This window comes from Meriones unguiculatus, chromosome 7 (genome assembly GCF_030254825.1).
Source record: "Meriones unguiculatus strain TT.TT164.6M chromosome 7, Bangor_MerUng_6.1, whole genome shotgun sequence".
In the NCBI taxonomy this organism is placed as follows: domain Eukaryota; kingdom Metazoa; phylum Chordata; class Mammalia; order Rodentia; family Muridae; genus Meriones; species Meriones unguiculatus.
Window position 1 is genome coordinate 9,409,140 of NC_083355.1, and position 72,089 is coordinate 9,481,228.

Below are 72,089 nucleotides of genomic sequence, written 5' to 3' on the forward strand. Positions count from 1 at the left end.
TGCTCTGCTTATCTTGGGGTGTTGCCCAGCCTTGGGGTGCAGCATAGCAGTGTTCATGCCTTGTGAGAACGGAGAGGGACCAGCCTGAGATCTCTTTCTGCAGAGGCTGGTCAGCTGCCTGTTAAAACAAACCACTGTGTAGCTACAAATAAGGGGGAGCAGGGGCTGGAGAGATGGCTCAGTTGGTAAAGTGCTGGTTATGTAAGTATGAGGACCCTGGTTTGATCTCCAGCATCTACGTTTAACAAAACAAACAGACAGACAGATAGACAAACCTGAGTGTAGCTGTGTAATTCACCCAGAAGCCCAGTCCTGGAGAGGTGAAGACAGAACTGGCCACCCAGGCTAGCTGAATCTTATCTCCTGCTTCAGGAAGAGATAATTGCCAGAGATGAAATGTAATAATAGAAAAGCGTGTTAAGAATTCTTTCTGTTGGATTTCTCAGTTTCTGCAAGTCTGAAGTTTACATCAAAATCAAATGTTTTTAAAAAGGAGGGTGTAGAAGGAAGATTGAGGTAGACCCTCAATGCTGACCTCTGGCTTCGGTATGACGAAGCATGCACACCCACACCGCTAAATGTGTGCACACTCCTACATGTGTGCACACTCAAATGAGAGGGGTTGGCTGTCTCAGTAGATTGGTGGTGGGGTGGGTTTCTTCCTTTGCTCTATAAAGACAGCCAAAGTCCCAGGTTTGGGGTTTATGTTACAGTTTGATTCCACGGATTGCAAAATCAATCCCAAACAGCTCTGAGGTATATGCCAAGAAGCCCTTCCCGCCAACATGCCTGGATGTTATCTATTACCAGAGAGAGACATATGCCATGGCTGCATTGAAGCTACTCTGTGCTGTATATGCATAGTTGGGGCGCTAGGACTCACCAGGGGGAGGCCTGGCTGCTCATCATTAGTGAGTACCATTTCTCTCTTCCTGAATCACTTAGCTGTGAAGCCGCAGGAGGCTGGAGGTGCAGAGGCTAAAACAGGAAGAGGAGGAAGTGCCCAGGAGGGCTCCAGGAGGGTAACCAACTCCAGTCAATGGGGGCAGGTGGAAGTCTCCCCAGTGACTAGGTGACTCTGGGGCAGCCTTGCAAAAGGAAGGGAGGAAAGGTTATTTCCGGCAGGCTCCAGCTCTCCCTCCTGCCTGCTTTCCTCCTTCCCCTAGCTGCTGTTTGTAAGAAATAGTTGAAAGAAGGATGTATCAAACCCTTAGAAGAAAGAACCCCCGCTGGTCTCTCCCATTACTCTCAACTCCAGTTCTGCCTGGGCTGTTTTTCTTTAACATAGCTGGCTGAGGGGCAGGTCCCATATCAAAGGACACAAAAATAGCATCAGGTCCTGTGCTGGTGGGGGAGGGGCTTACGTCCTCACAGATGTCAGTCAAACACCAGCGAAGATTCCCTACCTCCCTTCCCTTGTACTTCCTTTTGAGGAAACACAGAACACAAAAGTCAGAAAGCCCTTAGTATTCAATGGCTGTTGTTCATTGCATGATTATAGATATTAACAGTATGTCTTTGATATGATTATCTATCTCTTGAGCTATAAAGAGTGCCTACTTGTTAACGTGTTAGAATATACACGTTTTAGAAACTGGAGAGATGGCCCAATGGCTGATAAGCTAGGGTCAGATGGAAGGGGGGGAAGAACTCCCCTATCAGTGGACTTAGAGAGGGGCAGGGAGGAGATGAGGGAGGGAATAAAGGAGGGGGGCTACAGCTGGGATACAAAGTAAATAAGCTGTAATTAATATAAAAAATAAAAATTAAATAAAAAAGAGCACTAGTTGTTCTTTCAGAGGATCCAGTTTGGTTCCCAGCACTCCTGTCTGTCCACTCACAACCTGTTGTGACTACAGAGTCTGACAAGGTCTTTTGGTGACCATGGGTACACACACACAGGAAACACACTCATACAGACACATGTACATGCATTTAAATATGTATACTCTTTATATATAAAAGATAAGCCTCGTTGTAGTTTTAATAAATTATTTCACCATTCCTAATAAAGTTCTTTAAAAATATAAGCTCTACTCCCTACAGTTAGTACAGGGGAAGGCTGAATTATGAGGAAGGACCAACATTCTCCATATGACGTCTTGTGTATCTGGAAGTGTAACACTTTTGCTTTGCTTGCAGTTTGCTTTCCCGAGACACGGATATGGAGAGCTGGGTGTGTAGAGGGACGTGCAAGGAGAAAGCATCCCAAGTTGTTGGGCATAAAGGATGGCTCTCAGATTTGCACAGAATCCAGGCCACTGGTACCCATGGTTCCGTGGCTGTACGATTTTGTTCTCGTTCCTACCTGTTGTAGACTAAGAAAGTCACATATCTTTATCCTCCATTTCCAGGTGCAGGAAGAGGAGCCTGATGGGGGAAAGAGTGTTCCCTTTTGATCGTTTAGGGGGAAAAGGGATCTACTCTCATCATGAATATGTATCTCTTATTATAGCATACGTGTGTGAGTGGTGTGAGCGCATATGTACATGTGTGCATGTGTGTGTGTTTGTGTGTGTTTATGTATGTGCATGAGCATGTGTGTATGCGTGTGTGTGTGTGTGTGCATGGCAGTATGATGTCCAGAAGGAAGGGGTTATCTTTGTTATCTCTGTCCATCTTTACATGAATTTCGCATATCCAACTCAGGCTGCCAGATTTATGCAGAACATTTCTTTACCCACTGAGCCTTCTTGCCAGCCCCTCTATTTCTTCAGGCCTTTGAAGTTCACCTTAGAAATGTCTGAGAAAACTGTCTTGGAACTGAGCATTTCTGATGTCTGACCTGTTTCCTGCCTTGGTTGACAACACTGCCTTCAATTTTCAGAGCTCCCGAGAGGACCTAAGCTGGTCACCGGACATCGCAGCATCTCCCTGTGTTTCTGAGTTGTTCTGGTCTACCAGGTCTGGCTAAGTCTTGCTGCTGAAAAGGCCCAGGAGCTTTGAAGAACTGAGAGCCTCCAGAAGGGCTGAGCCCAGGGCAAACTGAGGCAAAGGCAACTTTTGCTTGTATTCCTTGGGGTGTCTTGATGCTCAATCCCTTCTCTTCTTGTTCCTCTAATCCTGGTGGCTCTTCTGTAGAGGAAGCAGAGCCTGGGGCCAGCAGACTGTTGGAGGTGGAGGGAATTTGCAGAATTCCTGTCCCAGTCTTTAATTTTTTCATTCACCTTTGCAAATTTTCTGCAAAGCAGCCTTTAGTATATATTGACTCCCTGACTGTCTCATTGAGTCATTGTACCATGTATACATGCATGATATGCTTCAAGTAGAATCAGAGGGCACGCTATCCTCACAGGGAACTCTGTTCTCGTGTTTGTCTGCCTCCCCTTCTGTAGGTCCTGCCAAGATCCTTAGAGGGTGTGTCTTTGAGAGAGCGTTGGCAAGGCACAATCTCCTTTTTACAGGGGTCACCTACAGCCATCAGAAAACACCGATATTTACGTTAGGATTCATAACAGTAGCAAAATTACAGTTACGGGGTAGCAACAAAAATAATTTTATCGTTGGGGATCAGCACAACATGAGGAACTGTATGAAAGGGCCACAGTGGTAGGAAGGTTGAGAACTGTTAAGTGCTTCCTGTCCAAGTATTTAATCACAGCGATGGAAAAAAAACCTGACATCTCAGCTTATGCTGTGCTAGCTCTTCACAGGACATGTGTTATAGAGTGAGAACTGGTTTGAAGATAGACAGACAGGAGTACAGTGGTGATTTCTGAGGCCGTGGACATGTGACACATTCCACAGAAAGTCCAGGATGTTCACAGCCACGACGTCTGTGGCTCTGTCCCCAGTGATGAGATAATGTGACGTGACTGCCGAGGACAACACTGGAGTTTTGCATTCACTTGCTCAGTCTTTCCATTGTGTCGTCGCTGTGGTCTGGAACTTGCATCGGCCCTCAAAGCCCCACAGGCCGAAGGCTCGGTTGTCAGCCTGTGTTGTGACTAGGAGGTAATGTGACATTTAGGAGGTGGGGTCTAGTAGGAGCAAGTTAGGTCACTGGGTCATGCCCTTGGAGGAGCTCTCTGGACTCTGCCCCCCCCCCTTCCTGGTTTCCTTTGCTTCCTGTCTTCTGTGAGGCAAGCAGTTTTGCTCCAGTGCTCACTTCCCACAGTGATGCTTGACTTGGTTATGGGGTCCCCAAGCAAAGATGTCAACTATAAACCAGGTGTGGTGGTGCACACCTGTGATTTCAGCACATTCAAGATGAAGGATTGGGGAATCAGGAGTTTGAGGCCAGCCTCGGTGATAGTAGTAGGCTGTGTTTCCAAACCATCACCGCGGACAGTAGCTTAAAATTAGAAAACAGAAGGTTGGAATGACCTTGTCAGCTGTCATCATGGTCAGCGCTTTTGCTACTACGGGCATTTTATTCAGAATTAGCACTCAAGACCAAACCTGGTTCTCAACTCTTGGCCCTTGTGTCGTTTATCATCAGAAGTCACGGGATTATTTTCAGGGGACAAATTGTGCCTTATTCTGTTGTCAAGGGCCCCTTCAAGCCCAAGTATCTTCATGAGAGATGTTTGCTCTTCTATGGTTTTTCATGTAGTTTCATCTTAGAAAGAAGACAGCTACAGTGAGTCAAAATTGACATGCCCATAGCTCCAGCCCGGTTTTGGTGGCTGCTGAGATGTCATAGCCACCAGGCATGTGACATCCCTCAGCCAAGCTGGTCACAGGATGGGAGTTTTGCTCACTGTTTGATTCACATCCATATGTACACACTATAGGTTTAAACAAAAAGCCTAGAGTGCTTTTTCCATTAATTTTTAAAACCTGGTATTCACATTAAAGGAAACTTAATACATAGGGTTCTGAATCATTTACAGTGAAATCACCAAAACGTGATTCACTAAGAGGCTACTAGTGTCTGAGAAATCTCGAGACACACACGCATGTACATACGTATACACATGTGTGTGTGCGTGCTTCTAACTTTCTTTGACATATTAAAAAACAGATGCCGTAGTCTCTCCAGTGGAAACGGTGTAAGCGCCTATGGTAGAGGGGGAAGAAATGAAGATGGAGCCTGGGAGATGAAGGTGCAAGAAGCCTCTGCAGACATGGACACAGTCAATGCTTTCCGGCCCCTCCTTAGTTAGCAATGTCTCACCCACAGTCAAGGGAGCAGCTGGTGGCTGCAGCTTGTCCATTCTGAAGGTGTGCTGAGGTTGACAGATAAGATCCAAAAGCCCCGTGCAGAGAAGACTCACACAGGCAAAGACCGCCCCTCCTTTCCCCGCCAACCCCCATTTCTCCCCGTTAGAGAAAGTGGTCATAATGTGTCCTTTCATTTTTAATTTTATGGCAGTCTCAATTGAACGTGTAAAGAAAGTGGAAAAATGCTAAGTTGCCATGGACGTTTGGCTTTTTGCCCACTGTACTAAAATCTGCTCTCTCCCCAGGAGCAAAACGATTTCAGAGGTTCTGATAGGAGGAATGCAGGACAGAGGGGCCAGCGGACTAGCTTCGGGGCTTTCATGAAGAATACTTATTTTCTAATACAACCTGTTTGGCTTTTCTCATGGTGAAAACAGAATTCCATTGCTTCTTACCATGCTTGTAACCCCTGCAAGCAATGTTCTCACCAGATGGCTTCTTTCTCTAATGGGTCTGCAAAGTGCTGAATATGTAGTCAGTTATCTTTCTGTGGCATGTGTGTGTGTGTGTTTGAGTGTGTGTGTGTACATGGTTGCATGCATGTGGGCATATTTTCCAGTGACCGTGCATGGGAGGTGTGAGCCTAATGTCAAGGGTAATCATTAATAGCTCTGATTCGCTGAGGCAAGATCTGTTAATCAAACCGATAGGCAATCCAGCTGAATGGCTGGCCTGGCTGGCCAGTTTGTTGTGTGGATCTCATCTCTCCCTCTTATGCCTGGGATTACAGGTAGCTGCCCCACCCACCAGTATTTACATGTGCTCTGGGAAACTGGGCGCTGATCCGCTGATCCTCAACTTCTGTGGCAAACACTTTAATCACAGAACCGTGTCCTCAGCCCCAGAGAGTGCAGGCATGGGGCTGTGCCTTCCACACTCGGATGATCTGACCCCATCCCCAATGTGGCTTCGAGCTTCTTGAAATTATTAGAGGATGAGGTTATGCGTGTTTTGAATTGCTTTTTTAAATTTTATTTTGAGTCCAAGTCTCTGTAAGAAGAAAATCAACAAATGCTAATATTCCTGGCACTTATGAAATGATTACTACCAGCTTTACGTTTATGGCATCTCATTGGCACGGCTGTCCATGTCATTGCTAAGGAAACTGTGGCTTGTTTAAAAAAACCCCATAACGTAGACATTGATCAGATAAACCAACTGCTGCAGTGCTGGGCTAACACAGGACATTGGCCAGACAAGTTCCTGTGGCACTGTTTGTGTTGACAAGTCCAGGATCATAGCTTGGACTCCTCTTAGAGCAGCAACTGCTTTACTTACCTAAATGTTTTCGTTTATTATTTGAGAATTTCATACAATATATTTTGGTGATATCCTTTCCCCTCTTCCCAAATCTCCCAGATCCTTCCATGTTTCCATACCCATCCTACTTCAGAGTCTTTCTCTCTGAAAATGTGTGTGTGTGTGTTATCGTGCAGGTCTGATTTTGACATGGAGTTTTCTTTAGCTGCCTTTCCACCTAAATTTTTGAGGCAGGGTCTCTCTCTGAGTCCAGAACTTGGCTGGCCAGCGTGTTCGTAAGATTCTCTGCCTCTGCAGTGGCCTTGTTACAGGTGTGTACTCACACACCTAGAGTTTTTTTTTTTTTTTTTTTTTGTTAGTTTTTTTTTAAAGCTCATAGAACAATTTGCATATTGCTAGAGGTATGTTTCCTTCCTGTCAGCATTTATGGGTATTTCTTGTTACTTATTCATGATGTGCTTGCTCAACAGATGCTAAGTCTAGGCTGGGTTATGTTGAAAAGAGAAGGTAAAGGAGACTAGCCTAGTCAGGAAACTGTAATGGAGAAACTCTGAAATCCATGTGAGAGTGTCTAACCCACGTGTCCTGACCAGCATTTAGTGTTCCCACATCCTTCTCAGATTTTTCTCTGAGAAATGCTGAGAGGGAAGCTCCCGCCTCATTCTCCGGCACCTTTTGTCATCCTTTCTGGTTTTGCCACAAAGCATCAGATTAGTTCAATCCGTGCTGTAAATCGAAATTCTGCTAGTTAACATGTAAATGATGCAAGAACACCCCACTCTATTTTTTGGTTCTTTTGTGGCTTTAAGCACCAGAAGAAGGGAGAGTCCATTCAAAGTCACAATTTGTTTCAAACATTTTTATCTTATTTTTTTCAGTTTTCTCTCTTACTGTGTTGAATTATATTGACTTTAAAAAAATACGAATTTTTATACAATATGTTTTGGCAGTGTTGGTGTTTCCACCTTTTCCCGTGGCTCTTCTCTGTAGAGATGTTAAAAAACAAGCTGAAACACTAATTAACTGATCATTAGCGGGAAGGTGAAAGATCATGCTTGGATTTACATGTTGCCTTCTTGTTCAACGAACAGCGTCAGCATCCACTAATTAATCCATCAGCGACGATCGCCGCCAGCATCACTCCATCATTAGCCGATCTCCGAAAGAAGCAAGAGGACTGCTGGTAAGTGTCAGATGGCTTCAAACGCAATCTCTGTCATTCACTTTCATCCACCAGGTAAAGTGCCCAGATCTGAATCCAACTGCTAACCCATCACTTTTACTTACAGGTAGATTCTTATTTTCTGAAAAAGACCAAGCAGATGAGGTGATGGGCATAAAGACAAATTAATAAGCAAAAGTACTGTCTTTAATCTCAACCTTTTGGGTTTTTTTTTAAAACACTTTATGTTTCATAAACAGTGCATTTAAGCATGTTTGCTTTATGATACTAAGTAGAAAGTTCTTTTTTTTTTTAAATGACTTTTTACCAATGTACTTCTATTTCTACAAGTTGTGTGCATAACTATGTGTGTGAATGTATGTGTCTTTCTGTGTTAGGGCCAGAGAATTAATGATTCCCCTTTAGGCTGTGGCTTTCTGGGTGGTAAGAATTTGAGACAGGAGAGATCCAAACTGTGTATCAAATAATTGAGAATCAGAGTTTTGTCAAGACTTTAGGGAGGCGAATGTGTGCAACGATAAGAGTCATTCATTCATCTGGTTTGGGAAATCCATTTTGTACAATGAACAAATGTATAATGGGTATAATGAACAAATGTATGTTTAAAATTGTAGGGAAATTCGAAAAACACAAAACAAAGCAGCAACAACAACAACAACAAAGAGCTATAAAAATGAGGACCATCTGGGTCTGGAGAGATGGTTTAGCAGATAAGAGCAGACACTGTTCTTGTGTAGAACCAGAGTTTGGTTCCTCGCACCGAAAATAGGTAACTCACAGCTGCCTATGACTCCAGCCCTAGGCTGTACACTACTTTCTTTTGGCATCCTCAGTACCTGAACTCGTGTGCATACACCACCCCCACTCCTCACCAACCTCCCCTATAAGCACACAGGCATGCATACACACAAGGGCACACCCCCCCGTACATAATAAAAACAAATCTTAAAAAATGGACCCCCAGCTTCTAACTCCAAGTGGTTGTTTACTCTCCTTTCTCTGAATCACATCCAAGTCTCCCCAGCCTCAAAAGATAGACAAACAAGAAATTAGCTCAATTTAAGTTTCTGTTTTTGGATTGGTTTCAACTGTGACAACATCTCCCCAATTCAGCAAAATTAGCTTGTCTATGGAAATGGTTTGCAGGGGATCTTTTCCTCCCATTCGCTTTCTTGAAAATCTGCAGCTCAGCTCTGATTTCTATCAACTTCCCTTCCACCTTCTACTTAATCACAGTCAATGGAAGCCACAGCATGCTTTTAAATTGGAACTTGATAAGTTCATTTTCTCACCATGAGTGGGCAGAGTCTGCTTGCTGCCTTCTGAGAGAAAAGCTAGGAAGCATAGATCATACTCAGCTGAATAGAGATAAACAGAAAACACACTAAAACAAAAAACAACCCCCTCCCCCCCAAAAAAGAGAAGAAAAAGAAAAATTTTAAAAAGGAAAGAAAGAAAGAAACCAGAGATCCAGTGAGTTAGTGGAATCAAGCCTAGATGTTGGCAGAAGCCAGAGTGGAAAATCACGGCCTGAAACGCCACTGATAGGAAGAGCGTGGCTCTCTCCAGACTCCTTCTCCTTTGATTGTAGCCAAAGCCCCTTTATAAGCTCACCCATCCTGAGGATTCTGAAAGAGGCTGGAATCTTCAACACAGTGCACCTTTTATCCACTGCCTATGGATTTTTTTCTTTTCTTTTTCTCAATGAACTCATTAAAACCTTTTCTCTTCTCACACCTAGGGATTTATCTGTTCGTGCTCATATTGCAGGCATGTCCTCCACAGATGAAATGGACAAGACAGTCCACTAAACTCCAACAGCTGCTGGACCTCCATCACTTCTAGTGGATCACATTTCCCTTGGGATTGGAGAGTGGCCCTAAGCAGAGACTAAGTCCACAGTGTTCTTGCATCCACACTTAGTAGCTTCTTTGGAAAGGTACTTAGGCTCTTGAGTAAATAAATTCCTTCAAGGACAATTATTGGGGACACTGGGAACTGCTTTTCCATGCATGAGTCTTTCTTTCCTTCCAAGGCCTCTGCCTAATGAGTTGGTGCCTCCTCTGGTTCACACGGCAATGCATATCTGATTCATCCTATGAGTCTGTTTTATAAGCTAGTATACCAGGTGATGTGTAGCCTTAAAATACCTTGGAAAGAATATGGAAGCTAAGAAAATGCCCCTTGAGAGTCACTGCTGGCTTTAAAATTCTAATTCATAGAAAGCCACTCGCTAGCTCTAAAATTTCTTACTACAAGAAAGGCAATATGCAGGTTGAGTGCTTCAGAATTAGAAGATTTTCAGGTTTTTTTCCCTTTCTTTTTAAAATCTATATAGTCTTTACCAGTTGAATTCCAGTACGCTCAAAGAGCTGCCATTTAGAGCATCTTAAAATTTGCAGTTTTAGATTACAGACATTCAGTGTGGAAATAAAACTTCTGAAGAAATCGAGTCTTGATTGTTTTAGAGTTGCTAATGCTGACACCGCCCATCCTTCCAAAAGGTTAGACTGGAAGAATGAAAGTGTGTGGGTTAACACTCCAGAACGTACCCCAAACCCCGTAGAAGAATAGCAACTATAAAACATGGTGGGGGGAAGACACCTCCCCCGAGAAAGCACACTAGAATGAGAACTAAAAACAATTGAACAGTCCAGGCAGGCAAGGAAGGGAAGGATAGCTTATTTGCTGACATACAGTCATTTTCAAAACAACTTAAAAGCCCGCTTTTAACAATACCACCGAGCTGGGAAAGCTGGGAGACCCTTACCACTCAGACTGTCTAAAATTCTTCCATCTGCCAAATGAGACCTATCCAGACCAACTCTGTGGAAGTAGATCAGCTGTCTGGGCATGCCCAGGACTCTCTTGGTTCAAGCGTTTGAAAGCCCAGCCTTCTAGGTAACCCCTGAGTCCCCAACAAGCCAGTCAAGTGAGTCGGTCACTTCTTTCTTGGTACAGAAAGCTATGAGTGAATACATTCAAGATGTGTAAGACCACCCTGACACATAAGAAATCCGAGGTTAGCAAGGAGCAGTGTGTGGGCACAGGTCTAAGCCTCCAGTGTTTCTGTCTCTCTCCTTCTCTCTCCTTTCCCCACACATGTTGGGTACATCTTTGTAAAACAAGCAGGAAACAGAACCTTCCATGACCAGTTGCCAGCCTGGTAGATACCCTTGTTGGTTGCCTCAAGGAGCCTAGGGGCAGTAATGTCACCAATGTTCCTGAGGACAGAGTAAAGGTTTCTCTGTGTCCCTATGATTGCCTAGGAACAGACCTACTTAAGCCAAAGAGCCTCAGTACCTTTCCAGAGAGATCCGAGGTAGAGCGTGGTGTGCAGATGGGAGGGGCACTGAGCACACATACCAGGGCTTGTTAAAGTTCTGGCCCCCCGTTGGGATCCTCTGGACTCATCTAAGTGCCTCATTCTTCAGTTCCAAATCGACAGCTTTTGTTCCGTCCTCATAGTCGCAGCAGCAAACACTCTGTAAACACCTCCGTATCTCAGAGGCTCAGTCAGCACTTTTCCACCACGAGGCGATTTATCACCTCATGAACCCCAACATCGGCAAGTGTTGTTTTTCCCATTCGGTGGATGAGGGCATGAAGACACAGGGTGGAGAGATTTGCTTGGGTTTTAAGTCTGATTTTGGCAGGGAGTCAGGATCCAAATGAAGGCGAGCTGTTTCTCTCTGTCTGATTTCTTCACCTGTAAAACAGGCAAATAACAGCTCTTTGCCTAGCTCATAGGGTTCCGGGGGCTGCAATGATTTGGTGCCATATGAGGAAAGTTGTGTGCCTTCAACTGGAAGCAGATGCACTCTCATTACTTTTTTTTTAAATCACCATTGCTTGCTTGTTCTTTACATATATATATATATATATAAATATATAAATATATTTAAATAGTTTAGTTTTTTTTATTAAAAATAATGCAACATATAAAAGGGTTTTTATCATCAAAGTGTTTGAAGAACTCAGTTTACATTGTTTTTATCTGTACTTTATCTTTATTATTTTTTATTTTATTTTTAATTTTTTTAAAAATTCTTTATTAATTACACTTTATTCACTTTGTATCCCCCCCTGTGTTCCCTCCCTCCTCCCGTCCCAATCCCTCACTTGCTTGTTCTTTACTTGTCTCAAACTACAAGGGCTTTGAGAGATAAAAATGCCCTGAGTAGGCAGCCCTCCCCCGTAATCAAAAAACAAAGCCGTATTTCCTTGGGGATGCAGTTCACAGAAAAGAAAAATTGTCCCTGATTTCTCAGGCAAAGTATGGCTCTGTCACGTTTTCTCTTTCTGATGAGGTTTCCTGTATCTGAGCAGGGTAAAGGTGGACCCCACGGCTTTGAAGATAGAACAGATGATAGAGGTTAGCTTAGCACTGAGTTACCATCAGTGCTCAAACTTTGAGTTAATTAGCATTCAGGCCTATTTCCCAAAAGCCCCACTAAACATGGGTGCCCTTAGCACACAAAATAAAAGGAGCTGAGCATTTGAGCATTTGAGCCAGGGGTTTGCTTTGGATTAGAAACCTCACGGAGGGCGTGTGCTCACCTTCCACATTGTCCGTGTAGCTGGACTCGCCTGCTGGTTAATGGAGCCTGTAAACTCACAATGCCATCTGCATCAGGGCAGCAGAGTGGCAGACACTTCACCAGGTGTGGCTAGTTTATGTTCAGGTGTGGACAGGACAGTCATTGAAAGCAGAACCCAATCCCATCTCCTACCTAAACTCAACACCTCCACCGCCCCACCCCTGGCAGCATTTCTTTGCCTGCACAGCCCTCTTTTCCTTGTTGGGCATGCAAACCTTTCACTCATCAGAGGCCCAGAGCACTTTGGAAGGCTCGGCTGTGTCAGTATCAGTCAGCTAATGGAAGCCATGTGTTCCCAGAGCGGTAAAACGCTGGCTCCTCAAGCATCCAGACGTGGCTTGTTTAAGTGAGTCTGAAGCAGAGACTTCTCTCCTGGAGTTTTCTTTCTTTCTTAGTAGGTTTTTACCCACTCTGAAGGTCAGCTTGCTGATGTTCTGCACAAGGGCCTCATGCTGAAACACAAAGGACTTATTTGATAAGGGCCAGGGAAGTAGCTAAGATTTATCGAATATAGCTACTGAGGTGATGCCATTAGTAGCTGTTTAGTATGTGTTTACTGCACATACCTGCCTACCAAGAGTCCTATATGGATGGGCATATTTAATACTGACCCCAAGTTGGGAACTAGACATTGTCATTTCTGTGTTACATATTGAGACCTTTCCACAGGAGGGCTGAGGCATGTAGGTGAGCATGGACAGCATGGCATGGGGCTGTCAATCTGGTCTTTATACTTTCTTCACGTGGCTCAAGGGCCTGGGAAAGAGGATTTGTGATGTTAATCATCTAACTATGAAAGATGAAATGTAGACATTATCTGATACATGGCAGGAAAAGGACATCAGACATATATTAATATAAGGTAAAAAATGTACAAGTTTACCTTCCCACCAGCAATGGAGGAGGGTTCCCCTTTCTCCACAATCTCCACAACACACAGCATGTGTTGCCACTTGAGTGTTTGATCTTAGCCATTCTGATGGGTGTAAGGTAAAATCTTAGGGTAGTTTTGATTTGCATTTCCCTTTTGACTGAGGACGTTGAACATGTCTTTAAGTGTTTCTCTGCCATTTGATATTCCTCTCTTGAGAATTCTCTGTTTAGCTCTGTACCCATTTTTTAAATTGGATTACTTGATTTGTTGCTGTTTAGCTTCTTGAGTTCTTTATATATACTGGGTATTAGTCCTCTGTCAGATATAGGGTTGGTGAAAATCCTTTCCCAATCTGTAGGCTGTCATTTTGCTCTGATGACAGTGTCCTTTGCTTTACAGAAGCTTTTTAGTTTCATGAGGTCCCATTTATTGTATGTTGCTCTTACAGCCTGTGCTGTTGGTGTTCTGTTCAGGAAGTTGTCTCCTGTGCCAATGAATTCAAGGCTCTTCCTCACTTTTTCTTATAAGCGGTTTAGTGTGTCTGGTTTTATATTGAGGTCTTTGATCCACTTGGACTTTAGTTTTGTGCAGAGTGATAAGTATGGATCTATTTGCATTTTTCTATATGTAGACATCCAGTTAGAAGAGCACCATTTGTTGAAGATGCTGTCTTTTTTCCATTGAATGGTTTTGACATCTTTGTCAAAAATCAGGTGTCCATAAGTGTGTGGATTAATGTTAGGGTCTTTTATTCGATTCCATTGAGCCACCAGTCTGTTTCTATCTTGTACAACCATTCTGAAAATCAATCTGGTACTTTCTCAGACAATTAGGAATAGTGCTTCCTCAAGATCCAGCTATATCACTCCTAGGCATATATCCAAAGAGGCTCAAATACACAATAAGGACATTTGTTCAACCATGTTTGTAGCAGCTTTATTTGTAATAGCCAGAAGCTAGAAACAGCCCAGATGCCCCTAAGTGGAGGAATGGATACAGAAATTGTGGTACATCTACACAATGGAAAATTACTCAGCAATAAAAAAAAAAAACAAGGAAATCATGAAATTTGCAGGTAAATGTTAGAATCTGGAAAAGATCATCCTGAGTGAGCTATCCCAGAAGCAGAAAGATGCACACGATATATACTCACTCATATAGACATATAAGATAAACCTACTAAAATCTGTACACCTAAAGAAACTAATCAAGAAGGAGGACTCTGACTAAAATGTTCAATCACCATCCAGAAATGCAAAGAGGATGGACATCAGAAGAAGAAGAAAACAGGAAACAAGCTAGGAACCTGCCACAGAGGGCCTCTGAAAGGCTCTGCCCTGCAGACTATCAAAGCAGATGCTGAGACTTATGGGCAACCTTTGGGCAGAGTGCATGGAATCTTATGAAAGAAATGGGAAATAGTAAGATCTGGAGAGGTGGAGAGGTCGGGAGCTCCACAGGGAGAGCAACAGAACCAAAATTTGAACACAGGGGTCTTTCCTGAGACTGATACTCCAACCAAGGACCATGCATGGAGATAACCTAAGACCCCTGCACAGATGTAGCCCATTGCAGTTCAGTGTCCAAGTGGGTTCCATAATAATGGGAACAGGGACTGCCTCTGACATGAACTGATTGGCTTGCTCTTTTTTTTTTTTTCAATGCAGTTTATTCAGGAACCTTGAACAATCATCTGACCCTGGGAAAAGCCAGCCCACAGTTTAAATAGCCTCTGGGTAGCCAACCCCAGCATGCCACGTGGGCAATGCAGATAGGTCCACACACATGGAAGCAAGCCAGATCCTCAGCCTTAGCCAAATGTGGAGTTGTTTGTGACAGAGAGCACTCACCATCGGGAAGGTGGAAGGCAGAAACCAGCTCCATCTTTAAGGCACAGCATTACGCAGCTCTCTACAGTTCCCCCTTTTTGTTTTAGATGCATCAGGCAAGAGTAGAGGTCTGATCTCTGATATTAGAAATAAATTGGGACTTTGTACCGATGTTCATTTAGGTGTCATCCACCCAAAGAGCATCAGACCCGTCTGATACCTTTTTCTCAGAGGCGGGACCTGGGGCATCAACCCGCATGCAATCAGACATGCTCTTCTCTGGGTCCAAAGCGGCTGACCCTGAGTGCAGTGCTTCGCCTCGCATCCTGAGCGTAACATTTTAGCTTTTTATGGTAGCCAACCATGCTTGGGGAGACTGTCCTGCTTCAATGGCTGTAAAGGCCTGAATGGTCATGGCTGCATTACGCTGTTGTGAGACTCTAATCTTGCATATATACCACAGGCAAACCAAGGAGACCAACACCAGAAGGCCTGCTAATGCTCCCATGCCCGCCCATTCCTTCAGATGATTCATGGCTGCAGCAATCCATGATGATAATCCTGTGGCTAGTCCTGCGTCCACTCTGGTAGAATTTACCGTGACAATGGCCACTCTCAGCTGCTCCATTGTAGTATCGAATTCTCCAGTCCAATTACCTAAAATATAGCTAGACAATTGTTTAGACAGATTTGCAGCACAGGGAAAATTCTCATGTTGTATGCTAGTGACTCAAAGTCCAGCATACTTTCATTGACAGCCAAGTTGAGCGATTTGCCATAGGGTATCAATTTGCTCCTGCACGAGGTCAATCCTCTGATTGAACACCATCAAGCCTCCTTTTAGTTGAGCATTAATTCCTTTTTGTACATCTAAGGCATGAGCTACATTGGCTAAAAGGTTATTCAGGGTCTGAGCAGTCTGCACAGTATGACTCCTGGCTAATGCCGTGGTGGTAGCTCCAACAGCCGCCAATGAGATGGCAGTAACAATGGTTGGCCTGCTCTTTGATCACCTCCCCCTGAGGGGAGAGGGGAGCAGCCTTACCAGGCCACAGAAGATGACAATGCAGCCACTCCTGATAAGATCTGATAGACTAGGATCGGAAGGAGAGGAGGACCTCCCCTATCAGTGGACTTGGGGAGGGGCATGTATGAAGAAGGGGGAGGGAGGGTGGGATTAAGGGGAGGAAGGAGGGGTTTATGGGGGATACAAAGTGAATAAAATGTAATTAATAGAAGTTAAAAAGAAAAGATAGCAAGCAGACCCCGGGGAATAAAACAATCAAATACAGAGCACCAGACCATGCCATAGCAAGGGCATTGCATGTCCTATGGATTATGGGGCTGCTATGTGAGTGATTTGCTTCCTCATGGATCTCACTCCCTAATGTGCAGGGTATGGATCCCATGTCTTTACCAGCCAGCCGAGACTGGATGCCACGTGAACAAGTCCTCCCCAAATCTAGGACATTCTGTATGTGCTGGAGAGCTTTCCATGCTCCCCCACCCCAGCTGAAGAGGGCTGAGTTGGCCCAGCTCTGGGTTTCCCCATGAGGTGCCTTGGAATGGCTCTCAATGTGTGGTGTGGTCCCAGTTGACGGCAACAGCTGTTTTGCCCTGGGACTGAGGTGTTAGGCTTTTGGTTGAGAATGATGAACACAGGGAAATGTAGGACCGAAGGGCTGATGCTGGCAGAGCTAGAGGAATTCAGAAGGGTGGGGACAGGGAAGCGTGCTAACACCGTGCACTTGCAGCTCCCTGTTGTCAAGGACCTGGGCTATCGACTGCCCGGAGTCCCTGGATTCTATTTTCAACGTTTGGGCTGAGTCACCCTGTCTTCTTCCTGGGGTTTTTAGTGCACCTTCCAGAGTTATGTATTATTTCATCTGCCAAGGTGGTGTCAGGCTTGTTGCTGTCAGGGTTCCTGAATATTAACAAGTGGCCACTGGATCTTGCGGAAAACACAGCAATAAGGAAGCATTTACGTAGGCAACCTAAAGTTGCCACAGGTATCCATTCTCTCTCTCTCTCTCTGACTTGCTAATGAGTCAGACATTCGGCATTGCCTACCAGTGATGTGACTGGAGGTGTAAATGATGCAAGTGGATAGCCCCACTCCTTTTACATGTACTGACACAGCATACTTTCGGTTGCCAGGTGTTACTTGTGTTTTCTCTGAATTCGGGCCAGCTTCTATGATGAATGGAGAGTAAAAGCAATGCATGGAAAGATTAGGATAATGCATTAGGGACTTGTATTTAAATCTCTGATATATCACTTACCAGTGGTATGATCTCAGCAAAACCAGCCAATTTCTATGAGGTCAAAGATGTTCAGTATGAACTGGATGAAGATGCCATGATAGGATACACAGGAAAAGCAGAAGAAGGTGCCTCTGGTAGCTATTGCCTGTAGGTCATCTTTGGATAGTGTTCCTTTCAATAGTGTTATATTATAAAAGAATGAACTACTCCCTAGCCATGACATTGAGGGGGAGGAGCCATGAATTCATTTCTGTGTATGTGTGTGTGTGTAGGTGTGGATGCGTATGCATGTGTGTGTGTGCATGTGCCTGCTCTCTCCCTCACATGCACATGCTATTATGGAGGCTAGCAGCTGCCATTGGGTGTCTTCTTCCTCAAGCATACCCTTTCATTTTGAGACATGGTATCTCATTGAACCTGGAGCTCCGAAGTTGAGTGAAACTTGGCTGGCTGATCAGCCCCAGGGATCGTCCTGAGTCTGCCTTCCTAGCATGAGGATTACAGGCATCTGACACCTCCTCTGGTTTTCTGTGGGGGACTGGGGATTCTCACTCAGGTTTGTACAGCAAGTAGCTAGAACTGAGCTCCCTGAAGCTGTTCTTATAGCTGATGATGAACCCCAGCAGACTGGAGGTAGGGCTTAAGCTTGTCTTGTCATAGCTATTTGGTTTCCCATCTGGTTTCCCATTCCCTCCATCTTGCTTCATCCCTTTCCCAGGATCTTCTGCAATCTCTCCTGAGGTTTACTCATTTTCATTGATAACGTTTTTTAATTTTTTTTCTTTTATGACTAAGTCTTTGGCATTTATACTGCTATGATGACTTACCATAAATCTATTGGTCTGAAGGAAGAGGAATTTATCATCATCATGTCTGTTGGGAAACGTTTCACCAGGCTAACATGAAGGAGTGAGTTGGGATATTTCTCAGTGGAGGCTCTGGAGTCATTTCTCAAGTTCATTAGGGTTGTTCAACCTCAGTTCCCTATAGGTATGATGGAGTATCCTCTTCCCTTGCTAGTGGCCAACTAAGGTCACCTGCATTCCTTGGCTCATCCTCCCAATCTTCAATGTTAGCAAAGTAAGTTGTAATATTTTGACCTTTCCTTTGGCTTCCTTTCTTGTCCTCACCTCTTCCTATTTTTTCAATGTTAAAGTCAGTTTAGACTTACATTAAAACTTTAGTCTTTTAGAATTCAATGTTTGTATGCAATGAAATACGAACACATCCCCCCCCCCTCCATTTTCCTCCTCCAACTCCCCTGTGTCCACCCCAACCAACCTTCTCCCAAATTCATTGTTTCTTCCTCCTTTTTTTCTTCCCCCTTCTCTTTTCTTCGTCTCCGTGCCATCCCCTCCCCGCCAATTCTTTTAAAATAACCCATGGTCCAGTTGATGCTGTCTGTATGTGCATAGATGTGGGGCCACCTAAAGGAGCATGGGTAATCTACCAGTGGCCACAGCCTCAAAGAAGAATGACTCTTTCCTTCCCAGGAGATATCAACCGCTAATAGTTCCTCAGTTATGGGTGAGGCCTCTTGAGCTCCTGTGTTCCATTGCACTTATGTGAGTAATCCAGGCTACTTTCCCTGCCCTGAGGCCTGCTGATTAGGAAAGCTGATTGCATCTGCAAAACCCCTTCACACTTGACAGGACAGTCAGAAGGGGAATTTTGATAGTAGGGGAAAGCATCTTTGTCATTCTTTGTATGGCATCCTCCCACACGTAAAACAGGAAGCTACCATCAGTCATCAATTACTCCATGGCATTAAGCGGGTAGATGCATTTCCAGTACTAACCAGCTGAAGGGAATAGGAAGAAGTTTTATCTTTTGATGCTTTAGAAGACATTACATGGTGGGGGTGGGGCTTTCATTCTGTGGGGTCAAGGGATAGTGGTTTTGTGGAGAAAGCTTCAGGGAGAATGTGAGAACATGTTTCAGGATGAGAAGTAGCTCCTGATTGCTAATAATAAAAATGTCTTAGACATACACATGGTCTTCCTTACTAAAATAAATTTAAAAAATTTTGAAAGCCTCTGCCCTACAGACTATCAAAGCAGATGCTGGGCCTGATGGGCAACTGTTGGGCAGAGTGAATGGAATTTTATGTAAGAACTAGGAAATAGTAAGAGCTGGAGAGGACAGGAAATAGTAAGAGCTGGGTCTCCACAAGGAGAGCAACAGAACCAGAAAATTTGAACACAGGGAACTTCCCAGAGACTCATACTCCAACCAAGGACTATTCATGGAGATAACCCAGAACCCCTGCACAGATGTAGCCCAGGGCAGTTCAGAGTCCAATTGGGTTACATAGTAATGTGAAGAGGGACTGCCTCTGACATAATCTGATTGGCCTGCTCTTTGATCACCTCCCCCTGGGGGGGATCAGCCTTACCAGGCCATAGTAGAGGACAATGCAGCCACTTTTGATGTGAACTGACAGACTAAGATCAGAAAGGAGAGGAGAACCTCCCCTATCAGTGGACTTGGGGAGTGACATGCATGCAGAGGGAGGAGGGAGGGTACGATTGGGAGGAGGGAGGGGCTTATGGGGGGATGCAGAATGAATAAAGTGTAAAAAAAAAAAACAAAATAAAAATAAGATGTATGAACTTAAAAAACAAACAAACAAACAAAAAACCACGAAACCATAAAAAAAATTTGAATATTTTGGGAATATTTAAAGAGATTTACGTAAATCGAAACAGGGGACTGGAGAGATGGTTCAGCTATTAAGACCGTGGATGCTCTTGCAGAAGACACAAGTGTGTTCTCCAGCTCACTGCCACCTATAACTCCAGATTCTGGGGTTCCAAGGCCTCTGACCTACACAGAAACCTGTTCTCACAAGAACATGCTCACACAGACCCATACATATGGTTAAACATGAAACAAATCTTAAGAAAACAAAAAACAAACACTCCCTCCACCCCCCCCCCAAGAACCTGGCTATGGAAGAAACATCACCTCCTTAGTTCTTTTTTTTTTTGTTGTTGTTGTTGTGTAGTGGAAGTTTTGGTTATGTTATGTAGATATGTTTTCGTTGTAATCCTAAGTGTAGAATCTAGGAATGTTTTATCCATAGCTCTTAACAGCCTCTTGAGAAGCATGTGATCCTTGCCAGCTGGAAACTGCCTTGTGAGGGTAGGGAGCATGGTTTTTGCCAGCTGAAGACATCCTGTGCAGACTCTGAGAAGGTATAAATAGGAGCCCAGAATGAAAAAGAATGCTTTGCTTTGAGACTCCAAGAGAGAATGCTTTGGAGAATGCTTCCAGAAGGTTGCTGCTGCACATGCTGCTGTTGCTGATGGTCCTTGTTGCTGCTTTTGCTTTTGCTGAATTACTAGATTGCTGGTTTACTGGACTATCCAACTATACTAAAGAGATCTACATCCTTCTTTCCTGTCCCTTCTAACGTTCTTTCTCTCCTACCTAGGATTTGGAGGTTGGAAGGGAGGTAGAGGTTAAAGGAATCCCAAATAAAGTAGGTTTAAAAAAAATAAAAGCCTACCTACATTGTTGTTTTTTTTTTTTTTTTTTTGGTTTGTTTGTTTATGTTTTTTAAGTTACGGCATTTGCCATTTAAGCCATGTGACATGAACTATGTAGGCAGTATTAGACATGATATAGATATCAATTTATGGATAATGCATAATAAGATTCCATTGCCTTGCTTGGTGACATAGCATAGAATTATACCAATCTATATAGGTTTCTATATGTTTATTGCTACTATATATTATGGGGCTGGGTTTCTCTCCCAAAGAAAGTCCATAAATGCCCAAGTTTCTTCCATAAGATTGCGTAGTACTTGCACATTCCCTAGGCACAGCCCCTGTGTCCCCTAGACTACACACAAGGCAACATCAACACTGTGAGGGAAGATGCTCTCCCGAATCTCTTAGGAATAAAAACAAGAAAGCAAGTCCGTGTACATTCACTACAAACACAAATATATTCTGGGGTGTATTCCGTTTTCAGCCTGCAGAGCCCATGGGCACGAAGGGCTGTTTATATAAGGGTATGTACCGCTATATACAATAAACAGGGCCAAATGTGGGTAGCTACAATATATGCTTTCTTATCACTATATGGCATGAATACAAGGCTTTGTACTCTTGAGCAAAATCAATTGTAGTACAGCATAAGGAAAAGAAGCGGTCATTATCAATTTTGTTTCCACCCACACTCTACTGTCAAATGACTCTTTTTATCTTTCAGGCACCCTTGGGCGTGTGTTCGCTCATCCAGATATCCACAAGGAATCGTTTCCCATTGCCAGGACTTTCCCTTTGCACATTCACATTGGCTGTGAGGTCATCAGTTTCCTTGCGTGGTCTTTTTGTGAAGTCCCTTTGGGCTCAGCTTGGCTCATGTTTGTAGGAGGGACCAGAAGACAGCCATGCTTTTGATAATGGCCTATCATTTCATCAGGTCCAACACATTCAGAATTCCACCCACCCTTGGCATGGAACCTGAGCCCTTTCAAATCACACATTAATCTGTGTCAAGCTGACCATTGTCCGGTGTTCAGGCCTTTGACTGGAAGAAGCAGGGCTGAGGGAGAAAGGAAATCATATCCTGTCAATGAGCGCTGAAAATATTTAGTGTGGCAGGCTGTGTGTTTTCTTTCTTATGAAAAGCTGATTAATATTCAGTGGTTGGAGGTTAATGCCCCATTCATTTTATTCACTTTACATCCTGCACACAGCAGTGACTGTTCCAATTTCAGCTCCTAATTCGTACAAGTCTGTTTCCAATCAGGAGATTAGTAACTTATTGCCTAAGCAGAGACAAGCCACACAGTTGCTCAGCTTACTTCTCTTCCCTGCTCAGACATGCACATGTGCTTGAAATGGACTCACTGGCGGATGGATGTGGATATTTTGAGACCAGCAAAGTTTCTTCAATGTGCATACATCTAGGAAAGTTTGTTTGTGGTGTAATCATGGGAGAGACATAGATGGATGAAAGCGATGGGGGTTGGGAGGGCATTTGGGGGTTTTGGGAGGTGTTTCGGGGTATTGGGGAGTTGTCTAAATATATTTCCAGGTACCAAGGTTTTCAGCCTTGTTCAGGCACTATATATTCTTGAAGTTTTCTCAATCGCAAAAACTCTTCCTTTGAATTCTATCTCAGCTGTATTAGGGTGGCCATAACTGGTAAGATTCCTTTTTTTTTTCCCAGAATATTGCATCATTTTCTGAGTTCATCATGACACAGGTTATCTATAAATTCTTCACTATTATTTTTTTTTTTATTTTTGAGGCAGGGTCTTAGCACGTAGAGCAGGCTGACCAGTTCACAGAGATCTACCTTTCTCTTCCTCTTTTTTTTTTCTCTCCAAGGAAGTGAAATTCAAGATAGATGAACTCAAAAGGAACTGTAATGAAGCCTTTTCTGATCATTCAAGGAATGCTTTCAGACAGATCGGCAAAGCAGAGAGGGAATTAGCATTCTCTGAAGCACCCTTTGGAATCTTATCATACTTGTCTAGAAAGGATTCAGAGTAAACCTGAAGGTTCACCTACTTGGTTTACTGTCGTCTAGTCACTGTAGGGAAGTTATTTAGACTTAGGATAGGGGAGAAGCCATGAGAAGCAATTGACGTTTCAGGTGTGTCCATCCAGGATGGTTGAAGAATTCACCACCACAGAGGTTGTCTGTCTGATGTTGACAATAATTGGTGCTAGGTGTTATATTATGTGCTTTTTTTTTTTTTGGTTGCATTTGTTCCTTATTTAGCCAATGAGCACATGTGCTTCTAAAAATTGGACACAAGTTTAGAATGGAGGGGCTGGAACTCACAGAGTGAGTGATTGCCTAGCATGCATGAAGTTACGAGCCTTATCCGCAGCATGACATAAACCGGGCATGATTGTATATGCCTGTAATCCCAGTACTGAGGAGATGGGCGCCAACCTCCACTGAGTTTAAGGCCAGCCTGGGATACATGAGACTCTGTCTTAAAATGAAGGCAAATTTTTGAAGAAAAGGTGTTAAGAAGAAAGTCTTAGTACTTGACAGCTTGAATGATGTGTTCAGAGATGTTGAGTTTGGTTGTCATTTTTTTGCCCAAAGGGTGTTTCCCAAAGATGTTAATGTAGCTTATTCCGAAGCTTAAAATCCACCTCCATCACCTACACACCACAAGGATACCATACTTTCCTTTCCTCTTTGATTGATATATTAGTAAAAAGGCAAAGAATACTATTTTTAATAAAACACAAACCAGCCAATCTACTACCAAAAACATTCATCCGATCCCAAGTTGGAATTGACTCTGTTTTAGTTACTAGTGAAATGGCGCTGATTTCTTGTCTCTAAGACTTATAATCTTTTAATGGGCCGAAGATGAAATAATTCAACATATAAAGGCAGCAACAGAGGCCTGGCTTAGTAAGAAAGAACGCTTGTTGTACAAGCATGAGGACCTGAGTTCAAATCTTTAGCAGCCATGTGAAAAGCCAGATGTGGCTCCGCCCACCATTGTAACCCCAGAACTGTGAGAGGCTGAGACAGGAGGATGATTGGACTTGCTGGCTGCTAGCCCAGGGTTCAGGTTCAATCAGAGACCCTTTATCAAAAGAATAAAGTGGAGAGGGATAGGCCAGGATTCCCATGTCTTCCCATGGTATCCACAAGTTGCACAGGTACAGGCAGGTACCTGCAGGTATAAGGATCTGTACGCTTTACACATATGTCCCACTCCACAATTGGCCTATTCCAGGCCTACAAAGGCGTCACTTTACCAGAGGCTTGTTTTGAAGGTTGTACGATATTATAAATCTAGCACTGCTAAACAAATTAGTCACCGAAGCTATTTCTCTGTGCTATTTTTTAAAATCTGCCCAATGTCTACCCGCTCTCCAGCCATCCTTCCAGCTTCAGTGAACTACCTGCTGAGTCCTCTTTGAACTGGGGGAAACTCAGCCACCTTACCTTTTCAGTTACTGAAGGGCTAGGTCAGCAAAAGCAAGGAATGCATGGGACTTGCATCAGCAAGAACTGTGCTTCTCACAGAATGCATAGTGTCCTGTCAAATCTCTTGAGAATATGTAGCCATACATCCTAGCCCTGACCCCTGGAAGCTGCATTTGGGAAAAGTCCTTAGAGTTTTAGCTGGGTGCTTCCTAGCCCCTTCTTAATGTGCTGTCTCATTCTTGTCTTTCTTTAAAAGGCAGTACAAGATGGTGGCACACACCTTCAGTCCCAGCACTCAGGAGGCAGAGTCGGGTGGATCTCTGCAAGTTCAAAGTCAGCCAGGACTACAAAGAGAAAGCCTGTCTTGAAAAGCCTAACTAACTAACTAAGTAACTAATGGCAGTACGAACACAAACCTCATCAATTTCAAGTATTATATTCATTGATATCAATACGTTGCTATGCAACTATCCCCACCCTGTACCACTAAAACTCTTATCTGGTAACACCAAAATTCCATCTTCATCAATGCCCTTTGGCCCCTTTCATCTTCCCCCCAGGCCACCATCCTTCCTCCATGAATCCTGTCTCTGGGTACATCATCAGATAATTCCTTTTGTGACTTGCTTGTTTCATGGAGCATCTTGTCTTTAAGGCTCATGTCTGAAAGATACACACTCCTTTTTGTGTGACGAGTGCGTGGCAGCTACAGTCCTTAGAAGCATTGGGAGGTTGTTGGAGAACCAAACTGTTTGGAGACTCAACAAGCCTCTGGGTATTGGCAATGATCCAAGTTGGGGTAGTAACATTAGCCTCTGTCTTAATTGGTGCTGCTAAAAGCACCCACTGGCCAGGTTTCCTTGAGTTTCAGAGAGGAACTCCAGGGGTCTAGCACTCCTTAGGAGGAGGCCGTGGCTTCCTGGACACCAGGAAAGCCCTGTGGTAGAGTTTCTCAGCATAGCCAGGCTTGCTTTTTAACTCTCTCATTTTTTACTTCACAGATGCCACCAGGAGGGATTCCTTGGCTTGTGAAAATACTATTTTGTCTTCCTGCCTTTGGGTGACCATTAAAAAAAAAAAAAAAGTAGCCGGAGCTTGAGCAGAGCTCTACACGGGGTGTCTGGCCAAAATGCAAAGTTGCACCGCAGTTTGCAGGCAGACACTGTTTTTCAAGCAGGGGAGCAGAGTGCCGTGCCTTTCAGCACCTCTTCCGGCACTTCTTTAAAAGATGATTTAAATTTGAGGCAATGGGCCTGAATGCTGAACATCTGACACTCAGACAAGACCTAATGAATCATACTCTTGACCAGTATCGCTCCCCTCCAGCCACTTCACTTGGTGTCCATGGTGATGTGTTTTTTTTTTTTCCTCCTCCACAAAAACATTTTCTTTTTTCTTCCACAGACCATGTGCTTGTTAACAGCAGCCCAGGCAAGACTTTGCATTTGTGGCAGGATGAAGATATCCAAATGCGTGCTTCTCTATCCATAGGTCTGAGTTCCACAATGGAAGAACAGCAGGGTCTCTGAGGGACTGGACTTAGAACCTCATTCCTACATAGCCTTGTATGTAACCTCCACAGCCAGATGCTCCTAACTCTAGAGTATCCAGCTTTGCCATGACATAAGTGACTCAAGAGGACAAAATGTGAACAACTGTGTGTGTGGAGGGAAGTGCTGATGCTGGAGAGAAAGGCCCTAGTTCTAAATATTGAGTTGCAGCAATGATTCCTGGTGTTAGAAATGATACCTTTCTCCACAAGGGGACATGGGATGGCAGTCATGTGACCCTGTTGAGACATGAACAAACAACCCAGATAGGCACCCTACAACAGACCAAAGTAACTATACCACCAAAGTCCAACTGGATAAATCAATGATCTGTTATAGTTACTTATAAGAGTACTGGGACAAGTGCAGATGACTCAAAGACAGCTGCATCACTGAAAGCCTACCTCAGCCCTCTGTGTGGCTTGCTGGCATTTCAGCGGGTTAAAGAGTCTCCTCGACTCAGCAGTCCTTACTGCTTATATAACCTTGAAGAGGGAGGAGCTTTGTAAATCTGGTAAATTTTAGGAACTTCCTGAGACTTCTGTGTTGGTGACTTCCTGAGTCTTAGTGAGAACTTCTCTTCTGATGGGATTTTTAATTCAGAAGAATTGCTACACAATTCATCCACAGGCTGAATAAACTGAGGCTTCTTAACTTCTATGTGGATCCTCTATTGGGCCTCACCCACCTTTGTGAGGGTTCAATTTCTGATTGTCCTGATGGTTTCTGTGGGATCATTATTCTGCAGGCACCCTGAACCATACGTACAGACAGTTGGTGGGGCCCTTCTCTCCCTGGCTACAGCATATGCAAACAATTTAATCTTCCAGTCTAATCTTTAATGTAAATGTTTAATATAAACCTGATGTTAACACGACGTACATGAAGTTCTGGCAGGCAAAGCTGGGATTTACATTTTTCTGAAAATCAGATATTCTCTCTGGCAGGGGCAGGGATGGCCTCTAAGGGTGGCCGGGTTTTCCTTCACAGTTACAGGTGCGCTCCAAGGTGCCTAGTGAATCACAGGGAGCCAGTCACAGTCACTCACCGTGGTCTGCGTGGTCAGAAACCAGGGTTCACAGCTGGAATTTAGCTGATGTCAAAAGAATGTGGTAGATAGAAAGCGGACAGTCTCAGCTGTGAAGGGACACCCCATTGCTGACGGCTCCAGGAACGGCAACTTCATTCTGTATCTGGAACACTAAGGTCTTTACACAAAATTGGCACCAGAGCCTGTTTTTGTCCTATTTCAAGCTAAAGATGGTTTTTACCTTACACACACACACACACACACACACACACACACACACACACACACACGAAGAGAGAGAGGAAGAGGAAGAAAGAAGGAGAGACCACAAGTCAGGAAATTGGGTGGTAGGATTGAGTAGCCCTGGGAAAAAGTTGGGAAAAAGAGAAAATATGATCAAAATACATAACACGAAAATTTCAGAGCATTAATAATATGTTTTTTTTTTAATTGTTGAGTAACTGTGGCATTATCACCCATATTAGTCTGCTTTAGGCCTTTTCATTTTAATGGTTATTTGTAAAGCAAATTAAAAAAATCCTCAAAGTTTGTGCCGCATTCCCAGATGTTTGATGCTCTATCAGTTAGATAAAGGGAGGGAATATAGTTCAGGGTTCAGAGTACCCGCTTGACATGCACGGATCCCCATATTTGCTCTCCAGCACCATAGAAAGCCAGCATGCTGGCGAACACCTGTCATCCCAGCACTCAGATGGTGGAGGCAGGAGGATCAGAAGCTCAAGAAACCCTGCCATTAAAAGATTTGTGCACATACACACATGTGTACATACAAACACACACACGCACACACACATAAGGCACACAGATAACACAGACACACACATGTGCATGCACACATATGCGCACACACTCACACAAGCACAGATGACATGAATGTAGGAGGGAGCCGTGCTGTCAAGATGAAAGGGGGACAGCAGGGATAGAAGAAGTTAAGGAAGGATCTCAGGACTGAGTATGCTCTCACAGTTCCTGTCTACCACATCTATGAGCCTGTAAAAATTAGGTTTAAAAGAATTCATAAAAGAGGATAAAACAGGTACTGAACGAAACTGGCTGATCACCAGTGCTTGTGACTGGAGCTTCGTAGGTGCCTGTGCTCAGTAGAGCAGCCTGGAGATAGAACCCGGAATTTTTCTGTTTTTGGGTTTTTTGTCTTTAACTACCATCCCTCATGGTAAAGCTCAGCTTGGCTTTTACAACAACCAGCCAGAATAATTACCAGATAATGGCCAGCCTCCTTATTTTTCTGAGAGATTCTGTGTTTGCTTTACAGACACCACCTGTCTTGGCAGTCCTTCAAAGCAAATCTGATCCCCCTGTTCTTTACATCTCTCACTTTCCAATCCACGTTGCTCCCCTTCCCCACCACTCCTTATAGCACGTGGACTTTGGACACAGGAGTATCTAAACCTTGTCTCTTGAATACTACATAGCACAGTTCCTGATAACACACGCTGCCTTCCTCCCGCTCCTCGGGAAAGAATCTCCTCATGACAGTGAAACTGCACCCAGGCACACGGAATTCCTAGACAAAATGTATTGAGGAGTCTGGGATTGGCCAGGTGACAGCAACCCTTTCGTTCCCAGCCAAATATTTACAATGGGGCCAGACTGACATTAATTGTGACCGAACATTCCTGACCTTGGTGTAACCCTCTCAGAAGGTGAGGAGAAACGATTTAATCTCTGTGCTTTTATGGCGGTATCTTAATTTCTTTCCCTCCAAGCTTAGAATTAATTTCCCTAGTTTACAGGCTGTATGGGAATGTCCCAAGGTCCCCACTGGCCCCTCTGGATGAAATAATTAGCTGCACATGCTGTCCAATATTCTCATATACAAGAACCTCTCATTAGTTTCAAATCTCTGTTTAATTTCCAGCAGAAATGTTTCAGGGTTTCCTGAGATTTAGCAACTGAACCTGACCAACTACAGGGGGTCTCCTACCCAGCCGGGCCTTTTCCTGGTCCTCTGCCCACCTCTGCATCCTTTCCTGAGCCAGCTCTCCTTAGGGTGCATTGCTGCTTACCAGCACTGGCAAACCGTCCAGATCAGAAACCATTCCCTGCAAACCTAGTGCTTCCCTTTCCTTTTTTCCCAACTGCTTATGCAGTTTGATTAGAACCCATCAGCTTTCTGGAATAAGGTTTACTTAAGTCTCTTCAGGTTACGTGGAGGCCACCGTAGAGTGGAGCGTCAGTTCTTCCCAAGGGAAAAAGCTCACAATTTATTAAGCTCTTCTCTATCACTTTCAAGTAAAGAAATGAAACAATGAACAAAATAAGGGTAGGGCAACTTAGGATTCTCAGAGGAATGGATCACAGGGACAACGAAGAATGATGTATGCTGTATAGAACACTGGCCCTTGGAAGTGGCCAGTGGAATGCTTTTCTCCAGACCAGCAACAGAACCATCCTTCTGGAAGATGTTCATATCCAGTGGGTTACTTCAAAGTCAGTGGAGTCCCGACCTGAAATAGTCACAGCTGTGTATCTAGATAAGTGGGTTCTGAATGCTATAGTATTTGATTACACCTCTCTCTCTCTCTCTCTCTCTCTCTCTCTCTCTCTCTCTATGTGTGTGTGTGTGTGTGTGTGTGTGTGTGTGTGTCTCACAACTCAGTTTTATCCCTGTAATAAGCCAGTATTATAGGAGGTGAGGCTGGACCTTTGTGATTTGATCACTGCCACTGAATCTTGTGTTCTTTCTATCATATCACACAGCCCTTGGAGACTTATCTTCAACAGAAGAAACAAGTATCACCTGCTTTGGGAGTGAAATCTGATTAAAGCCAGATCCTTCAATGAAGAGAGAAAGGGAGAGAAAAGAACTGAGAAAATGGAGGTATTCAGACTTCTAGCCCTCATGTTCAGTTGTTTTTATTGGATGGAGTAACGCACTGATTTTTCCCCTCTGCTTGGAACAGAACACGATCCCACATTTCTTTACAATTAAATTAAAGTTAAAGAATGGCAGAGACGTTATCATTCAGTCAATATGTCTGAAAGATACTGGTTTTGGTCTACTGGAATAGAGTGCAGAAGCCGTAGACTCGTTGCTTTACGAAATGCCAAGTTTTCTGGGCAAATCTCATTAAGGGGTTTTATGCAGCTTCTGTCTTTTTGTTTTTATTTGTTGGCTGCCGCTGTTGGAGATGACTCAAGGAATGTTCACGCCAAGTTTGAACTTAATTTAGACATTGGAAATACTAAATTGGGAATATCTGTCTGTTCATTATTTCTCTTATCTGTTTATCCTTCAAGCATCGATCATATCTAAATAATTTCATTATAGGTGCTTGGTCAGTTGTCAATTTTTTCCACTTATCTGGCTTTTGGCAAAATTTGTTATGGATTGCAGTTATCTTGTTTTCTCAGTTTCCTCAACACATAACTGGGTATTTTTCACCAAGCTGGAAAAATATTTGAGCTTTTTTTTTCTTTTTTTGAGATGAGTTCCTGTGTAGCCCAGGTACTTTGAACTTGCAATATAGCCAAAACTGTCCTTAAACTTCTGATACTTCTGGATCCCCTTTCCAAATGCTGGGATGATGGGTGTGTTGTAAAGGAACTTTTATTAGCCTAGTTTCAGGTTTCAGTTATTGTCTTGAAGGTTTACGGCCTCCTTCTGCTAACCTAGAGGTCACGTAGTCCTGGAGGCTTCTAGCTTCCTTACAATCTCACCTAGGCCTAGAACGTTTTCTGCCTCTAGAACTTTCTGCTTAATAAGCTCACCCTTTCTCGTTCTTACCGAGCTCTGGACTGCTGGTTCAACTCAGCTGTTCTCTCAGCTGACTTATTCAACCTGGCTTTTCTCTGTGTGTCTGAAGTGTTCTGCCTGGCCTCAGACTAAGTCCAGAAATCTGCTCTAATCTCCTGGATCCTTCTCATCTTCTGGCTCATTCCATCTTCACCTGAATGCTCTCTCTGCAACCTGTCTCTCTTTTACTGTCCCAGTAAAACTTCCTCCTCTCTCTCTTATTGCCCCTTAACTAGCTTCCCTTTCCTTTCTTTTCTCATGAGAATTGGGCATATTATATTCTGTCAAACCTTTCTCTGATTCGTCACCTTATCTGCCACTCAATTAGACATCACTTTCAAACATGGGTGTTTTCTTCTATCAACTATCTTTACCTTCATTGTTTGGAAGTAAAGTTATGTACCACCATGCCTGGATCTAAGCTTTTCTTTACCAGAAAAGCTCTATACCAGCCTTGAACTCAGATCTGTCTCAGATTAAAAGTGTTTTTATTCCAGCCGGATCACACAGACCTAGATCTTTGGATGTGATCTCTTGCCAGGTGGATCACACAAACCCAGAAGGTCTTTAGAATATTCCTCTACAATGTGTGCGACCATACCTGGCCTTGGTACTTTTTTTTTCTTCAGTATTTCTCATGATTCCTATGCCATGTTTTCCTTTCAAGACATCATTTTGATTTCCTTGAAGTTTTCCTGTAAGCCATTAAGGCTCTGTTTTTTTTTTTTTGTTGTTTGTTTGTTTATTTTGTTTTTCTTAAAAAATCTTTCTTTCTTTCTTTCTTTCTTTCTTTCTTTCTTTCTTTCTTTCTTTCTTTGTTATACATATTAATGTCTGCTGGCATGTATGTAAGTATTCCACATGTATACAGTGCCTGTGCAGGCCAGAAGAGGCTGTTTCATTCCCTGGAAGTTACAGGTGGTTTTAAGCCACCACGTGGGTGCTGGGAACTGAACCAAGGTCCTCTGTAACAGCAGTGCATACTGTTAACTGCTGAGCCATCTGTCCAGTCTCCTGCTAGTTTTCCTTAATGGTTTTGTTTGGTTTCCTCTGTTCTTCAGTTTGGATCTTATTCATCTTTGTTTAATGTCTGTCTCTCCTCTTTCCCTCTCCTCCCCTCTTTCTTTCTTTCTTTCTTTCTTTCTTTCTTTCTTTCTTTCTTTCTTTCTTTCTTTCTTTTTTTCTTTCCTTCCTTCCTTCCTTCCTTCCTTCCTTCCTTCCTTCCTTCCTTCCTTCCTTCCTTCCTTCCTTCTTTCTTTCTTTCTTTCTTTCTTTCTTTTCCCGTCTTCTATCATATTACAAGTCTCTAATGTCTAGTTGTTTCTTGTGACTTCTATTTCTCTGACAACATTCTATTAATTATTTGCTCATTAAAACCACATATTCCTCCAAGCTCTTGACAAATGGAAATAACAAACTTAAATCTCTTTTGAAGCTGAGCTGATGCCCACAATTTTCTTCACAAGGTAGATCCTGGGCTTGTTTATAGTATCTGCTTCCTCTCAATAGTGATTATGGGCCATTTTTTTCTTCTTTAGTGAAATCTTATTTATACAGCATTCTGCCTGCTCACCAGAAGACAGTACCAGATCTCACTGTAGATGGTTATGAGCCACCATGTGATTGCTGGGAATTGAACTCAGGACCTTTGGAAGAACAACCGGTGCTCTTAACCTCTGAGCCATCTCTCCAGCTCCTTTAGTGAAATCTTTATTATTTTTTTAATCTGAGACAGAGGCTCACTATGTAGCTCAGGCTGGTCATAAACTACGACCCTCCTGCCTCAGCCTCCAGAGTGTTAGGATTGTAAGCATGCCTTGTATATGTTCAGTGTTTGGTGACTTCCTGGTTAATAGCATGATGAATGGTAAGTGTTGAGAGTAGCCTGTCTTTCCTTAAGGGAGACTATATCCTGGCAAACAGAGCAAGCCGCACAGATTCTCCTCGATCCTGCTGAACTTTTGTTTTAGCTGTAGTTGTGATGCCCTGGAGTATTGATTACTTTAGGTCACAGTTTTCCTGACTGTTCTTCAAGGGCGTGGTGGTAAGTATTTTGGGCCCTGGATGAATTTGCCTCTGTTGAACTAGTCAGCTCTTTCACTGTAACATATCATCAGCTGTAGAAATCTGTCAGCAAATAGGTATGCCCGTGTGCCAGCAAAATTTGATTTACAAAACAGATGATCAGGTAATGGGCCATAGTTGGCTGAGACAGGAGCTAGTCACTGCATCTTATTCCTAAGTAATGGCTTCCTTGGTGTTTAGTTGCAGACTTATGATAGTAACAAGATCATTCTCTTCTAAGTGGGAAAAAGGCCCAATGTCTCCCGTCTCACACAGTGTCAAGTTTCCTTTCCATTCTTAGACTTAATGGTTTTCTTTCCCCAACAAGGTCAAAGGGAGTGTGATCTGTGCACTCACACCCCATTGGTGGCTGCCTTACAGTGATGCCCCCCTCCACTCACCTCTCAGCCTATCCAATCCATGGCTTCTATTTTTTCCCATGTCCCATGTCCCAATTCAAGTGGAGATACCCCATTTGAATTGGAGTCTGTGAAGGTTACTTTTGTCAACTGGACACATGGTAGAGTCACCTGGGAAGAGGGGACTTCAAATGAGGAATTGACTTCATCAGAATAGCTTGTGGACATATCTTTAGGGGGCATTTCCTTGATTAATGATTGACATGGGAGGTCCCATCCTATTGTGGGACTACTGGGCCGATGGTCTTGATCTTGTGAAAGCCATGGGAAGCAGGCCAGTAAGCAGCATTCTTCCATTGTCTCAATTTCAGTTCCTTCTACGAGTTTCTTCATGAATCCGCACCCTGAATTGTCTCAGTGATAGTCTATGACATGGAAGTGTGAACCAAATAAACCTTTTCTTTCCTGGGTTGCTTTGGTCAGACTGCTTTGTCATAGCAACAGAAAGTAAACCAGGACAGTGTCCCGGAGCTTTAATTTCTTTACTGTGCAAAGAAAAAATGGCAGGCACTTTGAGTTCTTCTCTGTGTAGTGACACTGATGGGAAGTGAAGCCCAGGAGCGCTTACTTCATGAATCTCTCTTAACTCCAAACTCTCAGGGGCCGAAGAGATGGCTCAGCAATTAGGAGTACATACTACTCTAGTACAGGTCTGAAATCTGGTTTCCAGTACCCATATTGGTGGCCCACTACTGCCTGTAACTTCAATTCTAGGAGACCCAATCCTTCTCTGGTTTCTGCAGGCAACTATACTCATATGCGCACACTCCAACACAGACACACATATTAAAAACAAAAAGAAATCTTGTTTAAAAAAACAAATCACTCTAACTAGTGATGCCAATAATGCCTGAAATCAAGCCCCTTGTATGTTCTGTCCAGATTTATCAACCTTTACATAAGACAGTAATGTATTCTAGCAAACATGGCTCAAAGCAAAGTCCTTGTTTGTGTGTGTGTCCGTGTGTGAGTTTTAAAGCAAGTGGCTATGCAGTCCTAGGGAGACTGAGTGCATTCAAGTTGTTTTTTAAGCAGTTAAATTGGGAAGACTTGCAGCCTGCAGGGTGTGGGTGTGTCTCCTTTGACCACATTCTGCAAGGATTCTTGGCTCCTCCGAGAACTGTCATCTCTTCAGCATTTGAAGATGCCTCCCAGCCAGAATCCAATATGCCCACAAGACACCCCAGAGGGTTATAACTAACTAACCCTCACCACAACACAGTCTGTCCTGTCTTATTTAGAATTTCTTTTCATACGATATATTTTAATCATGTTCTTTCTCCTCCCCCAACTCCTTCCAGGTCATCCCCACTTCCTTATCCACTCAACTTCATGTTTTTCTCTCTCAAAAATGAAAAAAAAAAAACAAACAGAAAGAATAAAAATAAAAACAAGCACCCTCCAAAGCCAATAAGATAAAAAAACAAAAACCAAAACGAGAACAACAAAAAGTGCTCAAAAGACATGGAGTCCTTTCTGTATTGGTCAGCTAATCCAGTGCATGGGACATATTTTCTGGAGTTTGGTTAATATACCCACTGATACTTTATTAGAGAAAACCTTTTTTCCCCCTCCTTTCCCGGCAGGTATCAATTGCAAATAGCTTCTTGCTTAGGGGTAGAACTTTGTGCCCACTCTGCTTTCTCTGTGCTGGGGTTTTCTTTATTTATGCATGCCTTGTACATGCTGTCACAGTCTCTGTGAGTTCATGTGTTTATCAACCCATTGAGTCTGGAAGATGCTGTGTAAGGACCTCCACCTCTGGCTCTCGCACTCTTTCTTCCTTCTCTTCCATGTAGATCCCTAAGCCTTGAGGGGAGGTCTTTGATCAAGACTTCCTATTTAGGACTCAATGCTACGAAGTCTCTTCCTATCTGCCCCTTGTCCATTTGTGGGTTTCCGTGTTAATTGCCATTTACTCTAAGAAACTTCTCTGATAAGGACTGAGAAAGGCACTGATCTATGGCTATAGTAATGTTGTTAGGAGTCATTTTATTGCTAGGTTTCTTTAGCAGAATTATAGTAGTAGGTTTTCCCCTAGGGCCCATGACCTATCTAGCCTCAGGTTCCTAGCCAGTTTAGCAGTGTCAACTATGGGTTCCACATGAGTCAGCAGTTCTTAAATCCACTTTTTAGAAGTGGTTGGGTACTCCCATAACATTTGTGCCGGTACTGTACCAGTATATCTTGCAGGCAATTTGCTGTTGTAGGTCACTGGTTTTGTAGCTGAGTGATGGGTTCATATGTATGTGCTCAAGCTATACCCCTTGTGGCACACAGTCTCCTGCATCCTGCCGATCAAGATGTTGAACTCTTAGCTCCGCCTCTATTACCATGTCTGCTGCATGTTGCCATGTCCTACTATGATGACAACGGACTAAACCTCCGAAACTGTAAGCAAGGCCCAATGAAAAGTTTTCCTTATAAGAGTTTCTGTGGTTGTGATGTCTTTTCACAGCAATAAAACCGTAAGTAAGACAGGTGTCTTCATCAATAAGGCCTTATCATCAGGTTGTGGAGGAAAACCAATAACCTTGGCAATAGTCGGTGTTTTTTGGGGAACTCTTCGAGACCCCTTTGGCCAACAGCTCAACAAGAGATATAGCTTTCCTGGAATCAGCAGTTTTACTTGGTAGCATAATAGGTCTATTTGGGTCATTCTCTCCTCTCTTGTATGGTGACTCCATTTAATGGAATTAAAATTCCTTTTACATATACATATGCTTTAGAAAGTTTTTATGATACTTAGTTTCCATATGACTTTTCAGATGACCTTCAGTGTTACTTGTCCCCACCCATAGTCCGACCTTCAATGTACCATCCTATTTAATCTTTCACCCCTCCCCATTCAATCTTCTTATTTTAGTTTTTCCTTTTTCTTGTGATAACACCATATTAGATTTCTCCTCCCTTGGAAGAATACTTCTGCCAACCAGTCCCTTACTCACTACCCAACCTCTGCAGTTGTTTTATTTCAAACACATATATCAAAAGCTTAGAAGCTAACACCTGTATGTAACAAAAACATGCCATGTTCATCTCTTTGGGTCTGAGTTGCTTCATTCAGGATGATTGTTTCTAGCTCCATCGTTTGTTTTGTGCATCTAATGGGATGACTGTGTGGTTTTTGTCATTCTTTTAGACTTTTATGTAGTGGATTATGTTTATTTATTTACATATGTTGAACCATTCCTTCAATTTCTGTGCTGAATCCATCTGGCCATGAAATTTTTGGGTGGTTCAGAGATTTTTATTACTGCTTCTATTTTACTAGGGGTTGCAGGTCTATTTCAATTGCTTACTTGATCTTCATTTAACTTTGATAGGTTGTATATAACAATAAATTCATAAATTTCTTTTAGGTTTTTCAGTTTGGTAGACTATAGATTTTTAAAGTATGTCCTTATAATCCTCAGGATTTACTCAGTGTCTATTGTAATCTCTCCCTTGTCATCTCTAGTTTTATTAATTTAGATCTCCTTTTGTCTTTTGCCTAATTTGGCTAAAGAATTGTCAGTTGTGCTGATTTTTTTTGAAAGATTCAACTGTTCATTTCACCTAGTCTTTGTAATTTTTGTTCTATTACATCGATTTTACCGTGAGTTTGATTCTTTCTTCACATCTGCTCATCTGGAGTATTACTGATATTTGTTTTTCTGCAGCTTCCAGCTGTATTGTTAGTTATTAAACCTCAGTATCTCCATTTAAATAATATAGGCACTTTGGGCTATGAACTTGCCTTTTTTCTGTTGGTGGACTTTTAAAAACTCTTTTATTTACATTTCATCTTATCTTTTTTTTTCCCTACTCCACCCCAATCCCTTCCAACACCCCAACACCAAGTAGGAGGGAGAAAGGGTTAGTGGCAGAGGAGGCATAGTTCTCTTAGGTGCTTCCTGCTGGTTAGGGTCGTTGGGTTCCTTGGAGCCAGTCCAATCCTCATTTCAGCCAACTTCTTGTCTCACAACAGCAACCAGGAACAGCAAATGGGAAGCAGCAGAGGCAGCCTTGTTCTTTTTCAAAGATGTCAAGCTCTCTGAGCTTTGGCATTTTTATTCTCTATCCAGAGTCCTCAGATTTTAAATTATCTGCAGCTGGCAAAGAATTCCTCTCAGAGCCTGTATGAGGCAAATAGTCTGTTGCTATGGACTATCTGAATCAGTCCCATATCCTACACCTGGGATCAAACAAAAACATGTTTATATCCACAATGTACGCATCTGTCCTAGCTCTTGATTCATTAAGAATGGAAATGTCCAAGCACCTAAGAGGAGTTTGCTCCTAAGATAGGTGCTGAACACACAAAGTTGAAAGAAACACAGTCCCTTTAAGGCCCAAAAATCTAATATGAGAAAATAAAAATGGAAAATATTAAGCACAATAACAAGAAACAAATCATATAATGGAGGAATATGGTGGTTAATATTGTCAATTTGACAGGATCCAGGCTAGCTCAGAAGATAAACCTCTGGGCACAGCTAAGATGGAATTTCTAGATTGGATTAGTTGAGGTGAGAAGACACATATTTTTGGTGTTGTTTTCTTTTTCTTTGTTTTTGTTTTTGTTTTGTTTTGAGACAGAGTTTCTCTGTGCAGCCTTGGCTGTTCTGGAATTGCTTTGTAGACCAGGCTGGCCTGGAACTCACAGCAATCCACCTGCCTCTTCCCTCCCAAGTGCTGGGATTACCAGTATGCACCACTGTGCCAGCTGAGAAGACACATTTTAAATGTGGGTGGTGCTATTCTCTGCCTGGGATCCCAGACTGAGGAAAAGATAAAAGTGAGCTGAGCACCTAATATGCATCTGTTTGTTTCCTGACTCTGGACACAACATGACCAGCTGCCTCATGCTCCTGTAGCCATGGCTGCTCTACCACAATGGACCACAGTCTCAAAACATGAGCCCAAATAGACTCTTCCTTCATTAATGGGAATTTGCCACAGCAATGAAAATAGTAACTGATACAAGAAAGATTGAACAACACATATTTATGTATATCTCAAGAAGTTAACCAGTTCTTGAGCCTGGGTTTAACCAGGTAGTAGCAGTTGTCAATTAGCAGATAAAACATGTTTGAAGGGCACTTCAGGAAGAAAGAAAATTCACCCATTCGTAGCCAGCCAGGCAGTCATAGCACATGTGTTATTGTGCTTGAGGGTAATAGGCAAGAGGTGGTTGGAGAAGAAGGTGGACTGACAGGTTGGTTCTGGCTTAGGAAAGACCTTACAGGACACAATAGAAAATTTACATGCGATCCTTAGACCGTGAGAAGCTCCTGAAATGCTGTTGGGGAGCATTTGTTGGAGAGGCTCACACCTAAGCTTCAGCAAGATCTAAGTGGCCAACTGGAAAGGCTCAATGATGGGGTTGGAACAACAAGAGGAGGAGGAGGATCCTTCCACTACAGCAAGGAATCTGGGCCAGGAAGAGTTAGAACTGAAAAATATTTTGAAAGATAATTTTTGTGGCTAATTTAACAATAGGCTTAAGTTAGAATGCCATATGTAGGATGGACCTCAGCAGTGGCATTCTTGAAGGAATATAAAATATGCTAAGAACAGTCCTATGGAGAATGGTGATTGGTAGATTTATTACTCAATGATTTATCCAACAGGCATTTAGTGGATGCCTACTGTGTGCCAGATATTGCTAAAGAGAAGGTTGCTGGTCTCTTGTGGGTAATACAATCCTTTTCAAGTGCCCAAGAATTTAAATCTAGATGATAATAAATCAGTCTATAGCAAGTGACTGAAAATCAAAGCAGGACAAAAAGGAGTTCTTTAGCATAGGAGACTCTTCTTGGAGGCTCTAACATCTGAGCTGAGACACGTATGGCCAATAGAACTGTCATATGTGAAGATAACAGAAGCACCTAGAAGGGGTCAACAGCAAGAACAAAGCCATTGTGGTCAGAATAGAGTAAGAGTGTTAAAATAGGATCTGGGGAGATTGCTCAGTGGTTAAGAGCACTTGCTGCTCTTGTAAAAGAGTTGTGTTCTATTCGTTGCATTCACCTGATTCATAATTGTCTGTAACTCCAGCTCCAGGGAATCCAGCATATTTTGCGGGGCGGCTCCAAGGGCACCCAAGTGCACACGAGTGCAAGTACGCATGCTTGTCCCCCCCCCACCACACAGGCAGAGAGAAAAAAATAAAAATCTTACAAAAGAGATTATTAAAATCATGCCTAGGGCTGATGATTATGAGCGGGTTGGAGGAAAGAAGATGGATTTCAGAAGGTATAGGGAGAGTTGGGAGAGATGAAAATAATACAATCAAAATATATTGTCTAAAATTTTTAAAAATAAAAATTAAAAAAATTGGAGGCCATAAGTGTTTGGAAAATATAAGAATAGCAGGCTCTTCCTCACTGTATGTCACAGATTCCAATTCCTCTTTGTACAACACAATCCTCACTATGGCTTTAGAGATAATTGAGTTTGGAAAGCTTTCAAGAACCTAAGTGAAGATGTTTACCAGATGGTCATCATAATTTTGCAGAGGTACAAAGATGAAAAAAGAGAGTAAGTGAGCAAGTGAGTGAGAGAGAGAGAGAGAGGAAGAAAGAAAGAGAGAAAGAAAGAAAAAGGAAAGAAAGAAAGAAAGACAGACATTTTGAAAGTTATCAACCAATGAGATCCAGTTGACAGGTGATAATTTGAGGGTGTGGAAACATTTTCCTAGCACGAATGCACAGAAGCAGAGAGTCTCCAGTTAGCTGTCTCTCTTGTACATTGTGGAGACAGGCTTGTTTGGGATTACATGCAACGATACAAGAGGGCATAGCATCCCTGGTCACAGCACACACAGTCAGCTTCCCCTCTCAGGCCTGGATTGCTCTCTGCTTTTAGAGGGCACACAGCATCCTACGTGGGCTTTGAGTTTGGAGAAACACAAACACCAGAGAAGAGGATTTAAAATGGAACCCTGGGGAATGTATTTCAGACTCATCAGGCTGTTTGTGAAGACCACAGGTCAAAGGTAAGCGGTCCACACATTATAACCTTGATTTTGCTGTGCCAGTTTACTAAAAATAATCAATTTCCACCTCTCTCTGTTTCCCCCTGTCAAACACAGCATCTTAGGTGAGAGCAAGGCTAATTTGCACGTACTGGCTAACTCTGAATCTCCCACTAGGTTATCAACCTCAGCAGAGATTTTTCTTTTCTTTCTATTATAGAGTTTAAAGTTCAATTCCAAGTGTTTCTTGTATCTCAAAACTATTGAGTTGATTAACTTGCATTAATGCTTATTTTGTTTTTGTTTATGTGTATTTATCAATGTCTATGTGTGTCTATGTACCCTCACAGTGCGGAAGAGGGCTTCAGACTCTATGAGTTACAGTTGTGACTCTATTGATAAGGGTGTTGGGAGCTGAACCCTGGTCCTCTGTAAGAGCAACAAGCACTTTTAACCATGTTTTCTGGCTTTGTTCATTCATTCATTCATTCATTCATTCATTCATTCATTCTATTTTTTGACAAGGTTTCTTTATCTAACCCAGGCTGGCCTGGAGTTCATAGATATGTACTTGCTCCTGCCTTCCAAGCACTGAGATGAAAGGCATGTACCAACCTTCCTTCATTTATTTTTAATGTCCCTCCCCTTCCCAGTATTTAATGATCTGCTTGCATTCTGATATCACTATTGGTCCTTCTGTTTGTATGTGTGTGTGTGCATGTGTATATGTATTTATGTATATGTGTTTGTATATATGTATATGTGTTTGTATACACACCAAATAAAAACGGGTTTTTTTTTCTGTATTAAGTTGTCTACAAGTTGTTATTGGTGGTGGCATTATAGATTTCATATATATATATACATATATACACACATATATACATAATGAAAAATTTCCTCAGGTATATGATTTAGATTTTGATATTGTAAAAACAGTTGCAGATTCCAAAAATATGTGGTTCTCTTCAGTGCTATCCTCACGTCACAATGTAGCTCCACTCATTTGGAAAGGCCCAGACTGTCTTCTCCATCAATCCTCTGCCTGACTTGTTCCTGCAACTCATTTAAACTGAGGCTCACACCTCTCATTTATTAAAACCACGTAACACACCAAATGAAAGCAGGTTTTTTTTTTTTTTCTGCGTTAAAACGTGTCTACAAGTTGTTATTGGTGGTGGCATTTTAGATTTCATGTACTTCACTTAACATTGACTGTCAAGTGAAAAGCGAGAATGATGTCATGCCAACAGTATTCTTCATGGAAGAAGGCAGATGGTAACAGTGATTCCTCCAAACCTGCTATGAACAAGAGAGGTAGGGTTTTCCCATCTTCAAAATAAAACGTGAGAGAAGCCATGGTTACCCTTGGAGGTGGCAGAGTCTGGTGACAGGCAGAAGGCTTCTACTGTGCTTTGATTGACATGCCCTGCCCCTTTCTCTAGGAAGTGCAGCTTAGACCAGCTTAGACCAGCTGGACTGGCCAGTCTGAGGGAAGTTCTGAGCTTCCCACTGAGACCTTTGTTGTTGATTCTGGCATTCAGGCAAATTCCAGAGGCAATCCAAGTCCCCATGCCTGGGAAGAGGATTCCTGTAGGGCCTCTCTCTGCCTTTGGCTGTGGCACACCTTTTGGCAGAGGCTCTTAGCAGTTGTCAATCTCAGTCTCAATGTGGAAATAGATGGTTGATCACCCCTTGGTGATTGGTGGTGGTGGTGGTGGTGATGGTGGTAAGAGAGACTTTAATGGACAACTTCCTGCTGATATGAGGCTATAGAGTACTCCCTGGGTGAGGAAGAGAGCCTTTAGCTTGCTTTACGCTGAGGAAATAGGAGACAGATGGAAATAGGTGACATGGGGAAGTGCTATAGGAAGAATATCTAAAAATATCTGAACCTTTCCAAACACAATCAGTGCTTGATTTACGTGTTAGTCATAAGATTTTACAAATTAATTCTTTGAAAATTTTCTGCAGTGTATTGTGATCATAGCAAACCCCTCCCTACTCCTTTCAGAACTACTCCCCACTTTCCTACCCACCCAACACTGTGGCCTCAATTCTTTTAAACCTGTCAAGTCCAATTTGTGTTGCCCACATGCTCCTAGATGCATGGCCATCCACTGGAGCATCGTAGAACTACAAAGGGCAACACCCTCAAAAGCAAAACAAAACGAAACACCCCCCCCCCCCCCGAATAACAGACTCTCCCTCTCTCAGAAGCTATCAGCTGTCAATAGCTCTTAAGTCAGGGGTAGGAGTTTGTGGCCAAACTTTTCCCTCTCCATGTTGGGATCTGGTCTGGCTTGATGGGAATGGAATGAAGATACAAGTAATCTCAACGAGACAGATTTGTCTTTCCTGGGCATAACCCTTAGATATTCCTTCACTAAGGAACACCATATCTGGCAGGGTTCAATGCAGTTAACGGTCGTCTGTCTATGTTGAAATGCCTTCTCTTAGCTGTGATTTACAGAGTGGGGGTCCTATCTATGAAACTGGATAAAAGAAAGTTCAGGGAAGAAGGAGCATTCAATTAATTGCTGGACCAGACAGACAGTAGAGTCAATTTTCACCAACTGAGCTTTTTGTTTTGTTTTGTTTTAATTTTAAGTAACTTCAGTAAACCACGGGATCTATGTCAGACATTTAGCCCTAGATAAACAATACTGGTGAGTCAGGGTCCTCATCATCATTGAGAGATATTTGCTGAGGTTCAATGTGGAATGCTAATCGTATAGTTGCAAGTCGGTGGACTATTCAGACCATCTGAATGCCATTCAATTGTAAGGTCATCAGACTTTATAATTAGAAAATAAGCTATAGACCATCTGTTACTATTGTACATAGTTTTAGTGGTGTGTGGGTGTGTGCACACACACATCATCATCTATCATCTATCTTTATATATCTACTATCTATAAATTATCATCTATATACCTATCAGTTCCCTATATATATATACTATCTACAAGTATCTATCATCTATTTATATAATCAACCATCTGTCATCTATCAATCACATCTATCTGTATGTTTATTATATATTTACCAGTTATCGATTTATCTGTTTATCATCTATCTGCCTATCTATCTACCTACCTACCTACCTATCTATATGGCTTTACTGTCTTTAATTTTTAAAGTGAATGCTGCTTGGATATTGGTTCAGGAGGAGGCGTTGATAACTCAACACAGGCATACATGGGAGTTTCTGGTGTTTTTCTGGGGGTGCTGGATTGGCATTTGGGGTAAACTATTCTTGACTGTGGTTTTATCCCCAGGAGGAGAGGCTTGGGGTATGAATTTTGCTATGTTTGCCCAGGTACAGGGCACTCCACAATATCCTGAGACATGGATGCCTCCATTGTAGAGCTCTACTTGAGACCTCCTGAGCAGTGCCCTCAGGAAAGTGGTTGTCCTATTGGGATGACAGGAGGTACTCTGTAGTGTATATATATATGATATAGATAGATAGATAGATAGATAGATAGATAGATAGATAGATAGAGGTGTGAGGCTTATTCAAGGGGCTGACCTGGGGCAGGGGGATGTTTAAAGTTTTTGAGGAATTACTCACAGAAATGTGGTTTGCTTAAGGACACCTTTTTCTAGTCAGACACACCCAGCAGTCTACTGGGAGAGCAGGGGCTATCGCTGCATCTATCCCTACACTTCTCTTCGTGTTCTTGATGAGAGTTTAGGTATGAGGAGGCTTGGCCAGCAGACACCACATGGGTGGAGTGATACTTACCTAACCACACCTCTGGTATGCTGAGACATCCCAAGGAGAATGTGTGTGTAAAGAGGCCCTCAGGGATGCCACGCCCTAAGTCTGCCTCCCTCCCTGCTGTGAGAAACTAAGAGAGAGCTTCTGGACATCACCAGCTCTTTCCCAGTACACAACTACCATCCCCAGACCTGCCAGAGTTGGAAAAGGTAGCAGGTGGGAAAGCTGCTCTGAGGGTTGGAGCCCGTGTTCTCCTTAGGTCTTCATCTGAAAATAAAAGCTCCAAGTTTATGTACTTAGCTGTCATAGGGCCCTGAGCACATTGGAATCTGAGACATGGGCAATTGTGGATTGCGTTGAGCTGAGTCACATAGATTGTCCTGTTTAAATATGTATGTATGAATAACTACATATATTTCTAAAAGTGTCTGTCTCCTCTCCTCCCCTCCCTTTCTCTCTTCTCTTTCCCTCTTCTGTCTTCTCCTCTCTTCTCTCTCCTCTCTCTCTTCTCTTTTCTTCCTTCCCCTCTTCTGCCCTCCCACACCCTCCTATTCCCTCTTCTTTCCCAGGGTTCTTTTTTCCTCCTCTCTCCACTGTCCCTTCCTCTCTCCTCCTCTCCACCTCCCTCTCTGCAAACTGCCATTTTTCCTTTCTATCACTTGGATAAGAAAATAAGACTGAGGGATCATCTACAAGGTGCTTCCTACACGGCCGTCTCATTGGTAATCCTTCTATAGACAATATGTTTCTAAAGTTTTCTCCCATAAGGCTAGTGCTGCATCTCTCTCCCTTGGACAAATGGGGGAATGAGTACTCAGAGGTAGGGAGTTTGTCAGGGATGCCTTTGTAAGCATGACCTCAGGGCAGGAGGGCTAGCTGAGCAGTTAGGAGATCTTCCTTCTCTTCCAGAGAACCCAAGTTTGGTTCCCAGCAGGAGAACTAACGCTCCCTTTAAGGTTTTGAAGCACTGTACTCATCTGGTACATATACACACATAAGCTTGAGTGCCCTCACTCGCACACGCATACACACACACACACACACACACACACACACACACACTTGCATACACATGGGCACACACAAGTGCGCACACACATATATGCACAGACACAATTACACACACTCCTCCACAGAGAGATCTTTAAAAATAATAAAAAAAGGAATAATCCGAATCATGCCATAATAATGAAAGTTCACCAGTAGCTCCCTGATTGAGGTTGGTAGCCTTTTGATTAGTTTTGTTTTTGAATACTGCAGGGAACGTGGCACCTAGTTGTGAGGATGAAGAAGCAAGTACTACAGAGTCTCTCCTTTCTCATTTGCAGTTCTATTCCGGACATGACATACGTCACTTCAGCGCATCACCAAATAGCAAGCTGGTGAGCTGTTTATCTCCCTCCCTGCACCTTATTAAGAAGTGAAGCTCTGTTGGTGACTAATGGAAGGAGCTAAGTCAGAGGTAGACGCTGGGCTCTTACCTCTATGATCCTGCTCTTCAGAGGAATGATGGAGGCTGAAGTTAGAACTTATAGGGCCTTGTTTGACTGCATATCCTGTTCCCCTCTTTCCAATTTAGTCCTACCTTCCCTACTCTTGAGACCCAAAGATACTTAGACTCAGGACCCTTCTCAGGGGTTCTTCTGGGCTTGGCTTAAGCTCCTGTGTGCTCCAGACCAATACTCAAGGCCTGTGGCCCATGCTTCACCTTTGAGATGCATGTGATCTGCACCCACACAGCTGGGAAGCACTGAGTCACGGGCTGAGTTGCTGCTTGCATGTTTTGCGCCTGGAACTGAGATTTGTAGGGCAGAGTGTCTTTGCCTCCCACACTTCTGGCAGGTTCCCTTTGTTCTGTGCATTTCTTTTTCAGAGCCCTATGGAGCTTATCTTTCATATCTTAGAGAGAAGCCTTTAACAAGGGATAAGCATCCTCAGATGATGGAGTATAGTAGATTTAGGCCGGAAAGCCAGAGCAGTGGCTGGATGCCTTGGCAGGCCACACCCACACAGTTCTGGACAAGTGACCTAGGGAATGTATTCATTCACCTGTTCATTTCCTTTTTACATTTTCAACTTACCCTCCAGGAAAGATGTGTAAGTGAGGAATGGGAGGAGCCAACAAAAATGGGAGTACGGAAGCTGTTTGTAAATGCTGCTTTATAGGTCTGACTTCTTTAGAAACATGAAGAAGGGGAAGGAGGAGGGAGAGTGGGAAGGAGACACACACACACACACACACACACACACACACACACACACGATATTCACGAAAGAACTAATATGAAAAAAAATGTAATTGTATCCTGAAAAAGAAAAGTACATTTCTGAAAATGATTTCCTCAAAGAATCGGTATAATTAAAATAAAAAATTACAAAGCCTCTTTGTTTTTCCTTCCTTTTTGTTGACTCTCTCCTCTATTCTTGGCTTTTCTTCTGTTTCACAGGGTACCAGTTGTTCTTATATCCTAGGACTGGAGAGAAATAAGATACCTGCAAAGAAAAGACACGTGATTTGAGAAAGAGCGTTGGTAGTGGAGAGGGAAAAAGAACAGAATTGATGCTGAAGGCAGCGGAATCAACGGGGCAGAGAAGCGGCTCGGCTGCGCCTCGCAAGCACTAGGAGGACCTGAGCTTGATTCCCAGAATGCACCTGAGAGTGCCAAGTGCAACAGTGTGCACTTATAATCTCAGAGGTTGGAGGAGCAGGTAGAGGTGGATCTTTGAGGCTTGCTGGCCGGCTAGCCTAGCCTACTCGGAGGGTGCCAGGCTGGTGAGAGACTCAGAAAGGAAAACAAAAAAGGTTGGTGGTGCCTGGTAAAGGATACCCAGCGTTGTCCAGTGCTGCGTACACAGACCATACTCACACAAATGCGCATAGCCACACATACGCAAGCACCCGCAAACACACGAAGTCGCATGGGCCTGTAAGTGTGAAGGAAACTCTCAGAATTCAAAGGGAATGAGGAGGGATACAAAGGGAACGTGCTGTTAGAGGGAGAAAAAAAATGAAGACACGAGAGTAATGTGGACATGTTTTAATGTGAGAAATTAAACCCTTTTCGAGAATGCTGACAGAAAACCACCAAACAAAAATCATGGCAATTGCATGTGTGAACTCAATAGTGTTTGTGACGGGATGCACAAATTTCAAACAGCCAGAATCCCTGCACGGAAATGGGGAGGTAGGCATGAAATCCCACCACTAGCTGGGGAGCTGTCGGCATTTGATAGTTGCTGGGAGAGGGAATCAGTTTTCTTTAATGGTGTCACCCCTGGTAAGTTGACCACAGGCCAAGACAGGCCCCACACCCAAGAGTAGTTGTGTGGCACAAGCTGGACTTGATACGGAAGAAAAAGAAAGAAGCAAGCTTAAAATTGAGTGGGTAGGGAGGGGAGGGTAGAGAAGGTGGGCATAAGAGGAGTTGGAGATATGATCAAAATACATTGTATGGAATTCTCAAAGAATTAATAAAAATACTCCTTAAAAAAGAAAACCATCCCATCTGTCTTTCTAAGTGAGGATTGAGCATCTTACCCCGGGACCTCCTTCTTGTTTAGCTTCTTTAGGTGTGCAGATTTTAGTATGTTTATCCTCTATTATATGTCTAGTATCCACTTATAAGTGAGTATATACCATGTGTGTCTTTCTGCTTCAAGACAGGACCCTACCATAGAGGGCCTCTGAAAGACTCTACCTCACAGTGTATCAAAGCAGATGCTGAGACTCATAATCAAACCTTGGGCAGGGAGTCATATGAAGGAAGGGGGAGTTAATAAGACCTGGAGAGGACAGGAGTGCCACAAGGACGAAATATATCTGGGCACAGGGGTGGTCTTTTATGAGGCTGAGACTGATTCTCCAATCATGCATGGAGATAACCTAGAACCTCTGCTCACATAGCCCATGGCAGCTCAGCTTCCAAGTCGGTTTCCCCAGTAAGGGGAGCAGGGACTGTCCCTGACATGAACTCAGTGGCTGGCTCTTTGACCTCTTCCCCCACCCCCACCAAGGGAGGAACAGCCTTGCTAGGCCACAGAGGAGGACATTGCAGCCAGTCCTGATGAGACCTGATAAACTAGGAGGACCTCCCCTATCAGTGGACTTAGAGAGGGGCAGGGAGGAGATGAGGGAGGGTGGGTGGGTGGGATTGGGATGGAATGAGGGAGGGGGCTACAGCTGGGATACAAAGTAAATAAACTGTAATTAATATAAAAAATAAAAATTATAAAAAAAGAAAACCATGTCAAAATCTGTCCCTGTGGTATCCGTTGCTGAGATATTTTGAAATTCTCAACCCAAATAGAGACTCATACTCCAACCAAGGACTATTCATGGAGATAACCCAGAACCCCTGCACAGATGTAGCCCAGGGCAGTTCAGAGTCCAATTGGGTTACATAGTAATGTGAAGAGGGACTGCCTCTGACATAATCTGATTGTCCTGCTCCTTGATCACCTCCCTCTGGGGGGGAGCAGCCTTACCAGGCCATAGTAGAGGACAATGCAGCCACTTTTGATGTGAACTGACAGACTAAGATCAGAAAGGAGAGGAGAACCTCCCCTATCAGTGGACTTGGGGAGTGGCATGCAAGCAGAGGGAGGAGGGAGGGTGGCACTGGGAAGGGAGGAGGGAGGGGCTTATGGGGGGATGCAGAATGAATAAAGTGTAATTGATGAAAAATTTTAACAAAAAAAAAAGAAAATTAGGTTGGAAAACCATCATGATGCACACTGACAGTTTGAAAAAAAATAAAGGCAACAAACATGAGAGGAGAATTACTTGTGTACGCCCCTGGGTGAAAATCAGTAAGAAGGAGGGTTCTTGTCCTGTCTATATTCTATTTTTTTAATTTTAATTTTTATTAATTACACTTTACTCACTTTGTATCCCCCCTGTAGCTCCCTCCATCCTCCCCTCCCAATCCCACCTTTCCTCCCCTTCTCCACGCATGCCCCTCCCCAAGTCCACTGATAGGGGAGGTCCTCCTCTCCTTCCTTCTGATCCTAGTCTATCAGGTCTCATCAGAATTCTATTTTGATTTGAACGATTTCAGTAAAATTCTAATAATGTAAGCTAAAGGGGCCACTTAAGAAGTGAACCTAATACTTACTGGAAAACAGAGAGGGTACAAGTGGCCAGGAGAATCTTTACAGAGTCTTATGGTAGAATTTAATCAAAACAGCATGGTAATGGGGGAAGACCCAACAACAGGCAGAGAACTGTTTGGGGCAGATGCCCTAGTATCCCTTAAATGATTCTTTCTCCTCCGATTTCAAGTGCCAGAGTTAATCACAAACGGCTGTCCTTCATCTCTGAGAGCCTGTTTTTAGGGTAAGTGGCTGGGCTATTTGAAAGAAGGCTGGCATCTTTCCCGAAATTCTACACCACAATATAGAGACCAAAGGAACCAAGTACGTAGCAGGATGTACAAAAAAGAGACCAAAATAAAAGAGTTAGAGGCTGAGGTTGGGGAGGGGGTGTGTCTCTGATCTTGAGTTTGGGTTGGTCTGATCATGTGTAATGAGTTGGGGAATGTTTTGTTCCTTGCAATTCAACTTCTACTTGAAAATGGAACTAATCTGTTGGAGAACGTTCCTGAAGGAGAGAGGGAGGCAGAAGTGAGTCTTGTGTGATAAACATCACTTTCCAGATAGAAGGAAGGAATTTACTTCATATTCTGGCAAGAAAGGGAGCAATGATGGTAAGAAAAAAAAAATTAAAGTACTAATTTTGTGAAGGAGAGAAAAGAGAGCTATGAATGTGGGTAATTACTATTGTAACTATTACCACTTAATTATCATCAACAAACTTAAAGAACATTTACAATATAGAAAAATAATCTGGTCATGGTAATAAATCTGGGTATAAAAATTGAAGATGCAAAATGCTGCCAATGATGAGTAGAAAAATAAATTAATGTATAGACACATAAAGGAGTACAAATAAGTATATTAACATATCAAGGGTCATTTTGAACTTTCATAAAAAAATCTTCATTACTCTTTTTCATATTCAACCAAAAAATGTAGGAAGTCATAAAAACTGCAACTATTATATTGAGTCACAAGTTATTGGGAGCCAACTGGGGTCCACTGGAGAAATTTGCCTCTTACTTAATTTCACACCAGTGACCTGTATTTGAGATTGTATATATGAGTGGAAAAGATGGTTGGAGGTGTAGGGCCCCTGTTTATTTTAGTTCTTACATTCTCTCACACTCTGGGGTTCTCAGTGCCTAGCCTTCTTCCCCTTTGTCTGAACCAGGGTCTTACCATGGCTCCAATGTGCTCCCAGCTTAATCCACTTACTTCCTCCCCCATGCCTCCAGCACAATTCTCCCATACACATGGTGGGCAAGGCGCATGCTTCGCTCTAGCACACCAACCTCCTCATCTTGCACTAGGGTATCCATTTAACCAGGAGGGGATGAAGACACTATTATCCAGGAAACTGCTATACACACTGTCTCTACAAATGACAACTATGTATGGTGATAAATTAAGGATTATATGGATTTGTCTGGGCTCAATAGCTTGGTTCGTATCATTGAGGTCTGCTCATATAATAACCCTTCAAACTGAAATGATTGTCTGAGCGTGGCCTCCACAATGTTGGTGGTCTGGCTGCTCTGAATTTATTCTGGCTATTCAAAAACACCAGACCTATGGGTGTTTTCATGCTTTTGGCTTGTCCCTTTTCTTCGTCCTCTTTTTTTTAAATTAAATTTAATTTTTTTTATTATTAGTTACATTTTATTAACTCTGTATCCCAGCTGTATCCTGCTCCCTCATTCCTTCCCAAACCCTCCCTCCCTCATCTCCTCCCTGCCCCTTTCCAAATCCACTGATTGGGGAGGACCTCCTCCCCTTTCATCTGACCCTGGTTTATCAGGTTTCTTCAGGACTGGCTGCAAAGTCCTCCTCTGTGGCCTAGCAGGACTGCTCCTCCCTGGGGTGGAGGGGGGAGGAGGTCAAAGAGCCTGCCATTGAGTTCCTGTCAGAAATAGTCCCTGTTCCCCTTACGATGGGAAACCAATTGGTTACTGAGCTACCAAGGGGTTCATCCGAGCAGAGGTTCTAGGTTATATCCATACATGGTCCTTGGTGGAGTGTCAGTCTCAGAAAAGACCCCTGTGCCCAGATATATTTGGTCCTTGTGGAGCTCCTATCCTTTCTACGTCATTCTAACTCCCCTTCTTTCATATGATTCCCTGCACTCTGCCGAAGGTTTGGTTATGAGTCTTAGTATCTGCTTTGATACTCTGCTAGGTAGAGTCTTTCAGAGGCCCTCTCTGGTAGGCTCCTGTCCTACATTGTCCCTTTTCTTCTACTCTTTGCATGATGCCCACTGCTCTTTGTTCAACATCTGCCCTATTGCAGCTTCTGAGCTAATTTCCTGTCTCCTACCATTCAAACTGAAATTTTGTCTCCCTTCTGTCCTTCCAAGACCCACTCCAGTGTCCTATTTTGTAAATATCCCTCCACAGGTCCTTATTTTTAGCCACCTTACCCCATGGAGAATTTCCACCAGGGCAGGCCAACAGCTAGTGCTGGGAAACAGAACCCATTCTCTAATACACAGGCTAAAATGACTTTGCAGGAAGTCCTCCAGTTATTCCCTAGCAGCTCCATGGGCTGTAAGATTGCTCACCAGGTGAAAGGCTCTTGTTGCTCTTGTTCACCCTCAGAGCTCACTTAGAGGTAGGAGGGAACTGACTCCTGTGAACTGTCCTCTGACTTCCAAATGTGTGCAGTACTACATATGTGAGCACACATACAAATACATAAACAAATACATACTGAACTGGGGTAAACCATACAGTTTTGCCCAAGCCATTTCATAGAGGAGGGAATAAGACCCAGAGAATTCTCCAAAGGAAGATGAGTAACACCTGACCCCGAGCTAAGCTGGTGGTGGCATGAAAGAATCCTGACAGCGTCTAGAGTCTACAGCACAGCTACTTGGTCCATCCATTTCTTCCTCCTTTTGTTGGTGCTGGGAATCCTCAGAGAGTACATCACTACAGCTCCCGTGCTGACTCACAAGCCCCAGTACTCACGTGTGGCAAGGTGTGGGGATCTAGAAGGGAAGGCCTATGGGGGAGAGGTGCTGCCAAGGTTTTGGGTTTCTGCCTCCCAGGCCAGCAGACATTTTATCAGATGGAAATGACGTGGAGTCATCTGACCTGACTCACGTTTGAGGTGCAGAAGCATAGGGCTGAGTGCTTCCAGAACATACTTAGCTAATGAAGCATCATGACATTCTTCTGAGCTGTGGGTGGACAGAGAAAGAGTATGATGTAGGATGTAGGAACTCAGTGAGGTTTTTTTGTTTCTTGTTTTTTCATGCGTGGGGTTGAACTCAGGGATTCGAATGTCTGAGCACTAGCAATGTAGTCAGAAACCAAGAGACTCCAAACCAGCCTCCACCTGATATGGAGGAAACAGTCATTAGAAGAACTGCATAGTTTGTGGGAAGGAGGAGTCCATTTTTGTCACCATTGCTGGAGATGGAAGACAAATGGGCTTGAGGTCAGAGGGAAAGGGGCTATGCAGGACTGTAGAAATCATGCGATGAGCCCTTAGATACAAAAACATGGTAGTTTCTGCGACCTGGGAAAGTTTTATTTATTTATTTATTCTTATTTATTTTTATTTTAATTTTTTTATTAATAACACTTTGTTCACTTTGTATCCCCCCATAAACCCCTACCTCCTCCCCTTCTAATCCCACCTTCCCTCCCCCTTCTTCACGCATGCCCCTCCCTAAGTCCACTGATGGAGAGGTCCTCCTCTCCTTCCTTCTGATCTTAGTCTATCAGATTTCATCAGGAGGGGCTGCATTGTCATCTTCTGTGGCCTGGTAAGGCTGCTCCCCCCTCAGGAAGAGGTGATCAAAGAGCAGGCCTATCAGTTCAAGTAGCATCACATCAGGAAAAGCATTTATGTGTCGGGTTAACAGGGTCACCTGTGAGGAGTCTGAGAGGGTCCCAGCAAGCCTTCCTATGTGATGCCTGTAGGTCTAGCCTCCCCATGGAGCCCGAGGTTCCTAGCGGTGACTGAATAAAGGTGCAACGATAAACTTGATCCACGAGGCTGCTTGCGCTACGCAGTTGGCATTCAGCTGATGGACCCCACAGTTGCGACTCTAACCTTGGTACTGCCCTCAGCAGGAACAACTATTGACTAAAAGGGAGTGACCTAGTAAGTGTCCAGATTTCCTGATGCTGACATGGCCATGGTCAAGACAGACACTATGAGGGGCTTGGGGAATTAGCTATGCAGACTTAATTCTTTCTATTGCTTGATGTTTTGTGGACAGAGATGTACATGGGTATGGACGAGGAAGCACAAGCAGGGATGTTGACACACATTAGTTTTCCACAGATGCTGTGACAGATAATGGTGGAACTGATGGCTTAAACAGGCATATACCTGTTATATCACAGTTCCAGCCAACAGACATAAATGGCTGGTTTCACAGGGCTAAAAAGTCAAGGTCTATGCAGTCCTGAGATTCTCTCTGGATGTTCTGGAACAAATCTATGTTCTAGTCTTTTCCATCTGAAGGCTATTGTATTCATGAGTTCCTGGCCTTTCTCCATCTTGAGAGCCCCCAACAGTGAACCTGCCTTGTCTTTCTGCATTTCTTTGGCTTTTGATGCAAAGTCTTTTAAGATCTGGGTTTTTTAGATTTTGTGTGTGTGTGTGTGTGTGTGTGTGTCTACCCAAGGAAAAGAGGTAAAATAATAAGATCTTTTTTATTTTATTAAAAATGCTTGGATGTATATTTGTGTTCACAAGCATATGGGCTCCTGTGTGGGTGTATTTATATATGCATGTGTGTGTGCATGTGTGTATGTGTGTGTACCTGCACATGAGTGTGTGGAGCCCAGAGCTTTGTGCTAGAAGTCATCTTTAATCATACTTCACTTATTTTTTTTAAACTGAAGTAGGGTTTCTCCCCTAACCTGGAACTCATACATTTGGCTAATTTAGTTAGCCAGTATGCTCCCTGCATTCTGTTTCTGCCTCCGATGAGCACAAGGATTCCAGGTGAGCTGCCATACCTGGCTTGATTTTATATTAGGGGCGCCAGGGATCTGATTGACAGAGGTAAATTCTTTGTCCACTGAGCCATCTTCACACTCCACTTTTCTATCTCAGCCATCCATCATTTTTCTGTGCTGGTGATTAAGCCCAGTCAGGGGTCCTGCATGACCTGGGAACCTCTCTTCCACCAACCTCTAATCTAAGCCTCAAATGAACACTCATTGGTCTTGTGTGGATTCCGGAGTCCTTGCTGATAATTCTCAGCCGAAGAGGAAGCTTCATTTCCTACTAGCTATGTGTTTGATCACTGCAATGTCAGTGCTCAGCCTTATCCTAGACTTTTCTCTTCATGGTGGACACAAGCCACTTGGTCCAGTCTCTCAGGGACAATTGTGATGGTCAATATGAGATAATGAAGGGAGCCTTAAAAGGATGCTGTTGTTTAATCAAGCAGTTTCTGTGGCCTCACCCGGCAGGCAGAAGAGAGAGCTGGGTATGTTCTCACCCCCAGTGCAGCATCCATGACTCACTAGCTCACTCTGCTCTCATTTCTGCACTGGCCCTGTGAGTTTCTTCATTGTCACAGAATCCCCTCCCCCCTTTCTCCGTTGCAGTTTTAACACATGTGGTGTATGATATTGCACCATAACATGGAAGATATCAAATGGCATTGCAAGGAGTACTGGGAACTTTTAAAAATGTATTTTAATGTGTTGAAAAAAGGAAGGGAGAAACAAAAGGTGGTGTGGAGTCTGCAGACTCCCTCCTCATTGCTCTTGAGTGGAGGAAGTGACGCGTTTGTCTGAGATCACCTTTTGTGGCGAGAACACAATGTCTAAGACTTGGTGAGTTATGAAGAGCAGAAGGTCTCAGGCTGGAGAGATGGCTTAGTGGCTAAGAGCACTCATTGCACTCCCAGAGTACCTGGCTTTGGTTCCTGGCACCAGAGGCTCCCAGCTGTCTATAACTTTAGGATCTCACATCCTCTTCTGGTCTCTGTGCAAACTGCATGCATGTAGTATACATACGGACACAGACAAACATCATACAAATAAAAAATAAGGGGTGAGGAGAAAAGAGGTTCCGAGACTTGAGAGTTCAAGAGCAGGACTGTGGGGACCCTGTGTTGCTTCAGCTCATGTCTGACACTTGAAAGGGCCAATGGGCACATACAAATGAGAGCACAGGGACAGGCACACACTGAAACCGCCCACTCATGTTAACTAGCTCAGTCCCGAGGGAGCTATTAATCTATCCCAATAGCTTCCTCATTCCTTGAAGACCTCATTGCCACTTCCAATGTTTCTTTCCCCGGGGATAGTCAAATTTCAGCAAGAGTTCCAGATGGAAGGGACCATATTCAAATTATGAAATTTTCATTTTATTCTTCCAGGAGAACCGCTTCCTTCTCTCTTTCCTTCCCTCCTCCTACTTCTTCCCCTTTCTTCTTCTTGTTCCCCCTGCCCAGTCCTTCCTTCCTCCCTTCCTTCTTTCCTTCTTTAATTTATTCCTTAGCTTTTCATTTTAATAGTTTGGATAGAGCCTTGCTATGCAGCTCAAGCTATCCTCAAACTTGAGGCAAGGTTCTCCCAAGAGGCTCCTGGGTGCTAGGATCACATGTGTGCACTACTGAGTCTGGCTTTCTTAGGAAGATTTTTTGAAGTGGTTCTCCAACGTGAATTCTTAAGAGAGAGACAGGACAGTGCCAAAGGGACCAATTGCATCCCAAACACAAGCTGTGGCTGCCAGGGGCCCATTGGTGATGCCCAGCTTTCTGTGATAGAGAGGAATGGCCAGATTTGCAACTCCTTTGCTGTCACGGCAGCTCTATTGAGGGTTGTGGTCTCCAGGGTTAATCCACAAAGCAGCAGCTATTTCTGGCTCGGCACACAGCTTTCTGCCACTCAGTAGCTTCTGCTTGGTACATAGTGGGCTCTGAAAATAGCGTCTGCTAATAGAGCACATGAGCAAGGGCTGAGGGAATGTGTTACCGGGCAGCACAGAGGATGGTTACAGCGTGTTCACGTTGTGTGGACTGATCATTTGTCGTGATGATGGATGGTTTGGGGACTTGGGGCCACTCAGCAGAATTACCCTAGGGTTCTGCTCCAGCCCTGCTCTCCTGGCCTTGCAACCAGGCCAAAGGTAGGAAGAAGCAGGGCAGGCGGATAAGTGGCATGATGTGAGCCGCTTGCTGACCAGAGCCAAGGGTTTCTGAAACGTTTTCAGCTCTTCCGCTAAGCAAGCCTTCTTGAAGCAAGCCCTCCCTCCCGGGCGCCTGCTTCTGCCTCTGCCCTCCTGGGCTCCCTTCCATTTCTCTCCTCTGGCCTCTCCCTGGAGCTGGGCAGCCCTGCTCTTGGCCAGCAAGACTGTACCTCCTCTGAGTCAGGGCTGAGTGAGCAGAAGTTGCTTCACGCCAAACCCCCAGGGCTTGGAGAGCGACTAGCTTTGTCCACACAAAACTTCAGGGCTGAGGCCAGCGCAATGGACTGGTCCGAAGTGAATAAGCAAAAGCAAAAGAAAAAAAATAAAATAATAAAATTAAAAAAATTGATATTTAATGGAAAATAACTCTTGAGTCCAAAAACATTTTCCTTCTGGGGGTGGGAGACCGATTCTACAGTCCAGGGGTAAGGGAGGTGTCCGCCTGTGAGTCAGACACTGCAGCCCTTCCCCCAGTCTCGAAGTGGGGGGCTGAGGGTGGCAGCTGCCTGGGCAGAGCAGGGTGTGGGGCTCAGGGCAGCCAAAGAAGGGGCGAGTAGGCTCCTCGGCCCGGCAGACAGCAGAGGCTGGGCTAGTGCTTCCCTTCCAAGCATTGCACAGAGTCTCCATGGAGGAAAGGCTCCTGCCTCAGAGCCAGGAAGGCAGCGCCTAGCTGCTGCTGGCACTCGCTAGGTTCGGCTGGGACCTTCTGTCTACTCTCCCAGGTTCCAGCAGGAGTGGGAATCCCATCCGCTCTGACCTCATGGATGAAAAAAAAGCAACACTGGCCCCTTCCAAGGTTGAGGTAGCTCCGCCCGGGCACAGGCCCCGCCAGCTGGACCCTCCCAGAACGGGTTCTCTTTTGTCAGCTGCCTTTTATAGAACTATAAAACCCAGAGTTCAAGTGCGAAGCCTTCGTCCAGTCATTTTTCAAAAAAGGGTCAGACTTCACCTCCAGGATTCTTCCTGCCTTTCCTCCCGCCTTGCTAGGCTGCTGGCACCCATCTCTCAGCCTCGGGAAAATCCTGACACGCCTCCAACATGCGTGTTAACCCGCCCACGACTGTTTGAAGCTAGACAAAAGGGGGAAAGGGAGAAGGAAGGAAAACCGAGGTCACGAAGCAAACAATGCTGGGGGTGGCGAACTAGATCCGTGCAAGCTGGCGGGCCTGACGTCAGGTACCTAGTACAGCAAGACTGTAACAGCAGCCCAGCGTAGCCAATTGAGCAGTTTCAAGTCAGTGGGTGACCAGTTGAAAAAAGAAAAAGGTGGAGGGCTGCAAAGGGGACTCAATAGTTATGGGCCCCGGCTGCTCTTCAGAGCATTTACCAGCACCCACAATGAAGCACACAGCCATCCCAGGCTCCAGTTCCATGGGATCTGATGCTCTCTTCTGAAAGCCACCAGGCAGGCATGTGATGCAAAGACATAATTGCAGGCAAACCACCCATACAAAATTAAAAAAAAATCTTAACAACAAAGGAGAGTTACTGACCCTTCTGGTCTGTGCACGCACACATATGTGCACAAACTCATGTGAACACATGTACACACACGTGTATAATGCTGACCAACATTCATGGCTCCTAGGAAGGCTGGTCAAGTAACCGTGGCCTTTGTCAGTTTATCTTTCCTCTCCAAATATTAAGCCCCTGGGCCAAAGAATGGGATGGTGGAATAGCAGAAGAATTTATAATCAGCAGACTTAGAAAGAAAGAAAGAAAAAAAGAAAGAAAGAAAGAAAGAAAGAAAGAAAGAAAGAACGGAAGAAAGAAAGAAGAAAAGAAAGAAAGAAGAGAATCGGCTTGTAAGAGCTCGAGAAAGCTTAAGTCTTGCCATAGTTCAAGACCCGAGTCACAGCAGTCCTTAGATTCATGGTTCTGGAAAAAAGTGACCTCTGATTCTTGTTATTATTTTTAACACCTTAATAAGAATCTGGACTAAGTCAGTCAGTAAAAGACTTCTTGATTCTGAGGACAGACCGCTTCTACAGTTCAGGGAAACTGTACACTTTTAGTCTATGAGAAGAAAAACCAGAACCAAATGGAACTTCCCCAAAGGTCAAACATGGTAGCCTTCAGCATTGCTGTACCTGAGGGTCTGGCCCCCTTGTTTACTGGTCCCACCTTTCACATTTGAAAGAAAGACAGTGTGTGTGTGTGTGTGTGCGCGCGCGCGCGCGCACGTGTCTGGAGGTGACATAAGAGGCCAGAAGGGGGTGCCAAATGCCTTGGAACTGGAGTTACAGTCATGAGCCACTTGACAAGTGTGCTGGTTGCTTGGGCATGCCAACTTAATGCAAGCGAGCGAGGGTCACCTGGGAGGAGGGAACCTCAGCTGAGAAAATGTCTCCTTTGGACTGGCCTATGGGCTTGTCTGTGGAGAATTTTCTTGATTCCTACCATGGGGACTGCCAGTCCCGGACATGTGATCCTGGGTTGTATAAGAAAGCATGCTGGGTGAACTGTGGCAACCAGGCCAGTAAGCAGCACTCCTCTGCAGTCTTTGCTTCAGTTCCTGTCCCCGGGTTCCTGTGTCAGTCCTTTTGACTTCCCTCAGTTGTTGTTAGTCATGGTGCTTTATTACAGCCATAGAAAGCAAACTAAGAAAACACAGGTGCTGGGGACTCTATTTGCTTCTTCTAGAAGAGCAGCAAGTATTCTCAACTACTGAGCCTTCTTTCGAGGCCCTGGTCTTATATTTGAAACAGGTAGTATAGCCCCAGTTTAAAGAATTAAGGGAAGTTTCTAAGGGGCAGATAAATAAAACCATTTTTTTTTTTTCAAATCAGATCTGTTATTAGATCCAATAATGAGCCATGTTAAGGGTATAGTCCATGGGGGCTTTTCTTCTCTTGGCTTTGAAGTATTAACCTGCTTGTTAAACATCAATCAACATTACAGTGGCTGTCCCATGATGCCAGGCTGCCACTTGTTCTGGTGCTAAAAGACTTGAAAGCATCTCAAAGATAAGACCTAAGCACAATTTTATTTTATTTTATTTTTGTCATTATTGGGTATTGGACCTAGTTCAAGGACCATGGAAAAGTATTTTCTTATTATGCCTTACCCACAGGCTGGCTTCCAACTTGCTATGGAAACTAGGTAGGCCATGAACTTGTAATCCTCTCTTCTCTGCCTCCTGAGTAGTTGGGATTATAGACCTACACCTCCAAACCTGATTCCAGTTCTTTAATTTATAAATGAGAATGAGAAAGGCTAAATAACTTGAACTTTGTGTATACTTATATTTATTGAGCCAGGCAAGGGATGCTGTTAGGATGGGTCTTTTTGCACTTGTAGTCATTATCAGTGTCAGGTATGGTTCTCTGTACTGGGGAAGACAGTACTGAATGAAGGCAGATAGTCTGTTTGTTTTGTGAAGTTTTGCATTGGTGGAAGAGGCCAACACTAACCAGGTGAACAAGGGAGAGAATGGTACCTTTTCAGATAAACAATGCGCCAGTCACTGATGGATGGAGTAGGACTCTAGATGTGATGGCCATGGCAGGCCCTTCTAAGCACGTGGCATCTGAGATGATCTGTCCGGAGTGAGAGATGAAGCAGGTTGTGAAGAGCTCCCAGAGACTTCTCCAAGCAGCCTCTGGGTACAAAATGACCCAGTTCTCTCTCTCTCTCTCTCTCTCTCTCTCTCTCTCTCTCTCTCTCTGTGTGTGTGTGTGTGTGTTACATGAAGGCATAGTAAGCAGCAATCACACAAAGCAGGTTTGCAAACTTCCCATAGTGCCCTGAACTAATGTATCTAATAAATGGTTGTAGGGCCGCCTCTCTTTACCATGACGTCTCTCTTCTCACTCTCACACTTAGAGAACAATCTCAGGACACACAGGCTGATCACCCACACAAGAAGAGCTCAGAACTCACGCTACTGTGTGTTAGTTATAGATGACCATGGGATCTGACCTCCCGATAGGTTGAATTGTGCTACCCCCAAAAGATATGCTAACACCTTAACTCTGAGAAGCCTAGAATATTAGAATTTAGGATATTTGGAGATCATTGTGGTCATATGTTGAAATCTGATCCCCAGTGTAATAGTAGAAGAAATTAAGCCATGAGGGTAGAGCCCTCGTGGATGGAACTAGAATTTTGGGGGACGGGAGAGAAGGTTGTTTGCCTTTCCAATGAAGACATGTTAGAAGGTGGCTGTCTATAAGCAAGGGAGACTTTGCCAGCTCCCAAACCTGTTGGTGCTTTGATCTTAAATTTCCCAGCCCCTAGAACTGTAAGACACAAATGTCTGTTGCTTGTAAGTGACCGGTTTTATAGTGTTTTTATTATAACAGCTCAAGTGGGCTAGCACACAGATTTAATCAAGCTAAGATGAGGTCATTAGGGTGGGCCCCCATCCAACAGGAGTGGTGTCCTTATAAAAAAAAGGTCCCAGAGTCTGCCAGACACAGACTGTTTGAGGGACAAACCGTTCAATATCCTGTGGAGACTGTAGTGACAGTGCCACAAGCCAACTGGGGCTACAGAAGCTGGAATTGGCAAGGAGATGATTTCTTTGTGGGTCACAGGGGTCATGTGGCACAGCTGACACTCATGTCAAAGACTCACGACCTCCAGAACTATGACACTGTACACTTCTGTCCTCATAAGCTAAGTGGAGTGGGATACTCTGTTCTGGAAACCCCATCTCATAACTCTGTATATCCCCAAATCTAACAAAACCACCCACTCTCTGGTCTTTTAAAACTCACTTCCTATGCCTATACCAAAATGTCCCACATTCTCACACTTTCTGAGAATGGTGGGCTGCCCACTGTACCCCGAGGGTCATCTCTGAAGTCCCTGGCTTTCCTTTCAGCCACATATAGTGACAGCTACTTTTTAGTTCCCTTGGAAGCAGCATCTCTACAGGGTGGCTGTGCCTCTGGATAGCTCTGTGTTCCATCCTCAGGCCATTTCTCCATCCTTTCTACCTTGTCAAAATTCTGCCCCTTTAATGCTCCTCTCCTTAGTTCATATGCACTAACCGCTCTCCCTGTGGCCAGCAACCTGCCACCTCTCACTCTCTTCCATCCTTGAAGACTTTGTACACATCATGGGCGCCCACACTTTTTTTTCATTATAAATATGTCAAAAATCACTGCAGGTGTTCTATCTCTCCCCACCTACCCCTTTTCTTTCTTTTCTTTTCCTCTCCCTGTTGACAGACTGTTTCTTCCACAATTCCATGCAGCTATCTGGGTCTCCTTGTTGGCTTCTCAAATCTCATGCCATCTGCTACACAAATCCTCGATGTTCCTGACCTTGGAAATTTTCTGACTCTTCCTATTCCTTGAACACGTAGACCCTCAGGTTGATTCCCCCATCCTCCCATGTCTTCATTATCTTCTCTGGCATCATAATCACGGCATGAGCACTCAGCCTCTACCACTCCCTCCAGTCTACAGATTTGAACTTCTCCCAGTTTCAGCATAGATCTCTTCCTCCCATAAGCCTGGACCAGAGTTTGGGGTCCAACTGGAGAAAGACATGGGGCAGGACTGTATGGTTACCTCTTGTTGTTTGAATATGGGCCTCTTAGGGGCCCTTGGCAATTGTTGGCAATCTTTCTACACTTCCCTGGTCAACTCAACCCTTCCATCCAAGGCCACCATGTGACATCTCCTCTCCTGACACCCACCCCCTCACTCTCAGTTGATGACCTTACCTATACTCACTGAGAAAACAAGCAGGCAGCCACCTAAAAAAATGAGTCACCTGTTACCTCTTCTAGCCCCACACCTTCTGCTTTCCCTGTAGTCAGGACACACATCCATCCCAAGCTACCTTTGTAAAAACTTCACTCCATTTGTGCTCAATCATTTTTAAAATTTCATTTATTTATTTTTATTGAGATTTCAAAAAATAGAATACAGAAAAGAGAATGAGAAAATGATATATATATATCATTTATTCTTATATATATCATTTATATATATATATCATATATTCTTGTAATCATTCACCAAGTCTAGAAATTAAAATTTTATAGCTACCCCCAAAATTCTTACATGGGTCTTTCTAATCCTATGCATTGTAAATACTCATTTTTGTGCTCAGAGACCAGAGCTTTCAGCCCTCATTATAGAACATCCTTTTAGCAACATGAAATGGTTAATACAGAGGCTCACATATGTAGAATGTAGTCAATTGTAGTCAAAATGTAGAAAGTGTGGAGCTCTTAGCTATAGATGGACATTTGTATCACCCCATCCCTGTCCACAGCTCAGGAAACATTGTGAAAAAAATGACAGAAAGATAGTAAGAACCAAAGGTTGGGGAAGACTGCTGTGAACCAGAGTCTTCTCTGGTGTGACTCATTGTCTCACATCACTCCTGATTACCTGCAAAAATCCGCCATGATGCAAAGCTAGCCACATTCTAGCATTGATAGGAGAGCAGCCCATGAGTCCTTACATCCAACTAAGGAATAATTGGTAGTTGATGGCCACTGGGAGAAGGAGAGTCATTTTTCTTCATGGATGTGACCCCTGTTAGGTTGCCCGTGTTCTAGTACATGGTCCCACATCAATGTGTGTCCATGCAGCAATAACTTGACCCAGAGAATGAAAATAAAAGGGTGGGGGGGGAGCATGAAATATGAATGGGGCATGTTATGGGTGCAATTAGGAGTTTCAGGGAGAGGACAAGGAGGTCCTTCCCTTCTGGATCCCTCCCCCTTCCTCTTAGTTTCCTCCACTTACAGCTGTATTCTTTCTGACATATTAATGAAATTGTTACCTGTAGCTCTGCTTCTCCCCTTTCACCTTTGTTCTCAGTGCTCTCTCTTCACCAGGCCTTACAAAGTCTCTGTCCCCACTTCTCCTCTCCTGGTCAGATTTAAATGTCAGTTCTTCATTTGGGACACTTTCAGCACTGGGGTTGATAGTCTTCCGTCAGTGAGTCTTCTGCTCTTCCTGCCACTTTGATGGCTTTTTTTCTCCTCCCCTTTCCTCAGCTTTGATCCACGTTGTTCCTCAGCCTAAATATTTGCTTATTCTAGAGCTCCTCTTCTTTTCTGTATCCACATTTCTTACCTAGCAAATATTGCTATGGATCATGGCTTTAAACACCTTCTAAATATGGATGACTCACATTTATTTTTTAATTTTCAAACCCAACCTTGCTGTGAATTCCAAACTTGTATATCTAAGTGACTATGAGATATTTCCAATCTGACATCTGATAAAAATGGAATTCATGACTCTCCCTCTTACACATATGTGTCCATCACAGGTATTCTTACCCTAGTATTCAATATGATCATTCCCTAGCTGTCTGGGTCTTGTGCCTAAGAAATAACCACTCACCACTTCTCCTCCTCCTTCTTTATGTCACAGAGAGATCATTCATCAAATGGATTATTCTGCAGCATATATTATCAGAAGTGATGGGCCAAACCCTAAATCATGGATTTCTGTGGCTAGCATGTACCAAGGGGGAGCGAAGAATGGATGTGTTATTTTAAAATTATGGCAAATGGTGAAGGAAATTACAGTAAACCAAAGTCCTCCTATCATTTTACTATTCTTATTGAGGTAACAGAATATCTGACAAAAACAATTTAAAGAAGAAAGAGTTTACTCTGGCTTACAGTTTGAAGGAATATAGTCCACTTTGGTGGGAAGACTTGTTGAAAGGAGCATGGGGCAGTTGGCAACATTGCATCCATGGTTAGGAAACAGAAATGAGTTCTGATGCCTAGCTGTCTCCTCTGTTTCCTCTTTTTATCCAGTCCAGGATCCTAACTTGTGTGCTGATGTGACTCCCATTCAGTTAAATCTCTCTGCAAACACCTTCATGGATACCCCAGAGGGATGTCTCTACATAATTCTAAATATGGTCAACTTCACAGTAAGTCATCATTGTGTTATTTCTTGAACTATAGGAAGGCACAGCTCCTGCAGAATCCATGGGGAGGGAACTCCATCAGAGCAAACTGAAAGCACCAGCCATCCGTGAGCATGTCAGGCTTATGGGTCATGAGGTCTAAGTACCAACCTTATATCAGGCTGCCCTACAAAATCCTGAGACTGGGTGGTTTGAGAAATGGCAGTTCATTTCCTCCCAGTTCCGAAAGTCCAAGATCAAGACACATTTCAGTTTTGGTTTTGGTGAGGAGTCTCTTCCCAGCTTGTGATGGACATCTTCTCACTGCTTCCTTCTATACTCTTTCCTAGTGCATGTGTGAGAAAGGCAGTTTCCACCTTGCTTATCCTCTTTGTAGACATCCATGAGGCCTATTGGACCAAAGCCCCATCCTTACAACTTTATTTAATCTCCATTGCCTTTCGCAGAACTATCCTGACACACAGACACACTGCTTGTTGGGGCTTTAGTGTACAAATTTGGGAGACTGTGACTCTATATCAAGGGATTATGCCAGAAATCGGAGGCTAGATCATGAGATCTTCTTGGGCTTCAGAGTGAAGTTTGTGTTTTATTCTTATTGTAATAGAAGCAAATGTGAAGTTTCAAGCAGTCATATTTTATCACAGTATGACTTATATATTGACAAAATAAGGCTGCCTGCCTGGTAGAAAAATGGTTCGAAAGAGATCAAGGAAGAAACAACAGATCCAACCAAGAGCCATTCCTATATTCTACTATGATGGTTGACAACCTTTTCCTATAAAGGCTCTCATAGCAAATTGTTTAGAATGTTTAAGGCCTGTAGTCTGCCATAAAGACTGGATTCTGCCATCAAAGACAAAACATCTGTGGATAGCATGTAGGTCAATGTTTTAATACCTCTTGTGAGCAGACACTGGGCTGAACTGGGTGACCGAACTGTGGTTTGTAGAGCTTTGTTGATATCTGCAAATGGCCATGGCTTAGTCCAGACCTTAAAGGTGTGAGGAGACATAAGGAGCCACAGCAGAACCTGGGCTGTGCAAGAGGTAATCCTGGGCCTTCTGCTAACGAACTAAACATGAGAGTAAGAGTGAGCAAAGCCAAGAGCTTTCCTCCCAGGGGACACTTTCTTTGTGTGTATGTGTGTACGTATGTATACATGCATGTAGATATGCTTGCCTGTGTGTGTATGTGTACACACAAATGCCTGCGTGTATATGGGTATGTTTGTGTTTGTATGCATGCGTGCTCATACTCATGCAATCAGGCATGTGGAAGTCAGGGGACCCACCTTTCATTTTACCAATTGATTCACGGGCTCTCAATTGTCTGGCACTCCCTGGATAGGTGAGTCTGGCTTGACTATGGATCCCCAGGTATCCATTTGTTCCTGCTTGCTCAGTGTGAATGCATGTGCCAGGGCTTGCTGTTTGCTTCTTACTGTGTGTTCTGTAGGTCAAACCCAAGTCCTTCTTCATGCAAGGCATGGTGGTAGGCCTTCAGCCCAGAATCACCTGCTAAGCATGACAGCCCCCTACAGGAACTTCTCATCCTCCTTGCTCAGGACAGACTAATGTTCCCTGATCCTGAATGGGGGAATCGATGGGCTGCTATCCAAAAACTCTAAGTGCTGAGCTAAATTAATAGTAAATAAGATAAAGTTGGCTCTGATTTTCCAAATCCAGCCTTCTCACTTTTTCCTACCCAGCAGTTCTTGGGAGCAGAGTGGGAAGAGATGATGGGGGTGGTTTTATCAAAGAGGAAGGGATCTTTTACCATTGATAGTATTTAGAATCACCAATCTGAGGTACCGAGAGAAAAGCAGCCCACTCTTAATTATTTCCTTAATTGTGTTTAAATTCTCAACCTTCAGTTCACCTTTTTATTGCCCATGCCCAAGGCAGGTGGACCTACTGTCTCCCATTTCTTCCCAAAAAGGAAACAATGAAGGCCTTTGACTAACATCTTTCCATGTAAATTATGACACTTAGGCCTAATGCCCCATAAATATTCAGTGTGATGTGCAGAACCCCCCTCCCCATGGAAAAGAAAAGAGGTAATAAAAAGGTGGAGGAAGAAAAGAACATTAATCATTCAAGGAATTATGGAGGTATCAATAATTTAGGATCTAGCAATTTTCCAATTGCAGTGACTGATTAATCCAGAGGATTAGGTAGCAGCCATTGGGACATTTTATACACTGCAGCCATGAACTTGAGGTGCAAGGGAGAGTCTAACAGGGCAGGCAGGTCCTGTCCCCAGAGGCTTCCACTCCCTCCTCCCCGCACGGTCCAGGATGCTTTCCCATCTGCGGGAACACACTGTGCTGGGTCAGGCTGCAGGAGCTTCTTGCTGTAGTAATGAAGGGCACACTTGTAATGTTGGGCCCAGTGACAAGAACAACATGAAATAACCCTCTACCCACCCACTGAGAAAACTGAGTGTGTCACACTTCTCTGTGTCATGGCTTTAAAAATATCTCCGCTGACGGGCCAAGGCTCAGGTTGGGGTTGAGGAGTGTTTAGTGCAGAAAGGCACCAGGTGGAAAATGTTTCAGCAGAAGCTCATGGACCCCAGGGAAAGACATCCGCTTGCCTTATGTGTGTGTGCACATGGGAGAATGAGTGCTAAAGAAAAGTGAGGAGTGGGTGGCAATTTCTTAGCTCTCTGTTCCCTCCCTCTTTTATTTCTTGTTTAATTGCAAGTTCCTGACAAAGGTGTGGTCCCTGGCACCAGGGCCCAAACTCTCCTCCACCTCTAACCACACAGGGAGAGGGATACTGAGGGCTTCTCTGCACTCAGAATGGATGGAAAGAGCCACCCAGGGGCCATCTTAGACCTCAGGCTTCTCCCAGTTGAGGTCTGAGCAGCTTCTGATGCATCAGGAGGAAGAAACTAGCTTTTCCATGTGATTCATCTCCTAATGTCCCCTACCTTGCCTTCTTGTACCTAAGCCTGTATCTGCTGGGATTTTGATTCCTGAGTGTGGGGTGGGAGTTCAAACAACAGCAAGAGCTGCTTAACTCCCTTATCATTTGCCTTTGGCTTAGAGTCTCCAGCAAATACCAGCAGGATGGTTTTGGCAAGTTTCTTAACATTTAAGACCATGTTTCCAGACTTGTGAAAGGAGATAATAATGGTACCCATTCCTGAAGCTTATTGCAGAGTCAGTGAAGTGACCCAAAGCCAGCTGTTGTGCAGAACCCAAAAGGCCCCCTAGAAATGGGCCTCATTTTGTAGTTTTAGAGCTGTGATGGTTGCAAACACAAGGAATAAACTTTGCACTTGATTGCTACAAAAGAAAAGTACATGGGACCCTGTGTTCTCTAGTGCCCATCTTCCCTGACCCTGTGGCTCCTATTGGTTCTATGACCAGAGGAATATCCTCATGTGTGTCAAGCATCTGAATTTTTTCATCTCCTGACTTCGTTGCCTGGAATAGTTGGCTCTGTGGCACTGCCATTGCTGGCTCCATCATAGTGTTTCATCTCTCTTTCTTTCTCTCTCTCTTCCTCTCTTCCCCTATGTGTGTGCACGTGTGTGTATGTGTATGTGTATGTATGCACACATACTTGTGCTTGTATGTGCCTATATATGAGGAAGCCTGAGCACAATCTTTATTGTAGTTTCTCACCATCTTTTTTTCTGAGATGCAAGTCTTGCCAAATAGGTTAATTGACTGGCCAAAGAACCCAAGATACCTGCCTGTCTCCACATCTCCAGTGCTGAGATTACATGCTCTGGCCAACACACCTGGCTTTCCTAGTATGTGTTCTGGTCCAGGTCACAGTCCCTCACTGAAAGAAGTTAGGGAAGGAACTCAAGCAGAAACCATGGAGGAACACTTGCTGGTTCTCTCCCAGGTTTATGGTTGCTAAAGAATGGTACCTAGAGAATGGTGCTGCCCACAGTGGACTGGACCTCCTACATCAATTAATAGTCAAGACAACTCTCTACAGAAGATGCCCATAGGATGAGCTAACCTGGGCAATCACTTAGCTGAGACTCCCTCCTCAGGTCTAATCTAGGTCAAGTTGACAGTAAAAATTAAGCAGAACAGCAAACATGAACGTGTTGTCAACTAAGTTAACAAATAGTGCACATAACTAAGTTTGATTTTCAAGATGAACCACCAGGAGCTCAGAAAAGATTTTATGCCTCCCTTTACCTATGAACACTCAGGTCCTCGATGATAATTTCACCTGCATGAAAATTGTTTCATGCTTTACCTTTAAAAAATTTCCTGGTGTATCACAATCATGAAGAAAAGTGATGATATCCAAGCAGTCAAGAATATTTGGAGCCTTTACTTAGCCTTCTATTGAGAAATTGTTTCTTGGTATCTATACACTTCTTAGTGGTCTCCTGACATTATAGAACTGCCTATAATTACTCCCAATTACTCTGAGCCTCAGACTTCTTGAAGGTCACTTTATCTGAAACACCATGACATTGTCTTTCACTACCAATGTGCTTCATGCTTATGGAATATTTTTCCCTACCAGGTGATGCAGAGTTCCCAGCCCACATTTGTAGATATAGTTCCTGATCTTTTAAGATTCATTTACAGCCAAGCAGTGATGGCTCATGCCTTTAATAACAGCACTCAGGAGGTAGAGGCAGAGGGTCTCTGTGAGTTCAAGGTCAGACTGACCTATAGATAAGTCCAGGACAACCAGGGCTACACAAAGAAACACTATCTTGAAAACCAAAGGAAAAACCAAAACCAGAACCAAACCCAAGCCAAACCAACAACTTAAGATTGTTTTACAAAGGTGTCAGACATTTTTTTTTTACTTTGTGTTTGTGTTTGCACATGCTTGTTTATGTGTACTCACGTGTTGAAGTCTTAGTTCAACTTTGAGAGGTATTCCCCAGTTTTCAGCCATCTTGCTTTTTGAGACAGAGCCACTAGCCTGAAGTGTGCTGTCAGACTATGCTGGCCAGCAAACCCAGGGATCCACGTGTTTCCATATCCCCCATTCTCGGTTTTACAAACCTGCCTCATCACTCTCAGGATCTGACATGGTTCCGAGTAGTCAAACTCAGCACTTTCTGCATGCATGAAAATCCTTCTTACCAACTAAGCTATATCCACAACCTTTCCCCCCATCTCTCCAGTCTTAGAAACATCATCAGAGTGAATCTGAGCCTGTAAAAGCGTGGCATTGAGAGGCCAGGTGAAGAGGTGACTACATCAGCTTTGTGATCTGAAGACAGAATGGAACCATCCTCAACCTTCCTTCATTTCTAATCACTGTGACTTTTCCTAAGTTGATTGAGTGTGATCACCACCACCATCAATCACCAAAACATAAACTCTATAAAGTCATCACTACGAAGACCAGCAGCAGGCTGGCTAAGTATTCACTGACCTACAACCATCCCATGATTTTGCCAGGGATAAAATAGCTGAGCTCTGGTCCAACACTGACCTAGCTTTAAGGACATGGGCTGTGTCTGGTTCCCAAAAGACCTTAGCTCTAGGTCAGGTGCTTCAGGACTACTTTACATTTAATTTTGTGATTACTTTTCTTTGTGTAGAAAAGGTTTCTTGGCTCACTCTCCTCCAGGCCCAAGTATTCTTAGGCCTGTCAGGACCTCGTAATGGAAAACCTGCTTTAGCTAGTTGTCGCCGTCCACTTTGAACACAGTAACTAATTTTCTCTGTAGATGTGAAACAGAAGCCTGATTGTCTACATCTGTCAAGGGAACTTGTGATCCTTCAGCAGCTTGGCTCTTTACAGTGACCTACAGCCTTTTCCATTGCCATTTCACTCATGTTTTAGGAAACAAGTCTAATGTTCCACACCCTAGTTTGTATCTCTTCCTACTGTTGAAAGACCTGGGTTTGTTGAGTTCAAAAAGAATGAACAGCAACTATTGCTCTCAGAGCTGAAGGTTCTATTCAGGAACTCTTCCCTACTGTGCTCACTGCGTGCATTCTCCCCTTGAGACCTCACCCATCACCCATCTCTACCGTGGTGTCCTCTACTTAGGTCCCCAAAGAGTCTGCCCTTCAGTGATGATGGTAGTTCAAGCGGCTGCCATCGGATGACTTCAGACTCATTGGCAGTAAGTACTGTGACACTTCTGTTAATCAGCCAAAAGTTTTAGGAGCCAGGCATGAGGTGGGTAGTTCAAATAACCATTCCCACTCAGGCCGCCCTCAGCTGGGACAGCCCACTACTAATTAAAGGACATCTGTTGAAAGATACAGGCCATCTTGCCAGAAGCAGCCAGATTCCAGCACACAGCACTAGTCTGTGACCTCTCTCAGAATATCAACATGAACTACTTATGGGTGGGCTGGGATGGTTGCCATACACAAGTCTCCCTCCTGGTACAATTTGTGCATAGTACCCACATCTTATATGGATATTATGGTAGTGCTATTTATTTGGGCTCACTCCAAGCTTTAAGCCTATATTTTCTATTATGATGTTCTGGGCCTGGTTCAATAACAATAGCTTATGAAACACCCTAAAATTTCATTTCTCTCCTTTTTGTTTCTCTACGTGGGCTCTGCCTTAAGACAGACATACATCCTCTTTATAGGGACTCTGGACAGGGACTACTCTTTGAGCTAGGAAGGGATGGCAGCAGGATGTTTTCTAATACTTGGAATGGAGCTGGTTAGCATGACTCTCCATGGCGCTCCCCACATTCTGAGTTGCCGCTCGAAATGCTCCTCTAGTTAGGTTATCCCCCCCGACAAGACAGAGAAAAAAAATTCGATGAACATAGGACCAAGACCAGCAACAGCTGAATTTTGACCTATCATGGGAACTTCAGAAAATTGCCTGATTTTCCTAAGTCTCTGCCTGCTCCTCTGTGTGTATCTGCAAACTATGTCAATTGCGTAGACTGAAGGATGCTATTTAACTCTAAAATCAATTTAAACATTAATAAAAGTATATAACAACATCTGTTTGTGTTTTGTGAAGTGTGAAACAAAGCACTCTGGAAAAACTGACTCTCCATTGGTCTAAAATATTCACGGTGTTAGCACTGTACTAGCGGATGGTGTAAAAGGAGAAAACATGAGCTTTTGATTTCATATATTTAACAGAGGGCTGTGCTAGTGAAATGTGTCATTTCTTTTCACCTTTCATTTTGTTCTTGCGTGTTCTTTCTATTCCAACAACAACCAAGGGCTCCAAACTCCATTTTAGCAATACCCTACCCTCATCACTCAATAGCTAGCTATTCTTAGATCTCCTAGGCTGATGCCTTTCACCTCAGCTATAACCACCTCCTGAAGCTGTTTGGAAATGGCTGCTGTGTGCATTCTTGTGGTTACAATCTGAGAGGCCTTGAATACACGGGGGTAGACGGTGTTGTTTGTTCTACAATCTTGTTGTGGTCAGTACTTCACAGTAAAAAAAAAAAAAAAGTTCCCTGGAGTCCAATGTTGCCATGCAAATATTTAATTGAACACATGAAAACTGTTAATGATTATCTGAGCCTAGACGCTAATTTGACTTTGTACATAATTGTGGTTCTTTGTTCTAAAAATCCATACTTATTTCAGAAAAGCAACCTCCATGGAAATGAAAGGAAGAGTGCAATTTGAATTATTTGAAAATTCCCCAAGAGAGATTTGCCAAGGAGGAAAATGATGTGAAAAATGAAAACCCCTACCATGGTATTTGAGCTGCTGATATAGCAGGTTTGTACTGGATGTTTTTTCGGAGCTGCGCAGTGGACATGTTTGCCTTGGTCTGGAGTTGCAGCTGGTGCATCAACACATACACAGGTCTGTCTAGCTCGCTGTATGTGAGTACTGAGAAGTCAACAGGGCCAGTGACCAGCTATCTCTAAAAAGAGAGCCTGTGGCTTTTCCCCCTGGCATTCCTCATTTTCTGTCTTGTTTAACTTCCCTTGTTGGAAAAGCCTCAGAGGCAAAGAATATATGTTCTGAAAAGACAAGGAACAGGACAGGAGCCTTTCAGAGGACCTCTGAAAGATTCTACCCACCAGTATATTGAAGGAGATACTGAGATTCATAGCCAAACTTTGGGCACAGCATAGGAAACCTTATGGAAGAAGAGAGAGATAGAAAGATCTGGAGGGGACAGGAACAACAGAGTCAAAATACCTGGGCCCAGGAGGTCCTGCAGAGACCAATACTCCAGCTAAGGACCATGCATGGAGACTGTATCTGACATGAACTCAGTGGCTGGCTCTTTGACCACCTCCCCATGACAGGGGAGCAGCCTTACCAGGCTACAGAGGAAGATGATGCAGACAGCCTTGATGAGACCTGATAAGCTAGGGTCAAATAGAAGGGGAGGAGGTCCTCCCCTATCAGGGGCTTAGGGAAAGGACATAG

The 72,089-nt window shown here is 43.7% G+C and overlaps 1 long non-coding RNA gene across 2 annotated transcripts; it reads left to right on the forward strand.

Moving 5' to 3' along the window:
* Window positions 1-7,485: 7,485 nt before the first annotated feature.
* On the forward strand, window positions 7,486-47,098 carry LOC132655373 (uncharacterized). 2 transcript variants are annotated; one of them, XR_009593186.1, is made up of 4 exons: window positions 7,486-7,609; window positions 29,424-29,544; window positions 44,891-45,092; window positions 46,078-47,098. It is a non-coding gene; the product is annotated as an uncharacterized LOC132655373 (long non-coding RNA). The 2 variants fall into 2 exon arrangements; XR_009593185.1 differs by having other exon boundaries at window positions 44,891-45,012.
* The last annotated feature ends 24,991 nt before the right edge of the window (window positions 47,099-72,089 follow it).